General features: G+C 38.2%; 2 protein-coding genes across 3 annotated transcripts; both read right to left on the bottom strand.

The window, feature by feature from the left end:
- Positions 1-4,398: 4,398 nt before the first annotated feature.
- LOC145782429 (sperm microtubule associated protein 2-like) lies at positions 4,399-13,962 on the bottom strand. Of its 2 annotated transcripts, none has more exons than XM_082594212.1 (9): positions 13,874-13,962; positions 13,370-13,412; positions 12,088-12,180; positions 11,068-11,197; positions 7,302-7,444; positions 6,631-6,772; positions 6,419-6,550; positions 5,525-5,700; positions 4,399-4,793 (listed from the first exon to the last, which is right to left on the bottom strand). In XM_082594212.1, exons 1-9 carry the CDS (start codon positions 13,899-13,901, stop codon positions 4,679-4,681), a joined length of 1,002 nt encoding a protein of 333 aa, XP_082450338.1. In that variant the 5' UTR covers positions 13,902-13,962; the 3' UTR covers positions 4,399-4,678. The 2 variants fall into 2 exon arrangements, with proteins under 2 accessions (XP_082450338.1, XP_082450339.1); XM_082594213.1 differs by having other exon boundaries at positions 12,088-12,191; positions 13,874-13,958.
- Positions 13,963-15,877: 1,915 nt separating this feature from the next.
- LOC145781690 (carbohydrate sulfotransferase 1-like) lies at positions 15,878-27,006 on the bottom strand. The gene is made up of 9 exons (XM_082593364.1): positions 26,761-27,006; positions 25,782-25,935; positions 25,192-25,365; positions 23,707-23,845; positions 23,243-23,399; positions 22,920-23,084; positions 22,552-22,682; positions 21,830-21,927; positions 15,878-20,186 (listed from the first exon to the last, which is right to left on the bottom strand). Exons 1-9 carry the CDS (start codon positions 27,004-27,006, stop codon positions 20,008-20,010), a joined length of 1,443 nt encoding a protein of 480 aa, XP_082449490.1. The 3' UTR covers positions 15,878-20,007.
- Positions 27,007-60,948: the final 33,942 nt, after the last annotated feature.

The raw sequence follows: 60,948 nt of genomic DNA, 5'->3' as shown, positions 1-60,948 counted from the left end.
AGTCAATGAGACTATTCTCAGAATTGTTGAATTATCTGATGGCCTATAAATTCAATATGGCAAATCAAGATGGACGTCAAACCATTAAAATAACAGTAAATTGACCATAACTCGGTCATCATATGACTAAAACATGTAGGTTTGTTGTCTATATCTAGGTTTTTATACCCTGTGAAGTCAATGAGACCATTCTCAGAGTTGTTAAATTATCTGATAACATATAAATTCAATATGGAAATCCAAGATGGCTGCCATCTTAAAAATGTACCAGGCTTAAAAATGGCCAGGCTTAAAAATGTACAATAGCAATGTATTGTCCGCTCCGATAGCTCAGTTGGTTAGCGCGTGACTTCTGGAACGAAGAAGCTTCGAGATCAAGCGCCGCTGGTTCGACTCTCGGGGTGTGCGCTTGAGCAACGCAAGTTAAGGATTGCTGTCCATTCAGCGGCATCTAATGGATGGAATAATTCCCTGGCAACAAGACTTCAACAATCGGAAACTTCACTCTGCCAATCTCGGTGACCGGGCCTGCGTCAGTGATTTAAAGCCTCTACAAGTATGCGAAACTGCCAGGATTAAGCTCTGCAAGAAGCTTTCTCAGTCCAAGGATAAAGATTCAATCAATCAATCAGATGTTTATTAAAAAATCCGGTAAATTTCTATATGTATTTGGGTAAACTGAGCAGGCATAAAGAGTTTATACGATGTGGTCATGTAGACTCTTGACATAATTAGCGTAAAGAAAGCAAATGGATCAAGTATTAGGCTACTAATGTTCATCGCTGTCACTCTCGATGTCATCGTCTGTAATTATGTGATTGCTGTATGGACACATGAACCAGTTTGGCATGGTCCACATCCAGCATGGCATGGTAGCCCATATCTCCGGCAACTACAGTGAGGTGGACACGATTCGTAATTGCAGTGATCATTTTCAGTAGGTTGTCCGGGGCAGCTTTCATGTCTGTCATGATTGGAACCATTTGATTATTGTCTACTTTCCATCCCCAGTCTAGAGCATCAATAGCCTACCATCGTCAGTAGCCTACCCATCCTGACCGTCATCTGGTAGTAAACTCTGAGGCAGTGGAATTTGGTAAAGGATGATGTAGGTGGCAAACGTTCAGGGTGAACAAAGGACTTGGCTGTTTTAATTTTCTTGACCAATGTATTGTATCGCTGTGTTTCTAGGTTACTACTGCCATCGTTGCCAAACATAACGGGTTCTTAAAAGAGTCTTCTTCCCAATACCAAATATCCTTGACGTTGAATCGCAACCGGTGAATGCATGAATAAAGAGGAGCTGTGAGCATATGTCTGGTCCGATGATTGCTTTGAGTTTGTTGATGTCGTGTAGCTTGGTTGCGTAAGCTTTGTCGGAGCGGAAGTAAAAGTCTTTAATGTATGGGTCAGTGTCAGCATAGTGTATAGTAACAATATTAAAAGGTCTGTGTCTTTACCAATTAAAGTCGTGCTATGTCGATGAGAGCTGTCCATCTGCCGTCTTGCCGATGTCCACATCTGCATCACCTGGTGCGTTGATCGCATTGCAGCTTCTATTCCTCAGTTGAGCAAAAATTAGAGAAATTAATCCTTCTTTGTTGGAAGCTCGAGACAAGAACTGCTCCTTCTTTCCAATGAACTCGGTGTCTACAGTAAAGTGAACAACCCGGTGGACGTTCATGCCGCGTCTTTGATGGGTATTGTCTTTGATAGACGGACCACCATATCCATCAAAGACCACTGTTGCGAAGCGATAATGACGAATGGTAAAATCTGCATACGACTGTGCAATAGACCCATAACTGTCTCCAGTTTCCATGGCACTCGATGCAGTAATGGGTAGTACCAAATTTAAGTCATAAGTAGAATAGACAACCGGAAACAGACGTTGCCGTCGGCTGCAGCGTGGGTCAGGTGTAGGCTATGTCGGAAGGCGTACACCGATGCATAGCGCTCAAGTCCGCTTTTCCGCAATGCAGGATAAAGATATGACAAACAAACAAACAAACAAACCCTCCATCAAGGACATAGTGATCGGTTTTCGAGGCAGATTCTTTCACTACTTCATAATCGCCTGACATCACACTGCTGGCATGTTATGTGATGGTGGTAGCTATTTGAGGCTTATCTTCTGCAAGAAACAGGGTCTGGATGTTACGTGGCTGTCACAAGTAATACTCGTCTTCCTCTCAACTGGTCTGAGTTTTTGGAAAATTACAGCAACAAAACTGCGTTATATCAACTGGTTCAACAAGCTGTGATAACTTCAGTCGATCCAAACTTGTCTACGATTGTTGTTACATCGTTAGATACAGCTCTTAACAATCAAACATTGGACATGTCTGAGGTTTCCCCATGTGATCACGAAGAGGCAGACACCCGTATGTTTCTCCATGTGAAACATGGAAAATCCGATACCATAGTCAAAACAGTAGATACTGGTGTGGTAATTATTGCAATTTCGTGTTTTGACAAGTTAGAAATCTGTAAACTATGGGTTGAATTTGGAGTTGGAGAAAAAACTCGCTTCATTCCAATCCATGACATTGTTTCATCTTTTCTTCAATCTCCGATGATTTGCGCTTCTTTACCTTTGTTTTATGCTATCACAATCTGTGATACTGTTTCGTCTTTGGAAAAAAAGGCTTGGGATTGTTGGATGTTCAATCTTACCGAAATGCGTGTCTTATTTAACTCTCTGAATTTCTCAAGCTCTCCTAGTTCTATAAATGATATACAGAAGTATGTCATAGCTCTTTATGGCAATGGTCCTACTATCACGGATGTAGACGAATGCCGTTTACCAATGGTTGCACTATTGAAAAGCTTCCACCAACGTCAGCTGCTCTGATGCAACATAGGCTACACGCAAAGCGATATATCAAGCTGAAATACGGAAATCAAGCCTCGTAAATGTTCAGCAACTACCTTCTCCTTTAGCTTGGGGTTGGAAACATAATGATGCAAATCAGCTTGTTCCGTTTTGTCAGTCTACTTGTGGCTCTCGATGTTCTTGCAAGAAAAAATCTATAAAATGCACACTGATCATTCAAGAAATGCTTTTGACTTTCTAAATTCTATGTTGTAACTTGAAAAAACTTGTCGTAAGAATCTTTTTAACATCAAATTACGTATGGTAGGAATTTAACATCGAAAACCGCTAGTTTTTTCATCTTGAATTAACATTGTTAAGATTCTGACATTGCATCATCTGTGGTCGTGTAGTAATTTGATTTGTAGATCATAATTACATATTATTTTAAATTTTAAAGTGGCATGACTAAAAGGGAAATTCACCCCTGGTAGCTACTCTTCTGGTTATACCCTTGCTGATGTCGTTATTGCGTCATACTGTACTGGAATTATTGTTATTGCTTGCAATTGTAAAAGTTTAAGCATTTGCAAAACTTATAATGAGAGTATTTGATCGCTTTTTTCGAAATATACTTACTTTTGGACTTGGTTCCTGAATTTGAAGTTGTCTGGTTTTAATAATGTAATGATGACGTCATAAAAGATGCAATCATGACAAAACTACTTTTAGGAATTGTGAAATGGTTTTAGTAACCGGTACTCCAACTAAAACCAACAGCAAACGACCAAAATAGGTTAAAAAAGCAAAAATATATATGTGATGACGTCATAATGACGTCATCAATCAAATTATTTTGTGTTTATTTTGTCTCACTTATTTGTATGTGCTTTTTAAGTTAAAAGGTACAAAAATCAAATATGTAATTGCACAAAAATGCCGTAAAAAGAGCTGAAACGTGATTTCTGGGGAAATCCCCGATTTAGGGGTGATCACGTGACCCAAAAAGTTGCGGCACCCACTAAAATCAAAGTTGGGTTGATCAACTGCAAAACTATGCAAAAAAACAACGTGTAACACGTTTTGCTTAAAGATTCCCCTAAGGGCCTGCACTATATGTAGAAATAAACTTTTGGGTAGATTTCACATTTGGCAATGTTCTCTATCTACCCCAGGGGTGGGCAACCTTTTTAACACAAGGGACAGTTAGGAAATTGTAATGCTTACAGGAGGGCCGCACATCAAGTAAACACTAATTCATATTTTCAGCAATGGAGTTTATCTTATTGAAATTTTGTACACGACTGTCATTCTTCTGCAATGAATTCAAGCTGGATTTCTACAGGCGCAAAATTTATTTCACAGGTACAGGGGAGTGAAAAGACGGTCATATTATTTCTTAAGCTTCAAAATTGTGTAAATCGAGATGAAAATAGCGTTATTTGGGGAAAAATGGCTGGAAAAAGATGAAGGGCCGCACGTTGCCCACCCCTGATCTACCCGATTTAGTAGCTTGTTGCTTTTAGGATATTGAGGATTTTTGATTGACTTACAAGATTCTGTTTTAAATCTTATACTTAACACTAATGTTACACGCAACATGTGTATTCTTGCCAGTAGTCGACTACAGTAGCCTATCACAGTGATACAAAAATTAGATTTTTCCAAGGTCATGGAACTTGACCACAGCCACACATACCTCCGGAGTTGAAATAAAAATGGCCGGAGGTTGTTCCCTCACTACTGTAGTAATATCTAAACAATGTTCATATTAGCAAAATGCGCTGTAATAAAAAATCTTTCAACCAAGTGATTGGATGAAAGTATAATATGTTTCGTTCGTGGCTGGCCTGGAAATTCAATTCATCGTTTACTGGGTACAGCGAGTTCGGATATCCTCGCTGAACAAACTGCATGCAGGGCGCTTGGTCGGACAGAAAATGCGTCGGGGTTAAATTGGACATGATCCATGGATTCCCTGAAAAACAAAACCAGGAGGGAGTAATTAAGTTCGCTTAGAGCCACTTACCACCCATCCTTACATCAAGCAATCTCGGCTATCACTTCTTTTGTTTTCTACATAGAAAGCAGCACCACGTTCATGATGGTTGGTTTTTCAAAAAACTGTTTGCTTCTGCAAACCTAACCCAAGAAAACTGCCACTGCTTGTAGCAATCCATACCAGTTAAGATACATTGCAAATGAACAAGCACCCGTTTTTCAGCTTCGATTGTAGAAATTACGTTTTACATTCGTGGTGTGTCTTCAGAAACCGAGACGTGTCTTGTTTGCTGGTTACACTGGCTTAATTCTACAATTTGGCTATATAAGTACATACAAATGTAGATTGTGGAGACGTTTGGAAAGCGAAGTGCATTTTCCATTTAATGCCATGGAGACTTGCACCCGTTTGCGTTTGATAAAGAATAGGTTGCAATGTAGATTATTGTAGAAGCCCGTTTTGAGCTGCTGCGTGCTACGTAGGCTACCAAATGTAGGCCTAATTGTAATTTGGATCATAATTTTTTTTTAATTACAATTACACAACAACAAAAAGTCTCAAATACAATTAACATTTTTGCATAAACATGTGTAATTCATTACATTGAATTACAATTGTAATTGATCCAACTTTGATCTCCTACAGTTTGCTTTGGCCTATTAGGCCAAAGCAAACACCGTCAGCTTCATACAAGATTAGGAACTTACCTGATCACTGGCTTGGATAGTTCTATGTATCTTTGTTTGGTAACTGCTGTAAGCGCTGCTGGAGATATGAAGTAACCTAGCTCCCTGTTGGGCACGAATCCTTCTGGATATGGGGTCGGTTTGGATATTGCCTGAATTCGCGCAGACGCCGTCGCGGTCCTTGCTGCTTTGCTGACCTTAAATTGGCTTAAATCTTAAAATTTGACTGGTTAAGTTAATGAAGGAAGCTATTGCAAGCCTATGAAAAAATGTAGCTTGTAGTAGGCTATAGCTATATTTGTTTTGCTTCCAAAGTTTTGTTTTTTCGTCTGCTGGTTTTATTCGAGAAAATTCTCTGGATTTTGAAAATGAGAAATGTTCAAATATTGTACGACGTCATTTGTTTACACTTACGTTCATCCTTTTTTATGACCCTTGGTGTTGGCTAATGCCATAATTTATGGGCGAAAAGTGATAATCCGGTTCTGATTTCCCGTTAGGCTATGTGGTATTCGAACAGTCCCTTTTTGAGCAGTTAACCAGTTACCAACATTAGTTGAAGTAGGCCTAGAAATCGAAAAGTTTAACTTTTTCCGGAGCAGATTTTGCCACACAAATCTACATTCATTGGTTGGAGACAATTTTGTTGACTTGTGTTTTCTGGAACATGCCTATGTTTTACAAAATAATCCTGCTTTTATGCGTTGAAGTTAGCCCATTGGCTAATTAAAATCTAGGAACTTAAAAACGCTCAAACGTTCAAAAATTGTTGGAGATATCGTACCTTGAACATTTTAAAGCAATTTTGACCAAGAAACTTAAAATGCCATAATCCCAATTAGCAAAATGCGTCGGCAGACATTCAACCAATGTAAAAATGACAGATTTTGGTAAATGGTATCTGTAGCCTCTTACTTTCCAAATGTGATCTTCCGACTTTCTGGAGTCAATTTGTGATAGGTCAACCTTGAAGACGGGTTGAGCCAATTCTTCTACTCTCTCTGAGGGAAACGCATGAAGAGCAGCTGGATTGGAAACTGTTGCAAACTGAAGTCAAGAAAAGTTAATGTTACAGTATACGGTAACATGCTGCAATAACTTGCTGTTGATAGTCTGGCACTGCCTACCTCTCGATTCCACTGATAATCTACATGCGGATCTCTCGGTTTGGCCAGCTGCGTTGTTCTTGGCCTTTCAGGACATTCTTTTGCTGCTTTACTCACGTTCCATATTGGTGAAATGCGGCCACAATTGTGTTGTTCACGCTGCCTAAAAATAACGGGATTGATTGGTTTAGGGAATCTTTATAGGCTACACTCAAAAAGCTTCTTTGAAAGATAAATCCTGACAGTTTTTATGTGCTACTTGTAGATGCTTTGAACCAATCACGCAGGCAGGAGCATTTACTGTTGATTGAAATTTCCGCTAGTTGGCAATGTGGTTTGTTTATAAATCACTCCATTCACTAGGTGCCGCCCTATGGAGAGCTGTAAACGTGCATCGCTCAAGTGCACACCCTGAGATTTGAACCACCGTTTGTAGATCTTGTCGTTTTATAGAAATGTTCTATTTACAGAAATATTACACTTTAAAGCAGTCTAAGGATTTTGTCCGCACCCTGTACATGCCTGCATGTACAGGGTGCGGACAACTGCACAGGGTGCGGTGTTAAAAACAACTGCAGTTGTTTTTAATGTCTTTAAAACTCTCGGCTCATTATGTATCCTTGAATTTAGTCATGGAAATAAATGTAAGCATACTGTATCAGCATAAGAACAAAACTTATAGATCCACTTACTGTTCCGAATCTTTTACGATCGATTGCTTAGGCGTGGCCAATTCTTTGATCCGTTCACTAGGAACCGCCTTCAATGCTTCCTCTCTGATTGTCCATATGGTCGAAGGTCTTCCGCTACTGTACAAGAACGCCGGCCGATTGACCTTAATTTTAAACACAGCTTAGGCTAAATGAAAAACAGTAGGCTATAGCTTTTAGTTATCCTACAGTTTTCTTGAAAGTAAGGCTTCAAACTTAATCTGATTGCGTACGGTACCCGTAATAAAAGGTTTTTACTTCAAAACACTGTTTTTACTTCATTTTTTTCAGTTTTTGACATGCAGTGACAAAGTTCCTACCCCTTAGCCTAAACATGCTACTGATTTAAACACGCGTAGGCCTACGGCGTACCTAAGAGGCCTGTAGCCTGTTGTAGGCTATAGGTCTATTGCAGCATCGGTAACGCAATACGGTATGGTGGAATGGGAGAGTGAAACGAGAAAATATAGAAAAAAGAGTGCTTGTTTTTTTATTTTCGTTTCTTTGGAAGATGTTGTGACCAAGTGTGTCCCTGGATTCGCCACTACATGGATCCCTTTCCGAGAAGTTGAGAACTATCAACCTTGCCGATCCTAAACTGCTAAGAATGACTATGAGATAAAATTTTGCAAAACTGATTTAAGCAGACTTGAATAAATTTTATTGCTTAAAATCATAGTCGCACGGGACTGTAGGGGCGAATTCAGCAAGTAACTTTAGGACGGGGGGCGATTTTAACAGGAATTGACAAAAAAGGCGAAGGCTTTCGCTCTGCATAGGGCTACCACATGCGGAAAATAATGATGACATGGGATCATTAGTTGATCATACTGTCTGGTTTGCTTGTTTTGTCGTTTTTGTGTGGTAACTATGGACAAACTTTTGTCTGCAATAAAATTGTAATAATCTCTAATCTCGTAAAAACAGTTTTATACTTTGAGACTAGAATTACTTCGTTGCGGAACTACCTAGAATTACGCCTACCGCGAGCATTCAAAATCACCGTTTGTCCAATAAAAAAGAAAATGCTTTATACTTGGCTTTTTTTATTCTGGAAGTTTTTTTTAACGTTGGTAGTAGCCTATACTTACTAATGACTTCAATCTAAGTAGGTGTGATTTTGATGGCCTGTCGGCTCCATTATAATATCAGTTCTAGAAAATAGGCTACTGCAGTGCATAGACCAGTGGTTTTCAACCAGAGTTCCGCGGAACCCTAAGGTTCCGCCAGTAAGTCTAGGGGTTCCGCAAGTTCACAATCAAATCTGAGAGTCTATTTTATTATTATATGCATATTGTTTAAATATAATTAAATATTGATTAAGTAATTTGAATAAATGTAATTAATTTATTTGAATAAATGTAATTTTTTACAGTTTGTATTTTTATTGTACATAAATAAATCTGAACACGAGTATTTTAATTTAATTTTATTAATTAAGCGATGTTTTTTCCATAAGGCAATTCAGTTATTGAATAGGGGTTCCTCGAGCTTTTGAAATGTTTCATTGGATTCCATTCCACCAAAAAGGTTGAAAACCACTGGCATAGACCCTATCTTCGAATTGCATTTATAGGCCTTCGACCTGCTTTGTAGCTGCGCAGAGACAATTTTTGCAAAGTTTTTTGTTGCATTCAGAACTAACATAAACATTAAAATTGAATGAAAAACAATTAACTTTGAGATTAACTAAAAAGAACAAACGAGTATTTTTTATCATACCGCTGATTAGGCTACGTGGACCACCAGCAACTACTCAAAAGTACAGGCTACAGTAAAAAAAAAGAACTTAGCAGCGCTCAGTGCTCATAACAATCTAAACATTTAACTCTCACACAACTTGTACACTTTCCGCAAACAAATCTACGGCACCCAAAATAGATTTTTGCTGTTTTATTTTGTATTTATTTTGTTCACATTAATTTGGCATCGCTTTTTCTTTCTGCTTCCGTCCAACATCGAATTTCAATAAGAGTCTTTGAGAAGCGGAGGCAAAATTGTGGCAGATGGAGCTGTCTTTCCACGAGCATGAGCTTTTCTTAGTTCAGTAGCGAGCTGAAATACAAATTTCCTTCTCGAAATACTATGTCCACTTTTCTTCTTGTACAAGCGTTGATACAATCAAGGGGCAACATATTGTAAAAAACAGATAACTTGTCTTTATTGTGTATTGTCGTGCTATCTGGTCACCAACATCAACACCAGTTTTAGTTTTGTTGTAGAATGTAGGCCTAACTGTATCCGGTTTCCTTTTTTTTTGGTGGTTGTGGAGAGCATAACAGACTTGTGGAGTGTGGTTAGGATACACATTTTTTTCCCAGGTTATCAATATCAGTGTCTGAATCTGACTCGTATCGAACCTGGTCTGAATATGCCGACTCCTGATTTAAAGCTTCATATTCACCTTCTCTTTCACCCCCCAATCATTATATTCAGGAATTTATCCAAAAGGAAACAATTTATTCAAAAAAATGCAGTGTATTTTAAGTTTCTTGGCCCACCGTAAAGGTTACTGACTCCTAAAATCATTCTGGGTCAAGACCAAAAGTAGGCCCAACAGTTTCGGTGTGAGTAGGCCTATCTGTAATCTGTAGGTCGCTGCAGTAGATGGAATGTTTTAACCGGCAGACACTTTAAATATAGGACAATTTTTTCTATGAATCATCTGACTGCTGCAGTCAATTTGGACCTTCTAGCACTCAGCCAGAGAGTTGATTCTTGCTTTGAACTTTGTTTGGTAATTAAAAAAGAAATAAAAAAACTAATGGCAAGAGTGGGAATAGAACCCATTTCATCGAAATGGCTATACATCTCTAACCCTAACTCTACAGACCACGCTGCCGATGACAAAACTATCAGAAATGTTTCGAGAAGAACGCTCACAGTATCACGTGCATGAAACACTCCATATGTTGCAGCGACCTAGAGATTGCAAATACGCTGACGATACCTAAGCAGAGACATAGCCTAAGTGGTTGAAAAATTAAAAACGATTAAAACAACTGATCTGGTAATTCTAGTGTTAATGACTGCCCAAATTAAATGATAGCCTACATGTAGGTTAAATGAACAAAATTTAGTAGTTTTCTGCTATTCAAAGCAGCAAATTAATGTGAGTGTGCCAAGTAAAATTCTACAGCAGGTCTACATATTTTGCGCATTTTATTTTTTAATCTTCGCCCGAAAAAGCCTATTAGGTCTTTACCCTAGTCTGCGACATTTGTTGGATATGCTGGTGTTATGCTTTTTCACAAAATCGGTAGGTCTATCTAGGCTACATTTGTTGACTCCCTAAACTTATTAGGCCTACGTGCTTGCAAGCTGTCGTACAGCATAAGTATTTACAGTAGCCTACATATCAAAATACAGTTTTAAGAATTTTTTTTGTCCAATGTGAGCTTGACGCCAGATATTATTTCATCATTCAGGAAAGTTAGTTACAGACAACCACACTTCAACAATCGGAAACTTTACTCTTTCAACCTCGGTGCTGGGCCTGTGTTAGTTGTTCAAAGCTTCTACAAGTATGCAAGCTGCCAGGATTAAGTTCTTGAGGATGCTTTCTTAGTCCGAGGATAAAGATTTTCACAATCAATCAATCGACAACTTGGCTACAGTAGCAGGTAGCCAAACTTACAAACTTTTTAGCTTGCAAGTTATAACCAAAAAAGGCTTAAATGTGCAATATGAGGCCATGTTGTGATCTAAACTATTGTAGCAAATCTCATATTTATGAAATATAGTTTACCTGGTTTGTTCCGAGTTGAAAATTTCTTTTAGCTATAGCTAATTGCATAAGTCGTTCTGTTGGCTTGGCGTGTAACGCTGCATTTGATATCGGCGCCATCATATCTTGACTGCCCCAAACGATTTTGGGCCTAAAACAATCGCGTTATAATATCAAATTACAGTAGTTTTTGTTTAAAGATTTTAGATTGCTACAATTTTCAAAAAACTACAAGCTATTTCATTAATTATAGCCACAAGAACTTCTACCTCGTTTGAATGGAAGCAAGCTCCCATTACTCCAAATAAATATGTAACCAATTTTTAAGAGATTAGAAATTTAAAAGTTTAGATTTGGTGGCCGTGCCTTTTTGTCGTATTTAAGCTGACGCCTTTTGGTTGAGAATTTAGATTAAGTGGACTAGAAGGCAAGGAAGCCAATCTTGGTGTGCACCATCAGGCATGCATTTAAGTGTCCTGCCAAAGACACATGTGCTTGAGTGGTGTAAAAGTAGCGCCCTTTTTAAAGTCGAATCAGGGATCTCACCGCTTGTCTACGCAGACGACTGTCATTGTTTTCATCCACACACTCAGCTTAGATCTTCATCGTCTTAAAACTATCATGGCTTTGCCACTTTTTCTTTTTATTGGTTTTGTTTTTGTATTACTTTTTATAAAATTGCTGCGCATTCGGACGAAGAAAACTAAAACGAAATTGAATAAAATCCACTTCAAATTTTTTTTTGTCTTTTTTAGTGCTGCTTGAGGGTTAGAAATGGTATTCGTAATTTTTATTGGTGGTGTTTACTTGAGACAGCTAAGTCACTGTTGTTTTTTTAATTACAGTAGCCTATAGCCCGAAAGCTAAATTTGCTCCGACTCGACCTAACCTCTCACAGGTATCCCTGCCTCAATATCACTGTCTGTGGTTTGTTGCACAATCCTAAAAACGTCCTACACAGTTAAGTAGCCTACTTTAACGTTAATAAGAACGCGGCATAATCATCATAATGCGTAGACGTAGGTCACGTAGGCTACTTACCCAAAACTTGTCAACCATATTTGCTTGCTTTCTTTTGGTTGAGAAAGTTTAATGACGCTTTTCAGTGAATAGGGTCTTGAAATCGGTTTAATTCTGCAATAGCCCTAAAAATTTAAACCAGGCTACTTTCTATACATTTAGGCTACAATTTTTCGTAACAGTTTATATAAGTTATAAAGAATATTATGCGACTCTATGGTCCAGTGTTTTTCAACCTTTTTGAGCCATGAAACAATTTATGCATTAAACTAATCTTGAGGAACACAAAGCGAACTTTTATAATGATGCAATAAAATAAACACAACAATTTATGCACTTTCAATTTTTCTCAATCCGATGTCTGGGCCTGTTTGAATGAGCACAAAGTTGATATTCGGGCATGAATTGCAGAAAGACAAACGCAAAACTCTTGTGATTTTGCTTTTCGACAAGTGTTCTACGGAACATACTGTGGACGTTGCTATAATAGCATCTGGACTGGAAGCCACAAGCTAGGCCTTATCTTGCACGTCAAACGTGATTGCCACATTGGCGGTTTAATGCCAAATTTTAGAAATTTGAGCTTTTTTTAATGCGTTTGGCAGACTACTTTGACATATTTTTGATGTTTTTTCAATTTTTTTCAGCATTGTAAATAATTTAAAAAGTTCTGTTTTTTCAACGCGCAGTTGCCTATTTACAAAACATCAGGTTTGAAAAGGCAGCTTTTCCCGAATCTTGATGATGCTTTTCATAATATTGCATTTTGGTATGATTTGTCAACAACATGATTATTACCATAGCCTAATAAGTTTTTGCGACCGGGCCATATTTTAATCTGAAAATGTATTAAAAGAATGCTAAGTTTCTAAAATTTGACGTTAAAACCGCCAATATGGCAATCCTTCTTGCCATGCAAAATGAAATGAGACCTAGCGTTTGTCTTCCAGTCCAGATGCTGTCATAGCGACGTCCACGCATGGAACGCTTGCCAAACCAATAAATTTCTTACGGAGAATCTGACAATCTTTCACGGAACAATATTGCTTCAAGGAACACCGTTGAAAATCATTGGTGTACAGTGTACACATAAGATCTCTAGCACCTAATTGAAACACCAGCTCAGTTGCTTAATCGTGGTTCCATTGCATTTACAAGCCAGCAAGGATTTTTCACTTTTAAAAGTGTTGAAATTAAAGTTTGTTTATTGGCTTTTAGCTATAGTAGCCTATAGCCTACAGTCTAGTTGTCTAGGTTACTCAATCGAAGTTGTTAAGTCTTAACTGTTTCTTTAGTGATTTACCTGCGTATGCTTGGTAAAACGTAGGTTTCGAAGCAAATAGGTTCTAAAACATAAATAAGAATAACGTTAACGAGAACATCATTGTGGTTTAGGCTGCTGCAAACATAACCAATTAACCAAGCCTAGTTTTGCATTAAAATGGAGACAGAAATAAATAGAAGGTAGGCTACGGTTTAGTTTGAATTTTATTATTAATTTAATTGCATGGCTTCCGGAGCGCTAGGCGTTTTTTTGGAGGTGGCCTATTTAAGTCGTTTTATGTTAATGAGTCTATCTATCCCACTCACACCCTTTTCGTATTGCTGTTGAAAATTAAACAATTTAAATAAAAATTCCAAGACAAGAAACGGTGAATCTATACGTACACATAATAATAAAAAATCTAAATAAACTCAGCCACCATTGGCTTAAAAGTGCTGAATAATTGGAGCACTTAATTGTCCAACGAATTCATAGCCTACCAGAAGGTAACCGAACACCTTATTATTTTATTGTTAGACTTACCATGATATTTAGTTCTGAAAATTACCATTTTGTAAAGCCAAACGCTATAAAATTGTCTAACTTAGTTACGGTAACACTAAATAGATTTGATAAAAGTGAATGCTGTATTCCGACTTTGTCAGTATTTGAAAATTACAAGACACGTAACAATGAAAGTATGTTTCCTCACAAAGCATGCTAATACTACAGGGACAGTTGACTGTTGTAGTTCTGAAAAAAAAATGTTGCAAAGCGTAACAAAACTAAAAGAACTGAAAAGATAATAGTAAAAAAATAAGAACTGCCCCAACAGAGTAATAAACTAGTCACTAGTGGGTACAAAAGCAGTGCGCTTGAGTCAGGGTAGGCCTATGGGACGGAATGGAATGCAAGACCTGGTGCTAGTTTATTCGCATTGCTTAAAATTGTACCGTTCCTGTCTTAATCCGGCCCTGATAGCAAGCAAAACCAAGAGTCAGGCACGAGAAAAGCCGCCTCTGCAACTTCATTTTTATTGCCTTATATGGCATTATGTATTTGTTTTCTAAGAAAATGTGCAGTTGCGAGGGGGGGGGGGGGGTCGCTACTCCTCACAGTCTGTGGTCCTCCACTATCCAAATCAGTTGATTAATGCTAAAACATATCTTTCCACTTTATTTGTCAATGAAATGTACTTCATTTGCAGTTTTCTTGTCATTGAATGGAAGCAGAAAAGAGATTTCACGACTTAGTTTCCTATAATTAGTTGTTTTCTCATAGCTGATTTCCATCAGCCAAGAGTTTACCAGAGAAGTTTTTCGAAAGTTAAAGTCGTAATTTTTCATGAGACGCAACAACCTAAACCCAAACCTGCTGAATATAACAACCTAAACCTGCTGAATATAACAACCTAAACCGCAGTGCCGGATTGAGGGTCTGCTGGCCTGTAGGCACATTTTATAAGTGGCCCGAAAATCAGGGTTGCGCAACTAAAAAAAATTAGAATTATCAGTCATCTGTCACAAAGATCGTTGTTGCAATTATAACACAGGGTACCGTGCAAAAACTTGGTCATATGCCTAACTAAATAACACCTTTGCGCGTTTTTGCGATTAAAAACGCGTTAACTAGTGTTTGGAGGTCAATCTTACGGAGTAGATCGCTTTCAATACACAAAAGTGCCAGTGTACCAAGACGTTGTTGACACATTGTTGATCGATTAACGTCTTTAATTTGTTTCAGTTGTGAAAACGAGCGTTACCCCCGAGCAATTCGTAGCCATTAAAGACAAGTAAGCTACATTCTAAGTGCTACTTCAGTGTTCGGAAATGCATTATAAACACCAGTAGTGTGCAGCATTTTAAACATCTTCTGGGCACTTCGTGTTGCTGTTGTTTCATCGCGTCTTTGCTCTTTATAGTCTTTATACCAGCACATAAACTGACGAAATTCTGATGGGAAGTCGGAAGACAGGTCCTTTGAATAGCCTACACACCAACCAGACCAGCAATAGCAACATCCATGTCTTTAACAGACATGGAGTCGTACTCAGTCAAAACCCCCAAACTTCTGCAGCACCATGAAATATGCATTAACACAACATAACGCCACGTTTGTTTCGTTGCGTCACCCAAGTGAAATGCGAATTTTTAAAAACATCAAAAAGGAAGTGGCAACATGTTTCAATTCGTCTTTTTTAACGATTTTTGCAACCTTTAATTCATCTGGAAAAACAGAGCTATTAAGATAAATACTTATTAGTTTAGAAAATAATTATTTTGAAAACATGACTAAATTTTTACTGATTTTAAAGTGGCCTGAATTTTTGACTGGCCTGTAGGCACGTGCCTACTTTGCCTAATGGTTAATCCGGCACTGCTAAACCCAAACCTGCTGAATATAAGAGAGAATGTGCTGTTGGCATCCCTGTTGGAACATGAAGCAGGCCGATAAGCTATTTAATGTCAGGAGTACAAAACTAGTACACCAACGCTTGCAGCAATGAAAGAGCAATCAATCAATCATTTTAATCATTTTATTTTTCGTCATTAACGCGTCCGGGATGAAAAAGATACTAACTACAAAAATCGATACCTATAGAGCAGGGCTTCCCGATTGGAGGTGCGAGTAGCAGTTGCTGGGGGTGCGAGAATCCACCAAGGAAGAAGAGCTATACCGTATATAGAGATGGATTTTGTTTAACGAGGGAGGTGGTGATTATCTCTCAGAGCATTCTATGTTGGCCTATACAGCACAATGCACAACAACAAGAAAATACCACCCGACAAGTTGCTGATAGCAAAAAGGCTGTGGTCCGAAAGTCACGTGATTGGTGGCGGGATAATGCGATAATATTGTGTCAGCAATTTACTTATTGTTTGCAATTGTTGCTCATTGTTGGTAATTTCTTATCGTTATCGTACACATTGGGAACGTTGTACACATTGGAAACGAAGTTTTTCACGTTGTAGGCTATAGACTGTGGAAGTGTGGATTGACTTACAAGAAGGAAAGTGGCAGCTACTAGTCAGGCTAATAACTGGTATTGGCCTGACTAGCAACTGGATTGGTTTTTCTGTCGATTTGAGTGAGCTAAGTTGGGCTGATTGGCCATTGGCATTACACGCCAGTGGCCCTTGCAATAAAGAAATGCTTTTCACGACTAGTTGACTGGTCAACGCTTTTGGAGGTGCTAACGAAGTTAAAAATCCATTGGTCCAGGCTGTTTGTTGTTGATAATGGGCATTGTTTCTATTGTCTTTAGAATTGGCTTGTAGTGGCTCGAAACTTTCTGGTGCAGCGTTCAAACTGGGTATTCAACTCTGGCTAAGAAAGCATTGCAAGATTTGGTTCCATTTGCTTTGCTACCACTTGGCTGTGTGAATCGAGATATTCATGTCTACTTTTAATGAGAATAAATACCGCAACGCCCTGGACTCCGAAAATGATCTGCGCATTGCATTGTCCCACAAGGTTCCACGTTTCGAACAGATAATTGTAAAGAAGAGGCAGGAGAAAAGCCGAAGATCTTGATTAACGCCATTATGTTCTCAGTTTGTGTTATTTCTTTGTTTATTCGCTTTTGCATTTTGTGTGCTTGCGTTATTGAAGGCTGCCCTTTTTTTCCTATTCGTTAGTCATATAACGGCCGGTGAGTTGTTTTTCTGAGTTTTTTTTTTACGTATTTTTTTCTCAGAACCACTCCACTTCAAAACAGAGGGTGCGAAATTGGCTTCATCAATCCCATGGGGTGTGGGGTGATAAACGAATTGGGAAGCCCTGCTATAGAGTATAGACCTACCGCCGTTAGCAGAGCAATAAAGCAGCAGCATAGCAATACAGCAGAAGCGCAAAAATGATTTGTAAGCTACCTTTAGAAACAAAAACAAAGCAAAACGCTGTAAGATAGTATAGCCTACCATACATACTGATTACCACTACCGGTATGATAAAGCGATAAGTACAAATCAGAGAATGATTTTTCTAAAAGTGACGTGCAAATTGAAAGCAACACAATACTGTAAGCTTAGAGCCTTAGACCATCATATTAATGAGGATGATCGTTCAGAATGGTTTCGTTCGTCCATGGGTTTCAATGGAACTTCAATACGTCAAAACAAAGACAGAAAAAGTGGAAAATTTTACTTTACAATTAGGAGACATGATAAAAATGCAATCAATAACTACAGCTAATGCATCTACACATTGTATAATAAGATATATATAAAAACATACTTTGATTGTTACTTATTATGTGTAATCGCAATGTCGGACATCAATTTCAAGTGCACGCTGGGGTTAAAACAATGAACAAAGCTATTTGCCGAGAGTGCAAGTAACAAAAAAATCTTTCAAAAATGTTAAAAATAATTTCAATGCAGTTGTTTACATACAGAAAACAATACACCATTAATTGTATAAAAAAATTACGCCAGAATTAGCAACAATTTTCAAGTAGCTGAAATTTCTTCGACATTAAAATGATTGATTGGTTCACACTTGGCTATCATCAGCTTGCTTATTTACATAGCTTCAATACTGCTAGATGTTAGTTAAAACAACGTAAAAAAGAAATCGTTTCCGTCTGAGATGGGACCCAACTAGTGAGAGAACTATTCAATATTCGATGGAACTTGGTCATGGAATAGTTACAAGCAAAACGACTTTCTAGCTAACAAATTCCGTATTTTTACATTGCAATTGTGTTTTATAAGCAAAAAGAACAGATTTTGTTAGCTGGGAGACCGCGATGCTAAAGCTTCCAATGCTATCTCGTGTGGAGAAATTTTTTCCCTCAAATACCGTACGTACTTTTTTGTACCACTCTTCTGTTATTCTCAGGACTGCGTCTTATGATTCAACATCAGATAAACGCATGAAACCACGGTATAATGCGAAACGTCCTAGCCAGGAAAAGGAGTCGTGTTTACAACGTTTCGACATTACAGCGACGTCAAAACAATGTAAAATAGCAACTTTTTCTGTCAGGTTTGTGATGGATTTCAACTTTTAATACTGGCAATGTACGAAATACAATAGTTTAGCTTACAATACTCTGCAAATTGGGCTGCACCTGTCCATCGTGTTGCTACTGAGCTACGTTTTCAGCAATTTCACATTTCTACCATAACAATCGAAGCAATAAATGATAATAATACACAAAAATCTATAAAGTATGTAAGTTTTCTCACTTGTATTAACAAGATAGCCTACTGGAGAAATAGACAACAACAAAAACGAACCAAACGTAAAAGACAGCCAGGTCGACTGCAAGCAATTGAAATGAGAACCAAATAGGAGGCTGACACAAACGGCAAAAACATGATTGTTTGGTAACAAACTCACAGTGGCATTGTCGCGCGTGATGGTAAGTGTACGATACCGAAGTTTGTCAGGTCAAATCAGACCAGAAAATCACATTGGTGCTCGCATTGCAATAAGTGCTGAGCTAACAGTAAACGACTGTTAATTTCACGCAAAATTTAAAAGAATACTGCGATATGAAATTGTATGCTCTTCAACCCCAGGCAGCAAACCAGTCGTTTTTTACATTGATTCAACGTCTGCAGAGACTTGCTGCCTGGAATTCAACTTATTTACATTCTGGATTATTGCTGGTACATCTGGCTTTAAAGCTCAATATTGATAACGTGCAGAATTTTTGATAAAGTTGGCGTGATATTAGAAATAGATATTGGCAAAATGAAAACGATTTTTATCAAAACTAAAAACTTACGTAAGTACACGAAATCGATACGAAATGAAAATTGAACGAAGTTAAAATGATGTTACGAAATAAACGACTTACTAATGGAACAGATGATTTAGTACTTCAAGCACGGATCGGCAATTGGCACACTACATTGAAACATCCAGGCAGCAAATCAACCATTTTTGCATTGATTCAACGTCGCAAACGTTGAATCAACGTAAAAAACGGTTGATTTGCTGTCCGGGTAACTTTCCTAACACAAAAACACACAGAAATAATAAAAATGAGGCGTATTGTTCAATGCAGCTGATCAATGCCCGGCCAGTAATAATCATCGTAAATTACATGGTTTCAGCGTCATCAGACATTTAAACCATGTCGAAAAGAAAACTTTTGCTGCCTGGGTGGATGCTGTACATAAAGCTACAAATAAACGTTGGCATTTCAAGAAAAAATCTTCATTACAAAGTTATAAAAACATCTGGCGAGAATTGGAGGTCCGGGCAATATACAATGTGCAAAAATGCAAAAAGGTAAACTTCTTCATTTCATTAATAATTTAGTGGGATTATTAGGCATCAATTTTCTACTTTGGCAGCAAAAACATCTCAACTTTCGCTGCATACGCCATATTGTAGAGTTTTGTAGACGCCTGGTCAATATCAGTTATATATACCACTAGCATTTCGGAAAATCGTGTTATTTAAGTTACAACTGACTACCGGGAACAAGCACAACCTAAACATTAAGGATATGACGTCACATTATTATACCTTAGCGACCATAGAAAAAAGTTTTTCAAAACGCAGACTTTTTCAAACGAGTCATAAGAAGGTACTGTAACGCATACATGATTAAGATTTTTACAACATTTCTACAGCTCTAAAGATGTAATACTGACATTAGAAATTCACTTTTGATGGGAAAATACAACTAAAAACTTCCGCAGAGTCCAAATTCAATTTCAGAATTTATCCATAAAATAGTGTTTTGTCTTATTGGCGTATTCTATGGAGTCATTAACAGTCAGATAACCGGCGATTTTCATTATTTCTTCGCACCCTCCCTCAATTGATTGGGCTTGAAGGTAAGACAAAGACTGTTGCCACCGTTGGGCAACTGCTTTTGAATCTCGTGTATGACCTAAAAGCAACACCAGTGGTAAGAGCCTAGACAGCAACTTAGTCGCTGATTTGCTGTCTTGAAAATTGCACCATGAGCTGAACGTCATAGCTGAGAATCGCCACTCACAGGGAAGACCAGTGTTTGTAATTGAAAATGTTTACTAGCATGCTACACTGTTGCAAATTGAGGTTTTAACCATGGGCTCTATCCAAGGGGGGGGGTGAGGGGGGTGATCACCCCCCCACTAATTGGAGTGGAGGGGTGATCAATGCAAAATCACCCCCCCACTCATTTGGCTTTGAAAAGGTTTTGTGATATTTTATTGATCAAATTTAGAAAAATATATTTTCGCTGTTAGCACATTTTGAATTTTTTATCAATATGAATATATATTTCATTTCAATATGATTTTTTGAACTGAACTACGAGCCAGGCGTTTACACTGTGTTTTAACTTAGTTTGCTTGGTAGCCACTTTAACAAGAAACAATTCTGCCACTGCAAATGACTAGAATGACACTGCCAGCCAATCAGAACATGTTATAAGAGGCTACCGTCCAATTGTGACCTTTCTCGCACTGAGCCAGAGAGTTAATCTTTGTTTTGAACTTTATTTGGGAATTATAATACAGAAGATAGCAGTTGTGAGAATCGAACCCACGTCAATGAAATGACTACTTTCTAACCCTAACCCCTAAAAAGCCAACCAGCTGCCAACTTAGTCGGCAGCAGTAGCCGAGTGGTTAGCGCGTTGGGCTCGCAGTCGAGAGCCTGCATGTTCGACTCCACCCCCCGCACTTGCTGTTGTTTCTCTGGGGAAGAAACTTCACTATAAGTATAATTTCCTCTACCCAGTGATCGATATCGAGTAATGGGTAGTACCAAATTTAAGTCATAAGTAGAGTAGACAACCGGAAACAGACATTGCCGTCGGCTGCAGGTGTAGGTCAGGTGTACGTCAGAAGAGGTACACCGATGCATAGCGCTCAAGTCCGCTTTCTCGCAATGCAGGGTAAAAATATGAAAAACAAATAAACAAACAAACCAACAGCTGATAGAAAATCCAGCACTTGATTTGCTTTGTATCATCTTCTTTTCGCCCTTTTTCACGTCACGGAAAAGGTAGTTTATGATTGGTTCGAGGTTTCATTTGCAGTGCCAGAATTATTTCTTGTTAAGTGACTACCAATTTGCTTACTCAAAAATGTCCTTTCCGAAACATACTTTGTGAAACGACTTGGAAACCCTATGCTTCGATCAGAAGAAAGCTGATGCTGCAATGGGGGGTCTGGGGGGCGCAGCCCCCCAGAAGTTGAAATGACTACGACGATTTTAGCACACTGTCCAAAAATCACCCCCCCCGAATTCTAAAAGTGGATAGAGCCCCTGGTTTTAACGATAAGTGATCTCAATCAACGGTTTGGAACGACTTTACAAAATATTTTTAGTCAGCTTTCAAAGGCAATGGCAACTCCTCAGCGACATTTGCGATATTTAACAACAAAAAATAAACTGTTTAAGTTGGTGAGTTCCTTCGGTTACCAGCAGAACGCAACTAAACTGGTCCCAGTATATGAAGCATCTCTTGGTATCCCGGGCAAAGTCATAACAATATTTTATTATAAGCACATACAAATAGAAAAGTCTTCAAAAGCAACTCACCCCATGGGTCGACCCGCTTTTTGCGCATCCTCATTTTAATGTATTCTTCTTTGGACACGGAGCCACTGATGTTAAAAGTAGCCGCATCGTCAGCATCTCTGAGAGAAAACAGAGATTAAGGATTTCTTTTAACTACCATAGGCGTTCCACAATCATCTGAAGTGGCTCACCAGACATTTCAGTCCTATTGTTGGTATATGGCAGGTACAGTGGGGGTTTCAGTGAATTTGCGTCAACATTGGGTTGCCGAGACACACAAAATATCTTCTTCTTCAACAGATTAATCATATTTGATCAGCTGTGGCCTCCCATATGAACTCCCTCCATTGTGCTCTGTTTTTTTGTTTTGCTAGTACTTCTGGCATATTTTTTTATTCCGGTAATTTGCTTGATACAAATTTCCCCCCTTGTATGGTTATAAAAAATAAAATTTATAACACTACCGGTACTCAATAAAATACTCTTGCGTTGACTTTGAGAAATGATATAGATCAATTTTGGATGCTAAGCTTTAGTAAAACCGAATCTGAGTTTAGTTTTCTCCATCGCACCACAGTCAGTTTTTACACAAGTGTTCTCTTCCGAAGAAAATATTTTGCTAATCTTCTACCAAACATGAAAGCAAGTAGCAACTTAATTAGATTTAAAATCTTAAAGTTAGGGTGTACAACTGTACACTCTGCTGTTATGACTTTCATAACATTCTATTGGTCGATGCTTACGGGGATTGTGGAATTACTGTGTTGTTGACAAGCCATTCGTGCACAGCGTCCACATAATCCACTCCGATAAATTTATACAAATCTTTAGCCATTTGAAAAGGATCAATCGCCGCATCCTCGTATCGAAACATCTGAGATATAAATTGATAGAAATACTGGAAAAAGCATTTCTCAACTAAGAAAATTGATCTTGTTACATTAAACGTCTACAAACACCAGACAAAAGACGCAGATAATAAATAGAAGGTCAATTTTTTTGGCTAATAGCCTATACCGAACAGACTAGATGATTTGATTTTACGCAGTGAGCCAGTGATAGCGGGTACAAGTGTCTGTGGTTTCAGCAAAGCCATAATTAAATCGCTCACCTTGTATTTCCCTTCCAACCATTTTGGTTTAATAAACAAGCCAATGTTGGCATTATTGGCTTGCTTGGAACATGTTCGGGTTAAAGACCTGCGCAAACTCAATCTTCGATGTAAAACTCGACGCGAATTAGCAATACCTCTTGGATCTCTGATCAGGTGAATAACCTAAAAAACAAAAGTAATGTAAAATGCAAATTGCTATGGAATTATGTTTGATTTGGTTCAATGACATTGAACCAACGCATGTGTTACCTACATTGAATCAATGTAGGTAACACATGCATTGGTTCACTGACACATGCACACAACACACAGTAGCCTACCTTAATATTCATGTGCAGCTTTGTGACGAGTTCTTCGAGTTCGAATAAATCGCAGAGACGAATCAGTTTGAGAGCAACCATCTTTTTTCGTCTACAAGCATTGGTGGCAAGGTTCATGTTGATTGAGCCGCAGTGTTCCCAAGCATCAAATTTTTTGCTAAAACATAAAATATTATAAAGGTTAAAATAAATTAAACAAGTGTTGTTGTGAAAGCATTTACAGCAAATAACAACTTTTTGTTTTCTAAAAGCATTGTAGCGGTTGCAAGACCATCATGTCAAAATCACAGTTTCACTTTCGGTGAAAAAAGAGAAAGAATAAAACATGAAAATGGCAACACTATTTTTATTTTATTGTACTTATTGTACAGTTGACTGAGTTGAGTGTATAATATATTTGTTGAGTTACCAGGAAGAAAACTACATTTGCCCAACAAGATTACATGAAAATACACTCAGAATACCTATTATACGTAGAAGATGATGCGCGAGGACAATGTTCCTCTCCGGTCAATTCTTTCGTTAGCGCATAAAAACAAAAGTATTTCCTCAAACAAGTGAAGACATTTCGCGTCTTTCCTGGCCGCGACGCTCTATCCATACCTAAAAGTAGAGCATAGTTTTGTAAAGATGCTAATTTGAACTTGTTTATTGACATAGAGATTCAGCAACACAAAATAAGTCGAGAAAATACTCAAGTTTTATGAAAAACATTGTTTTATCACTGTTCAACAGGGAGCATAAGCTTTTATTGGGATAAAAATCAAAAAAAATATTGCGTGAAGCACAGGCACAGCACATGAATTAAATCACACATGATGGGGAAAGTTGGCACGAGTAATAGGCTATATATCAGGGTTGAGAAAAACCCGGGTTTTTTTAAAAAAGCCCAACCCACCCGGTTTTTTTTTGTTTTTTTTTTAAAAAGATGCAAAAAAAGGTAGATTCATGCTTATTTCACCTCAAAACTACTTTTTACGAATGAAGTGCCTTTCACTCACAGTACATGCTTGCATAACTCAATAAAATAATGCACTACGGCTGTTGTTGCTTGAATGTTGCATTGTCATGCATTAATTTCAAGATCAAGTTGGATGTTGCATCATCCACTGATTTCTATACCAAGTTGATGCAACCGTGGTAGAAATCACTTTATTGCATCATTTGCTTTAGATTTGAAGGCAAGGAGCATTTATGCCATCATGTTTAAATATTTTTTATCATTTATATATATATTATATATAGTAATGGATGAGCAATTGAGCGATTGCGTGGCCAATGGCCATTTAGGCAAATGCTCTGAAACAGCCATGCATTAGAATCCAGAATCTGTAATTGGTAAATAGCCTCCAAAATTGCATTTCACATCATATATACAGACTACAGTAGAGTAGTAGGCCTACTTTCACCAGTTTAACTATAAGGCCTTCTTGCATAAATGAGTTTTAGTGTAATATACACAAAGTGGCATGCCTACTTGATTTTTGTGTACTGTATCATATATACAATATCCACTGCGTTTTCAGTTTATTCTTGGAAATTTACTTCACAATCACATCCTTAAGTCCTAATTAAAAGTTTGTTTTAAGTGCCTTGTAGTGGTTTTGTTCATTTTTTTAATTTTCTAATAAAAACCGGACAAATATGATGCTCTGGGTTTTTTTTGGGTTTTTTTAAGTGGGTTTTTTTGGGTTGGGTAAAATACCAACAACCCTGCTATATATGCATTTAACCAAGGAAAAACCCGTTTCATGTATGTTTTCTAATATCTAATAATGCAAATATTTTTCGAAAATTTGTCTAGCTGCCTTGTGGCTGCACACAAACACTTAAAAAATATTAAAATATTTTATGTGGTATGATATGCATGCATCTACGCTTAACCGCTATATATATATTTGTACAGACACAAACAATATATATTCGAAATTAACAAGTGCAGTTGTTACCAAAATATATTTTGTTCCAATCTGGAAATATGCACTGAGCAACATCATGAACAATTGTTGTTTTTAGCTTCACGTTCACATCACATCTATCCGTTGGTGATAGCATAAGCAAAGGTTCAAACACATAAAATATGTCAGGATGTTGATTGAAAAGCTCTCCAAAAAATGAAGAACCTAGAAAAAAAATCATAAAGTGTGTTTTTAGATGTTGTGGCATACCGCACTGGCTTCAAACTTACAATAGGTTTCATCTTTTCGAAGTAGTTGTTGCGTTACATGTATTGGCGTGAAAGATGTTTCTATGACCATATTTGAAAGAATTGTTTCAATGTGAAATGCTTTTTTAGCATTCTACACTTCCACTTTGTTCGAAAATTGAATGATGTGATACTTCAAATATAAATAGCTACAGAAACCTATTTAAAAGTGTATTATTACGCATTGATTTAATAAAACCACGATCAAATTTGCTTGCATTAATAAAATTTCTTAAAAATAACTAAATACAATGCACATTGATACTTGGTATGTACAACGATAATAATCTACAAAACACAAAATTCACTACAAAAATTTGATATCTAGTTAACCTGATCTATAGTTGGTAACAATAATTATCGCATTGGTTTGAAGTGGCAATGGATCTTCTGTTTTTGCGATGTAAGCAATGTATTTATGCAATGCTTCTGAATCTTTCCGGTACACAAGTGGTATGTAATGCTTACTTAATGTTTCCTTGTCATTCTGCAAGAGAAACAGCAAACATCAACGACAAATGCGGTTGCATCATTCAAAAAGCAAAATTATAAAATTAGCGTAGTTATACTACAAAAGCTGTAACTTGAAATCCCATAAGACCACATAATTGAAAAATGCCGTTATTAATTAGCATGTTAATCTTATCAGCATGCAACTGTGGTGCAGAAGAAGAAATCACAGATCACATATTCTATGACTACCAGACTTTCACTCCATCAAGAGAGATTGGTCTGTTACTTTTGGATGACTCTACCATCAAGCGACTGCTGGAGAAATGCCCAGACATCTGACCCTGATGAAATGTAGTTTACATAAACAGCTTGTCATATGAAAGAAATTGGCATTATTGTACTACAGCAGCTGTTACTTGAAATCTGATAAGAGTACATAACGTATATTGACAAAATGTTATGCTATTATTAATTAGTGAGACTTAAACTACTGTACACTCATACAGTAAAAAGATAATTTATGTCTGTAAGAATTTTGTTTAAATAAAGGAAAGAAACTGCAAGGAGTGAATAAACCTAATAGCTGTAGACAAAAAGATTAACAGTCATTGTGTCGCATAAGAAAAATCAATAAAAAACATCTATGTCTTGTGTATTTGAAGATGAATGCAACCCGATAAGCCTTTGAAGGAAAAAAAAACAACCAAATGTTTGAGGCATATGGAAACCTAAAATATATAGATGTACTGTTTATTGGATCCGCCGATTTTAGAATCCCATTTTCCTGAAACGGAGTTAAATCTTATAATAGCGGCTACTGTATTTTTTAATACATGTACAAAATAATGTTATGGCTTACCTCATCCAGTGAAACCACTATATTGCTTTTTTCTGAAACAGATTCGTTTAAATGTTTAGAAATTGCCATAGCCTGTTCCTCGGTAGATTTCAACAAAGTGTGCGATGGTCCATTTTGCAATGAAAGATATCTTTTTTTATCATATTGCTTCTGGTTATCATGGTAAATGCTGACCGTATCTCTTAAGCTGGTCTTTTGTGATGGCTTTCTTGCAACGTCAAATATGCTTTTCAGAAGAGTAGTCATAGCAAAAATCAGAAGAAACCAAAATACATGTTGTAAGGATATTTTCTTCCAGCAGTTCATTGCGTTTAAATTCTGATCACTGCAATAATTTACTACAAACAAAACATAAAACAACTATGCATAATCTAAGAAATTCTAATGAGATAGGCATTTTCCCCTGTGATTATCAAACAGAAATCTATATTGTAGTTACTTCCAGTTTCAGTTCAGCAGGCCATAGCCCTAAGGGCTGTAGTATGTAGTAGGCATTTCTCTGAGAAAAATCAAGGTCTATAGTCGAAGGGGGGCACTCCACCACATCTGTTCTATACTGTCCAGAAAATATGTTCAATATAATACTATCGCAACGTTTTAATACCATTGTAATTCAACTTGATTAATGTTTGCCCCCCAACAGACGCTTTTGCTCCCCCCTCCCAACAAATACTTTTGCCCTTCCTAATATTTAGTTAGCCATTGGTGTAAACACGATTTCATCACCTAGACCCCACCACAAACATCATTATAATTGTCAAAATCTGAGCTATAGCTGAAAATCAGTAGGCCTACTTTGGTACGGTACTCAATATGCATTAATAACTCAGCTTTTCAAACAAGGTAGCCTACTTCAACACTGCACCTATCTGGAGTGAAATATCCCTATTTTACATTTCCAGCTCATAATCGTTCGCTACTAGGCCTATATCTATACCTCCCAAAAAAATATGTTTCAATACCGTACTATTGCAACATTTCAACAGTCTACCATTATAGTTCATAATGTAAAATGACGTTTGCCCCCCATTGGCAAAAACACAATTTCATCACCCAGACCCAACCACAAACATCACTACAGATGTCAATTCAAAATCATAGCTTTAGCTGAAAATAAGTATGTACTGTACTTCGGTATGGTAGGCTACTCCGGAATGGCCCGTTTCGGCGAGTCCGATTCGGCGAGTCCGATTCGACTAGTCCGATTCGGCGAGTTCCCTATTCGGCGAGAGCCTTTTTCGGCGAGTTTTTGAAATTTTTAAAAGGAAATTATCGGGTACCGTAGCCTAATTACAATTGCCGTTTTTACATCGCTTTAACGTCGCTAAACATTGAAATCGTGCAGAAAGGAATAAAAAGAAAATGTTTGAACTATTAAATTAAAATTCGTCATGTCAGTTCAACGTCCATGTCAGTTCAACGTCAACATAGCAAAGGTAGAAGCGACAAAACGCGAACGTTAAAACGTGCTTGAATTTGTCATGTCAGTTCAGTTGTTTTTATTTCTGATCATGATATCAAAAACAATTCACGTCAACATAGCAAAGGTGTAGAAAAAGGTAGAAGCGACAAAACGCGAACGTTAAAACGTGCTTGTGACCGAAGTAAGTTATTCGAGTTGAAAGAAATTTGGCAAGGTTGCATCATCATCATCATCATAATCCATCGTCGGTTTGTTCCCCACTAGTGGGGGTGGCCGATTGTTTCCGTGCAGCAATTGTCTTAATCCCTTTTCTCCATTTCACCCTGTCCCTTGCATCTTCCTCCTTCAGTCCGACTTATTTAAACTCATCCTTCACTTGTTGTTTCCATGTTCTTCTTGGACGACCGCGTTTCCTCTTCCCATCCACCTTTAGATCTAGTGCCTTTCTAAGAAAACTTCCTTCCTCCCTCCTTATCACATGTCCATACCATCTTACTCCATTTGCCCTTGCCAGTTGGTCTATGGTCTCTCTCATCTTTAGCATATCCAACAATTCTTCAGTCCTTTTTTCCCTTCTCGTTTTCACCCCACACATTGCTCTCACCATTGACCTTTCCGTTCTTCTCAGGATTGCCAGTTCACTCTCTCTCAATACCCATGTCTCGCTACCATATAGCATTGCAGGCCGCACACAGCTCCGATATACTTTTCCTTTCATGCATCACCTTCAGAAAAATTTTAGATATGAAGGAAAAATAAAACAAAGAAAATGTTAGAAAAAAAATAATGTTTATGTCTATAAGTTAGTACTTTTGAATAGTTAAAATCATAGGCGCCTAACTATTTCTTTGGCCGTGGGGGCGAAAGCGTGTTTCATCAGCAGCAACGTAAATTCACCGAAATGTCACGCAGATGGATGACGTAATTATGTCGTCACACTAGGATTGCTTTTATTGCCACACTCGGAGTTATCGCTACGTTCGACCTGCCGTTAATTATTATAAACAAAGCTCGACCAAAACACATGCTATGCGTCTGCGTTGGCTAGCGGTTGATGGACTGCGACTCTTTAAGCTAAGCACAACATAAAGTTTAGCAACGAACTAGATTTATTAGCATGAAACAAGAGACGAAAAGGTTTACTAAAAGGTATACTGTAAATGGAATGAAAATACTAACTTGATCATATGCTTGAAAATATACCTGTTGAAAGCAAAATCATTCATGTTTACATCAATTCAACAGCACGTCACCTTTAATAAATTTAAAAGTTGCTGACATCCGTAAACAGTCCTTGAAAAATAGTTACAGAGAGACGTTTGATTAAGTTTTCGACTTGACATTGCTCCCTTTTCACTACAATATCGCAACTTATGGCTGACCAGCTTTCAAGTTCCAATTCGCTGTAATACGCCCGTTTTCGTGTTGCAGATGAAACAAAAGATGCGCATATTCCCCGCCTTTGATCGGGTTTCCATGGCAACGGACGTGTGTGCGCCATGCAGTTTGCGCGAGTCCGTTGTTGTGTTGATTATGCCGCTTGTGCGACTGTGGGCAGTGCGGTTTGTACCAGCCCTTGTTACGTTGGTTAGTGGTAACCTCGGGCCGAGACTTCAAGTTCATTTTCACAGCAAGCGATTCACTGCCGCGACAATTCTCTGCAGAGGTTTCGACTTTCGAAAGCAACAGCGAGGCTGTTTGCAAGCGCATTAAGTTAAACGCACGCTGCGTCAACGTAGCAAATTATGTTGTTTTTGGGTGCATTCAACATCTGATGACATTGAATCGACGCAAAATGGTAGATTTTTGCTATGTCACAGGCAGCAAAATCAGTCATTTTTACATTGATTCAACGTCTGCAGACGTTAAATCAACGTAAAAATGACAGATTTTTTTGTCTGGGGTGGGATTGTAGCATTAGGGTGGAGTGAAAAAAGTTTTTTGTTTAAATCGAAAAAAACGGGGTTCTTAAATCCCGACAAATGACCTAAAATTTCATTAAAAATTGACTTTAGGGGGTTGCCCCCATTTTCCAGCCGGCAACCCCCCAATTTATGCGTGCGAGGGGGTAAAATTGCCTATCTCGGTAACCACTGGTCGTAGAGTCGTGATATATAGCTCAAAAGCTGCCAAAACATCATGTTTCTATCTGTCCTAAGAAGAAAGTTTGCTCTATTTACGATACAAAACGAGTTATAGCCAAAAAATCAAAATATACACACATTTTTGTTTTTTGTGATTATCGTGCCATCAGAAAGCCTGAATTGTCATATTAAAAACAGAGCCTTTTAGGATTAGCAAAGCTCACACTTGAAATATTTCAACTGAGGAATTACAAATCAACAAAATTATGAAAAAACATTAAGTTTGGGGCGACTGGATATGAGTTGACCACTCTTCGAGTCTCCAGCCCCCCAAATATATGTCAAACACAATCTGCCTCCAGCCGTAATCAAACTCGTGCTTTGCCGTTGCAGTATTGAAAACCACGAGCAGTTCCGCTCGGCCATGTCGCTAACATGTCACACCAGGCAAAGCAACTTGTTTTTGCAAAATGAATATGAGTTCTTTGAAGTTCATCACCAAACAGTTGTGATATTTTTGCACTGCTGCAATTAACATTATGCTTAATGTGAGTGCTTCATTATGATGTTTTGAACTGATGTTAAAAGGACTGTGTTGTGAATATTTTTGGATTATGGGCCCAATCTTCGGTATTATCAGTGTGTTACTATATCTTGTGCAACATATCAGATTTTTTTTTCAAAAAACTTATGAGAGATCACAATTTGTCAGAAAAAATGCTGAATTTTAACAAAAATGTGTGTATATTTTGGTTTTTTGGCTATAACTCGCTTTGTATCGTAAATAGAGCAAACTTTCTTCTTAGGACAGATAGAAACATGATGTTTTGGCAGCTTTTGAGCTATATTTCACGACTCTACGACCAGTGGTTACCGAGATAGGCAATTTTACCCCCTCGCACGCATAAATTGGGGAGTTGCCGGCTGGAAAATGGGGGCAACCCCCTAAAGTCAATTTTTAATGAAATTTTAGGTCATTTGTCGGGATTTAAGAACCCCAATTTTTTCGATTTAAAAAAAAAACTTTTTTCACTCCACCCTATTGTAGCATCGCTACTCGTTCTAGTGATTATTTACTGCGAAGCTGTTGCGGTTTGCATTTAAAAATGTTTTCCTGCTGCCGATCGCTAGTTCATCTATTGTTTTATGTATCAATGCCGCATAAAAAGTTGCTCCCACGCGGAAATATGCGTGGGGGCCTGGTCCCCACGGCTTAGGCGCCTATGGTTAAAATGATTAGTTTGGATCAACAAATGTGTGACCTACACTCCTACAGCTTAGATTGAAAGGAAATTATCGGTTAGGCTACCGTAGCCTAGTTATCCCGACCAGCAAAAATTTGTTCCAAGAACCCAGTTAGCCTAACAGTTCATTTTTACATTGTAGTAACAGAATGAAAAGGCTAACCAAGTGTGTGGTCTGTCGTTTTAACGTCGCTAAACGTTGAAATCGTGTAGAAAAGGGTGCTTAGGATACGTTGAAACTGAGAAACATTCACAGAAGCCCTACAATACGTTGCATTTTTAAGATAATGTATTCAGACGTTGAATCAATGTACAAATGAAATGTTATGCTAAATGGGTTCTTGGAACAAATCGTAGGGCTTCTGTGAATGTTTCTTAGTTTCAAAGTATCCTAGTCAGCAAAAGTTCCCTTTTCTACACGATTTCAACGTTTAGCGACGTTAACACGATAGGCCACACATTTGTTTAGCCTTTTCATTCTGTTACTACAATGTAAAAATGAACTGTGTTCTTGGAACAAATTTTTGCTGGTCGGGATAACTAGGCTACAGTACCCGATAACTTCCTTTCAATCCAAGCTGTAGGCCACACATTTGTTGGTCCAAACTAATCATTTTAACTATTCAAAAGTACTAACTTATAGACATAAACATGATCTATTTTTTTTTTTTGTAACATTTTCTTTGTTTTATTTTTCCTTCATATCTTAAATTTTTCTGAAAGTGTTGCGACCGTGCCAAATTTCTTTCAACTCAATAACTTACTTCGGTCACAAGCACGTTTTAACGTTCGCGTTTTGTCGCTTCTACCTTTTTCTACACCTTTGCTATGTTGACGTGTATTGTTTTTGATATCATGATCAGAAATAAAAACAACTGAACTGACATGACGAATTCAAGCACGTTTAAACGTTCGCGTTTTGTCGCTTCTACCTTTGCTATGTTGACGTGTATTGTTTTTCATATGATGGTCAGAAATAAAAACAACTAAACTGACATGAAGAATTTTAATTTAATAGTTCAAACATTTTCTTTTTATTCCTTTCTGCACGATTTCAACGTTTAGCGACGTTAAAACGATGTAAAAACGGCAATTATAATTAGGCTACGGTACCCGATAATTTCCTTTCAAAAATTTCAAAAGCTCGCAGAATAGGGCACTCGCCGAAAAGGGCTCTCGCCGAATAGGGAACTCGCCGAATCGGACTAGTCGAATCGGACTCGCCGAATAGTAGCAGACCCAGGCTACTCAGCATGCTCCACCAACTCAGTGTTTCAAATGGGTTACTGCAACACTGTGTTGTGCTATAAACAATTTTCAAGCTTACTTTCTTTTGCACTTTGACCAAACCTATAAAGCAAGAAACTCAACCAATGAACCGTGTCGGCACTTCGAACACCCCTCAGATGTCATCGGACCGACTACAGCTGCTGCAGCACATCATTCCAGGGATGATGTAGGACTGAATTGCATAAAGTTGTTTAATCAATCATTTTATTTTTCGTCATTAACGCGTCCGGGACGAAAAAGATACTAACTACAAAAATCGATATAGACTTACCAGCATGTTAATGAATGGGAAAAGATGGCAAAACCTTGAAAGGTTTAAAACGTGCCTGAATGAAAAATTATGTAGTAAGCTGTATATCAGTAGTTAGCAGCACGCCAAAATGGGGTGATTGAGGACTGCAAAGGGTTAATTTGCAAAACATGCTTAATGCACAGTTTGGCTTGGTTTAGGATACCGGTACTCATAAAAAAAAAAACAAGAATCTCACCAGAAACTTGTTTAAAACTAAAATAAGCCAATGCTCCATCAAACTCATTGATCCATCAAACTCATTGATCATTGCTGATGACACTGTTTTTTTTACTTCAGCAACATCTATTTTGCAATTGCAGCAAAGCACTGAAATTGAGATGCAGCGTATCACTGATTGGTTCAATGCAAACAAATTACGTATCAACTACTCCAAGACATTTTACATGTTACTTGAACGAAAAGGAGGGTCAACTTTGTAGTGTAAAGGCATAACACATGTTATGCCCTGAGACGCCACGCAATGGTAATCACGCAGCACTGTGCACGTACCTGCCGTTGGGCGACGCAAGGACTGCTACGTGAGCGATGACTGAGGTTTTTGTGGTCATTCGAGACTAACACAACATGGTGTCAGAAGTGAGATAAAATGTCGCATCATATAATGTTACCAGATGCGTTTAACTGGCAACATAACGAGTGGGGCCAGTGGATTAAAAGATTCGAACGATATAGGCAAGCATCCCAATTAGCGTCGAAAGCTGAAAAAGTGCAAGTCAACTCTCTAGTCTATTTGCTAGGAAGCAAAGGCGAGGATGTGTTTTCTTCATTTAAGTTATTAGAGGCCGATTCGATCAACTACGACGTAGTCAAGGAACGCTTCAACAACCATTTCAAACTGCGCAATAGCGTAATTTTCGAAAGAGCAGTGTTCAACCGCCGAGATCAACTGCCAAGCGAGCGCTTTAATGACTATGTTACTTCTCTGTATGGCATGATAGAAAAGTGACAGTATGGCGCTATGTCTGATCAGCTACTGCGAGACAGACTCGTCGTAGGAATTACAAATAAGTCGCTGTCCGAACGCTTGCAAATGGACCCAGAGTTAACTTTACAAAAAGCTATCGACGCCGCACGACACGCAGAAAGCATTGCAGAGCAACAAGGTGAACTTCAAGGTAGAGCGGAGAAAAATTTCGACTACGTGGACGGGGTTGAAAGAAAACGTCGCAATAAGTTCTTCCCGAGGCGAGAATGCTGCCAACGATGTGGTAGAAATAAACATTACGAAAACGAAAAATGTCCAGCTGAATTCATTACTTGTTTTAAATGTTCAAAGATAGGCCACTTTGCAAGACAATGCCGCAGCAATAAATACCAGGAAGTCTCGTCGATATCAGCTGATAAAGTCGTAACCAGTTACGAAGAGGAAAAGACGTCTTACTTAGGTGAAATAAATGAATCTTCAACGAGTAATTGGACCGTGCCTATTAGAATTTACAACGACGTCATTGATTTTAAAGTAGATACAGGAGCGGATGTTACAGTTATACCAAAAACCTTAATTAAAGATTTCCAAAAACTTCAATTGGTAAAACCTGACCAAAGGTTAGAAGGACCCGATGGACAAACATTGAACATTGTCGGATACTTCGACTACTACGTATCCTACAAAAAACGTGCGGCATGGCAAAAAATTTATGTTACATATTCAGGTAGCAGAGCCTTGCTCGGAAAACCTGCCATAGAGGAATTAAATGTAGTTAAATTTGTGGATAATCTCGACCTAGAGTCAGATAAATACAAAAAGGCATTCCCATACTTGTTCGGAAAATTGGGATATCTCGAGGGGGAGTACAACATAAAAATTTGTGACAATGCCGAACCTTACCAAGTGTCCGTAGCGAGAAGAGTCGCTATCCCTCTACTTCCAAAAGTTAAAGATGAAATTGATCAAATGGTAAAAGATGGTGTCATATCGGAAGTTAATGAACCAACGGATTGGTGTTCAGGGATGGTCGTCGTCCCAAAGAAAAACGGCAAACTACGCATATGTGTCGATTACACTCAACTCAACAAATGTGTGAAACGTGAAAAACACCCGTTGCCCTATGTAGATCAAGTTTTAGGCCAACTGGCAGGTGCAAAATATTTTTCTAAGTTAGATGCAAAATCGGGTTTTTGGCAAATCAAACTATCAACGCAGTCAAAACTGTTGACAACGTTTATTACACCGTTCGGACGATTCTGCTTTAATCGTTTGCCATTCGGGATATCAAGTGCCCCAGAGTATTTCCAACGACGAATGTCCCAAATCGTTGGAGATATTGAGGGAGTGGTTTGTGAAATGGACGATATTTTAGTTTTTGGAACCACCAAGAACGAACATGACGACAGGCTGCGCAAAACAATGAGTAGAATACGGTACAAAAGTGTGGATTAACATTAAACGAAAAATGCGAGTTTTGTAAAACGTCGATAAAGTTTCTAGGTCACGTCATCGACAGCGAAGGAATCCGTGCCGATCCAGACAAGGTGAAAGCCATACGCGATATGGGTGCTCCAAAGAACGTAAGCGAAGTTCGAAGATTCCTCGGTATGGTCAATCAATTAGGGAAGTTTTCCTCAGAAATTTCAGAAGCAGCTAAACCGCTGAGAGAATTACTCACCAAGAATTCTGTGTGGGCTTGGACAGAGGAGCAAGAGAAGTCCTTTGTTAAAGTGAAGCAGTTGTGCTGTTCCACAAAAGTATTGTGTTTTTACGATCCAACAAGAGAAACAATTGTTTCAGCAGATGCTAGTTCATTTGGATTAGGGGCAGTTTTGCTTCAGAAACAACAGAATGGTGATTGGCGCCCTGTATGCTTTGCTTCGCGTTCTTTGAGTACCACAGAACAGAACTATGCTCAAATCGAAAAGGAGGCCCTAGGTGTCACTTGGGCATGTGAGAGGTTTTCTGATTACGTCATAGGACTGAAGTTTGTTGTCCAAACTGATCACAAGCCATTAGTTGCAATCTTAGGAGCAAAGTCGTTAGCAGAATTGACGCCACGACTGCAACGGTTTCGGATTCGCCTAATGCGTTTTTTTTATTCTGTTTTGCACATTCCAGGAAAAGACCTAATCCTTGCAGACGCACTCTCCAGAGCTCCGGTAGAGCCACCTTCCAAAACAGACGAAGATGACTGTCAGCAGGTCCACGCTTTCGTCTGTTCTCTTGTTGAATCGCTGCCAGCTACGGAGAGTCGTCTACAACAAATCAAAGAACGTCTGGCTGATGACTCAGTGTGCTGTGAGATTATGCATTATTGCACAAATGAATGGCCGACCTTAAGTAAGTTAGGCCCAAAACTAAAAGTATTTTATCCCTTTAGAAGCGAATTGTCCGTACACGATGGATTGCTACTTCGAGGAACAAGACTAGTGATTCCCGTTTCATTACGATTGGATATCCTGGAGAAAATCCACGAAGGCCACATGGGAATCGTCAAGTGTCGCCAACGAGCTCGCGATTCAATTTGGTGGCCAGGAATGAGTAAACAAGTCGAGGAAATGGTGAGGAGTTGTGTTTGTTGCGCGGAACATTCCCGCAATCGGTGTGAACCAATGCTGCCCGTAGAGAGACCGAGCAGACCATGGCAAAAAATAGCGAGTGATCTATTTGAGTTCAAAGGTAAGAAGTATCTTTTGCTGATAGACTATTTTTCGAGATGGATCGAATTATCCTTGTTATCGAGTACAACATCTCCTTCCATCATTAATCACATGAAGTCTATGTTTTCTCGTTATGGCATTCCCGAGATACTAGTTTCTGACAACGGCCCGCAGTATAAGAGCCGAGACTTTTCAAACTTTGTAGAAGATTTTAGCATAACTCATGTTACGTCTAGTCCTAGATATCCACAATCTAATGGCGAAGCCGAAAGAGCCGTCAGAACCATGAAGACATTTCTTGACAAATGTAAAGATCCGTACTTGGCAATGTTGGCTTATCGTTCGACGCCATTGAGGAATGGATTTTCTCCATCAGAGTTGATGATGGGCCGCAAGCTCCGGACAAAACTTCCATGTTTTCCCGACAACTTGCTGCCAAATTGGCCAGATTTTGCACTTGTCCGTAAACTTGACCTTGAGGATCAAATCAAACAAAAAAAAGACTTTGACCGTCACCATGGAGCGAGACCGCTACCCACCCTCCATCCAGGTGATGAGGTGTTTGTTAGAGACAGCAGTGACACGCAGAAGGGGGTCGTGAGAAACGAGTATGACGCCAAACGGTCATACATCATAGACACCAATCAAGGAACATCAGTTCGTAGAAACCGCAGAGCATTGGTAAAAATACCACAGGCTGGTGAATTTGATATAAGTAGTAGGCCTAGCGTGAAATGTGAAATCTCTCATTCTATTGACAATCACTTAGTTAACAACGAAGCAAATACGGAGACCAGCGACGTCCAATCTACAAGAACAAGATCCGGCAGGATCTCAAAACCACCTGAACGCTTGGCATATTAACTGCTTACGTCTTGTGTTTTTGGGGGGGAGATAATGTAGGACTATAGTTGTGTCTTATTAGTGCATATTGTTTTGATTTACCATATTTCCTTGAAAGCGTCTTACGATAGGAAAGTTGACAACGTTCCGCGAAGTTTCATGATTGTTTAACTTGCATACATGAGACTTGCTCACAAAAGCTTAACTGATCTTATTTAATACCGTACCCTATTATCTTCCCATGAACCGTGTGAAAACTTATTCTGTTTATTGTACTGTATTTGCAATGTTTGGTTATACATCTGTTTCTGTATGATGTCTTTACAGTACCTCGATGCTTGGGCGGAGATGTAGTGTAAAGGCATAACACATGTTATGCCCTGAGACGCCACGCAATGGTAATCACGCAGCACTGTGCGCTAGGGTGGCTCTTAAAATTGAGTTTTTGAATTTTGCATGGGACACCCTTTCAAATGGTGAGGTTGTCAGAAAAAATAACTCTTGCAAATTTTTTTTAAATTTGAAGTTGATTTAGAGGTGGCCCTCCCCCCCTAAAGTTCTGTGCCCTCTCTCGAAATACCAAATCTGCGTATCTCGAAAACCACTTGAGCTAGAGATACGGTTTTTGTGTTAAAAGATGCAGAAAACATGGTTTTCTATCTGCTTTCTGAACATTGAATGCATCTATCTTGAGTAGAAAAGCAGTTATTTAGAAAAAACGCATTTGACCAAATCTTGATTTTACAACCTTTTTTGTGACCACGAAACCGTCTACAAAATTTCGTTTTTTTTTCTTAATTTTTGCACCTTAGAGGGAACACTGGTAACGATATTCATTTCAAAATGTAATTCTGGTCAGTACTGCAAGAAGCGATATTATCGACAATATTTTACATATTGCCTTGCGTATCGTGACAGGATGTCTGCGACCTACACATTGTACACAATCGGACAATTTCCCTGTCCTTGCAGGCAACCAACCAGCTGAGTTTTGTCGCGAAGAAGCCATCCTGTCTCTTTCTCGGCATTACGAACCCCAACCACTTGCTCCACTCAAGTCTCTACAAGTCTGTGAGCGAGCAATCGAGCATCCTCGCCAACTGAAATCGAGACACCCATTTGTATGTGACGCACAACTCCTGATGAAAACCGCTGAAAACCAATCCATCAGCGCGGCTACCTGGGAGGACAACAAATAGAGCTCAGAGAGGAAGAAGAACTCCTCAAGGCTCTAAAGTTTTATCTCCGACACCAGCCCCCATCCAACCAGAATGCATAATTTGCCAAGGAAGGCCTGGGTGTGGCACAACCGCCTGCGTGCTGGGCTACTGGAGTCAGACTATTCCGCTCAAACATGCACAAATTGGGGATGGCTCCATCCGCAATCTGTGAGTGTGGCATAGAGGAACAAACCACAGACCACACCATCTGTAACTGCGCCAAATGGTGTGCGTGGTCTGCTTGAACTGGATGACGAATCAATGCAATTGCTACTCGACACCTGCTCAAGCATCTAAACCACATCGGCACTGCCCAAGGGTGGTAAAAGATAGAGCCCCTTGACCCCTGGAGTAACAAAGAAGGTTTAAACAAAGAAGAATCGACAATATTGTTCTTGTTGGAATTTGGATTCAACAGTTTCCTGTGTTCAGTAACAACTTGCAAAAGAAACTGAAGTTGGTACTCATCTTCAGTTGAGAGTTTGTTAAAATCCGGGATTAGACTGAGAGCAACTCCTCTCTCTGCTCTGTCATTGACTACTGAAAGTCCCTTCGCCATGTGTAAAGCTTGAATAAATGCACCATCTTCAGTCCAATGAGCAGGATCCTTTGAAAGTCTAATTATTGCTTCATCTTCACCCAACAGCTGAAGCCATTTTGAATTAGAGGTGCAATACTGTTCTAGACCCTTATTGCTAAGAAACGCATCTACTTTAATGCTTCGTCTCCTTGGTGGACGTTCTGCTGTTTCATTTAACATGGTTGCCACCATTACCTTGTTACTTTCCACAGACAATCGAGAGTCAAACAAGGCTAGTTCAACCATTTCTTCAGACAGATACCATAAATGCAGACCAAGCTTTTGCATAAATCGCCTTCGCCTTCCAACAAGTGCAATGCATAGCACCTGAAGCTTGAAAGCAGATTCCACACTCAGGAGTTTCTTCAAGGAATATGACAAAAAACGGGCATTTTAGCTATTCATGAATGCATAAAAGTTTAGGAATACTTATTTCGTTTATTACTTTACCAGTTTTACAGGTTAGTTTATGAACTTTGTTTATTGAATAGCTTGGGCCACAATACTTGTTTAGCACTGTTTTGTGCTAGAATACCGAAAACAGGTTTTTTCTAAATAACTGCTTTTCTAATCAAGATAGACGCAATCACTGTTCAGAAAGCAGATAGGAAATCATGCTTTCTGCATCTTTTGACACAAAAACCGTATCTTTAGCTCAAACAGTTTTTGAGATATGCAGATTTGGTATTTGGGAGGAGGGCGCAAAACTTTAGGGGGGGAGGGCCACCTCTAAATCAATTTCAAAGTCAAAAATTTTTTTGCAGGAGTTATTTTTTCTGACAACCTCACCTTTTCAAAGGGTGTCCCACACAAAATTCAAATTTTTTTCATTTTTTGCCAAATAAGAGCCACCCTACTGTGCGCGTACCTGCCATTGGGCGACGCAAGGACTGCTACGTGAGCGATGACTGAGGTTTTTGTGGTCATTCGAGACTAACACAACAAACTTCAAAACTAAATGTAGTCTTAAACAACACAAAAATTCAAAAAACAAACAACATCAAATATCTTGGCATATTTCTTGATGACAAACTAAGTTGGAATTATCACATTGAAGATCTATCTGGGAGATTGGCAAAAATATCTGGAATATTTTATAAAATTAGAAACTACACAAACAAACAAAGCATGTTAACACTGTACTATGCTCTTGCACGATCAATAAAACAACATGGCATTTTATGTTGGGGTTCAAGCACACAAAAACTGCTGAAAAAAATTTTGACAATGCAAAATCGAATCATTTGCACAATAACCTTTAGCAACAGAAGAGCAAAACTTTCACTACTGTACCAAGATCTCGACATACTTTCCATCACTAACTTGTATCAATTAGAAATTTCTAAATTTGTCTTTAAATTTAAAAATATGCTATTGCCAAGTTACTTTGAATCTTACTTTAAGGAAATTACTAAAGTACATTGCCATGGCACGAGAGCTTCTCAAAAAAATAACTTTCACTTACGTAGTGTCAGCTCAAGAAAAGGCCAAGGCAGTTTGAAATTCTTAGGCCCAAAAATATGGAATGATTTACCTTCAGAAGTAGTAGGGGCTACGCCGCTACGAGTATAAAAACTTTCACAAAAAAACTTAAAATTTATTATATGAAAAAAGGCAGTGGCTATTTGACCGGCTCCGGTCTTTGAATCTGAAACACTATTTGACCGGTCATGACGTCACTGCATAAGCAGGCCTCGAAACTGAAGGCGGCCATCGCGGCCATGGCCGCGATTAACCTACAAAAACCGACATTTTGTCCGCCGGGTCTCACCCTTCCGTCGGCCGCATTTGTCCGCCATGACGTTCCGAGACAATTTTAAGCAAGCGGCCTTGTGAATAAAGTACTTTGCCACTTATAATCACAAAGGATTAGAAAGCAGTCAAAGCACCCGATAAATCACAATACACACGGTCTATGCTTGAATTGTTAACATTAATGATTGACCCAGCAGCTGATGTCTGACGATAAGCATGATGCAAGTGACATCACAATACACTTTATTGATGCGATATATTCAGTCTTCGAAATTAGCCTCGGCAATAAAAATGCCAAGGCCACATGAGCGCTTGTAAGGTTAGGGTTAGACATTCCTTCCAGTCGTTATGGCACAGCCATAGATTTGTTCCTTAAACAACACCCTGATGGAGCTCTACGAAAAAGAAAGAGGCGTGTGGATTGGTATCAAGCCCGAAAGCGCAAAACGTGGACGCTTCATTGCGAACGGCGAAGACAGTGTAGATTTGCAGCTAAGCGATGAGCCTCTTGATGCACATGTCTGATTCCAGTGACGACGCGATAACCTCGTGGTCCGATACAGCATCTGATGATTCCGATTCCGACTAGTTCTTTATCAAACAGACTTTGTGTTGTTCGCAGTACCCCAATTGTGCCGAAATTATGTTACTGTACATGTAAATCGAGGCAATCTTCTCGCAGGGAGCTATTAATTTGTATGGTACCTGGTTGAGCAATTAACGTTATTTTATGATCATTCAACGTTGTTAGATGTCGAGTTAACGTAAAACAAACGTAAATTTCTTATTGGGCATTGTTGTTACGCAATATAACCCGCCGGAATATTAAATCGATTTGTGCTGACTCGAACGTTGAATCAACGCAAAATTAACTTAATTTCCCCCCCCATGAGTTATTTAACGTGAATTACTGTAAAAGCGTGCGACGTGCGTATCTTGTTGCTCGCTTCATCGCTACTTTTGGTATTACTACATCACAACAAATCAAACAATGCCGTCGTGATAAACTACTCTAGTATATTTTTCGCTTCCCGTTTTACATGTTTTGGAACAATTGTTTCGTAATAAACGTTCACAGTAATTGCCGAGGCAATTTCAACTTTTGTCGTTTGGCCTGGGCAACGTTTCTGCCGCAGTACAAATGTGCTAATTTTGAAGACTGAATTGATGCGTGTCGGAGTTCCGATGGCCGCCATGTGCTTGTGATTGGCCGCCGAACAGCTTGCTTCAGTCGGACACGTTTGGCCGCCGAAAAAAAAAAGTTGTTTCGAGGCCTGATAAGCACTTTTTTCTTTTTCTCTTTCAAAGCAAAAGACGAGAAGCGTCGACATAAGTTCTAAATTCAACACGTATTCTTCAACTCAGTCCGTGGCGCGTAGAGTTCGCCTCCGGCTGCCAATCTAGAGGGGATGAGTTCGATACTATCCAGAAGCATTCTGTTTATCATGTTTTTTATCTAAATTTTGACCCGAAGTGCATTTATGTGGTCAATTTTTAATTTGAGTAGCCTACAGTCCAAGTTAGTTAATAGTTCTCAAGTATAGTTCTCAAGTTAGTTATATACAATACTTCTTTTAAAAGAAATGATAATGGTAAAATTATTTTTTAAAGAAGTATTGTATATAACTAACTTGAGAGAAAAATGTAGGGTCGTTCGGCAACACAGGTTCACTTATGACGATCAGAAAATTACCAAGAGAAATTCTCAAATTCCAGCAAATTAAAAAAACTCTTAACATTATTACTCACATTTGAAAAGACATAAAAAATGGGCTGTAGGCTACTCAAATTAAAAATTGACCACAAAAATGCGCTTCGGGTCAAAATTTAGATTAAAAAAAAATGAAAAAGAAGAGTGCTTCCGGATAGTATCGAACTCATCCCCTCTAGATTGGCAGCCGGAGACGTATCGCACGGACCACGGACTGAGTTGAAGAATACGTGTTGAAGTTAGAACTTATATCGGCGCTTCTCGTCTGTTGCTTTGAAAGAGAAAAAAAAGCGCTTATATAGTGACGTCACGACCGGTCAAATAGTGTTTCAGATTCAAAGACCGGAGCCGGTCAAATAGCCACTGCCATGAAAAAACTTTGTCTGTGACTGTTTTTATTGCCATAACATTGACGAGTGTTATCGCAAATTTTTCGGATTGAACATTGTTGATACTACGTAGACCTAGGCCTACTACTCACGAACTGGTGCTAAGTACTATTTAATAACGGCTGTCATCTTATTAACTGTATTCAAGTCGGCCTATAAACTGACTGATTTTGTTAAGGTTTAAAGTTATATACTATGATTAGGCCTACTTTTAGTGTTCCTGCTTCGTCTTTTATGCTAGCAGTTAGAAGTTGTTGTTTATGCATAGTTTTTTTTTTTTTCTCATAACTTATATACTAGTACTTTTGGGTGCTGGTTTAGGATCGGCCGCCTTGGTTAGTGACGTCACAAAAATCTGTGACGTCATGCAAAAAAACGCAACTACTTGTAGGAAGGGTGCAAAAACGCGGAATAGAAGTAAAAGCGGAAAGCCTATTGATTTTTAAATATTTGTAGGCATTATTATTGATCTAGCGCTAACTTAAACTGTTACTATTTTGTACCAATTTGAATTTTTACAATAAAAATACTTGCTTTATTAACGTAACAACTTTCACGTTTATATGTTATCTACAAAACGAGCAATCGTGGTTCAGTATAAGCCGCCCACAGTTTCATGTGATCGATGAATACTGCCTCCACCAAATATGCTGTAGCTTTCTCATTTCTGCTCGGATTCTAACAATTTTACTATCGTTGGATGGCATTATGATTCATCTACTCGAATGGATTAATTGCCAGTCTAAGTAGGCATTACATTTATGTAGCGCTAACTTAAACTTTACTATTTTGTACCAATTCTCAGCAATTCATTTTTTACAATAAAAATACCAAATTAACACAAATTAAAAGAGTATGTCTTGGTTTATTCATATGTTAACTTTCACATTTATATCTAATCCACAAAACGAGCAATCGTTGTTCAAACGTAACCGCTCGACGAAGCTTTTTACCAAAACAATGCAAACACAAAGCGATCAGTTTCGAGTGTTCAATACAAGCCGCCCACAGTTTCAAGCGATCGGTGAATAGTGCCTCCACCAAATATGCTGTAGCTTTCTCATTTCTGCTCGGATTTTAACAATTTTACTATCGTTGGATGGCATTATGCTTCATCTACCCGAATGGATTAATTGCCAATCTAAAGTAGGCATTATATTTATGTAGCGGGTAACTTAAACTTTACTATTTGTACCAATTCTCAGCAATTCAATTTTTACAATAAAAATACCAAACCAACACAAATTAAAAGAGTATGTCTTGTTTTATTAACCTAACAACTTTCACGTTTATATGTTATCTACAAAACGAGAAATCGTTGTTCAAACGTAACCGCTCGACGAAGCTTTTTTCCAATGCATTTTTCAAGGCGATTCGATCGTGGTTCAGTATAAGCCGCCCACAGTTTCATGTGATCGATCAATACTGCCTCCACCAAATATGCTGTAGCTTTCTCATTTCTGCTCTGATTTTGACAATATTCCTATCGTTGGAAAGCATGATGCCTCACCTACCCGAATGGATTAATTGCCAGTCTAAAGTAGGCATTGCATTTATGTAGCGCTAACTTAAACTTTACTATTTTGTACCAATTCTCAGCAATTCATTTTTTACAATAAAAATATCAAATCAACACAAATTAAAAGAGTATGTCTTGGTTTATTCACCTAACAACTTTCACGTTTATATGTTATCTAAAAAACGAGAAATCGTTGTTCAAACGTAACCGCTCGACGAAGCTTTTTACCAATGCATTTTTCAAGGCGATTCGATCGTGGTTCAGTATAAGCCGCCCACAGTTTCATGTGATCGATCAATACTGCCTCCACCAAATATGCTGTAGCTTTCTCATTTCTGCTCGGATTTTGACAATATTCCTATCGTTGGAAAGCATGATGCCTCACCTACCCGAATGGATTAATTGCCAGTCTAAAGTAGGCATTACATTTATGTAGCGCTAACTTAAACTTTACTATTTTGTACCAATTCTCAGCAATTCATTTTTTACAATAAAAATATCAAACCAACACAAATTAAAAGAGTATGTCTTGGTTTATTCATATGTTAACTTTCACATTTATATCTAATCCACAAAACGAACAATCGTTGTTCAAACGTAACCGCTCGACGAAGCTTTTTTCCAATGCATTTTTCAAGGCGATTCGATCGTGGTTCAGTATAAGCCGCCCACAGTTTCATGTGATCGATCAATACTGCCTCCACCAAATATGCTGTAGCTTTCTCATTTCTGCTCGGATTTTGACAATATTCCTATCGTTGGAAAGCATGATGCCTCACCTACCCGAATGGATTAATTGCCAGTCTAAAGTAGGCATTACATTTATGTAGCGCTAACTTAAACTTTACTATTTTGTACCAATTCTCAGCAATTCATTTTTTACAATAAAAATACCAAATCAACACAAATTAAAAGAGTATGTCTTGGTTTATTCACCTAACAACTTTCACGTTTATATGTTATCTAAAAAACGAGAAATTGTTGTTCAAACGTAACCGCTCGACGAAGCTTTTTACCAAAACAATGCAAACACAAAGCGATCAGTTTCGAGTGTTCATTACAAGCCGCCCACAGTTTGATGCGATCGGTGATAGTGCCTCCACCAAATATGCTGTAGCTTTCTCATTTCTGCTCGGATTTTAACAATTTTCCTATCGTTGGATGGCATTATGCTTCATCTACCCGAATGGATTAATTGCCAATCTAAAGTAGGCACTATATTTATGTAGCGCTAACTTAAACTTTACTATTTTGTACCAATTCTCAGCAATTCAATTTTTACAATAAAAATACCAAACCAACACAAATTGAAAGAGTAGCCTATGTCTTGCTTTATTCAAATGTTAACTTTCACATTTATATCTAATCCACAAAACGAGAAATCGTTGTTCAAACGTAGCCGCTCGATGAAGCTTTTTTGACAATTTTACTGACGTTGGAAAGCACGATACTGCATCTACCCGAATCAATTGGTTGCATGTCCATTGTCCAAGGCAGTAGCGTATTTAGGGGGGAGGATAAAGGGCGATGGCCTCCCCCTAATGATCAGGTAAAAAAATAAAATACAACTTTTGCAAAAAAAAAAGTTGTAGCGCAATAATTGCTTGGATGATTCATCCTAGCGCGGGGGGCGGGGTATACTTTTTGCAATGTAATTTATCAACAGTTTTTCTTCCTTTTTTTGACAATTGCATGGCACAAATTCACGATAGATTCAATGAGCACTGCTCAGCTTTTAAAGTCAGCACATTTCTGCCTTCATTGATTCATGAAGATGAGGACTGCACGATCGACGAGATTTACTACTTCTACCATGGAATGCTGGATGTTGAACCAAGCAATTGCTTTGCAGCTACTATTGAATTGCGAAGATGGAGAGCGAATTGGCTTGCAGTTTCTGTGGATAAACGACCTGCGACTCTTGTGGATGCGTATCAAGCGGCTGAACAACTCGGCACTTATCCGATTATCCATAAATTATTACTTCGAATCTTTGCTACGCTTCCAGTTACAACTGCCTCCAATGAGCGATGTTTCAGTTCACTAAAGTAGCTGAAAAATTATTACCGCACGACCATAACCGAGCCACGTTTGGATGGTCTAGCTCAGATGTATTTAAATAAGGATATTGTACTCGAGCATGATGCAGTCATTGATATATTTGCCAAGCACAGCCATCGTATTAAACTGTAAATTGTCATTGCGAATCGCAGAGAATGTTCAAAAGGTATTCGAGGTCGGGAGGACTAACTTATTGTTTATGTTCTGAAGTGTTTCATATCTTTTGTTGGTTCATTGATCGGAACAGTAACTTACTTCTGCGGATTCGCTCTTGATTTTGGACCCTCTCTCCCCTTATCTGACAGTTTCAGCTAACCCCCTCCCCCCGTTCTGACGCATCATATGACATTTTGATATACCCCACCCCTATTTAAAGGCTCAAACAAGTCTAATTTCAACCCAAGTAGAATAAATTTAAACCAATTAACTGCCATTTTCATCAAGTTTGAGCTTTCTGTGTACTACCGTTGACTACCCCGTGTGTACTACCCCCAGACCCCTATTGGACTCCAGCCGCCGATTCAGCCGCTGCGCGGCTGACTGACTGTAGATGAAGCCTAATGCCATCCAACGATAGTAAAATTGTTAAAATCCGAGCAGAAATGAGAAAGCTACAGCATAATTGGTGGAGGCAGTATTCATCGATCACAGCAAACTGTGGGCGGCTTATACTGAACCACGATCGAATCGCCTTGAAAAATGCATTGGAAAAAAGCTTCGTCGAGCGGTTACGTTTGAACAACGATTTCTCGTTTTGTAGATAACATATAAACGTGAAAGTTGTAAGGTTAATAAAACAAGACATACTCTTTTAATTTGTGTTGGTTTGGTATTTTTATTGTAAAAATTGAATTGCTGAGAATTGGTACAAAATAGTAAAGTTTAAGTTAGCGCTACATAAATATAGTGCCTACTTTAGATTGGCAATTAATCCATTCGGGTAGATGAAGCATAATGCCATCCAACGATAGGAAAATTGTTAAAATCCGAGCAGAAATGAGAAAGCTACAGCATATTTGGTGGAGGCACTATTCACCAATCGCATCAAACTGTGGGCGGCTTGTAATGAACACTCGAAACTGATCGCTTTGTGTTTGCATTGTTTTGGTAAAAAGCTTCGTCGAGCGGTTACGTTTGAACAACGATTGTTCGTTTTGTGGATTAGATATAAATGTGAAAGTTAACATTTGAATAAACCAAGACATACTCTTTTAATTTGTGTTGATTTGGTATTTTTATTGTAATAAATGAATTGCTGAGAATTGGTACAAAATAGTAAAGTTTAAGTTAGCGCTACATAAATTTAATGCCTACTTTAGATTGGCAATTAATCCATTAGAGTAGATGAAGCCTAATGCCATCCAACGATAGTAAATTTGTTAGAATCCGAGCAGAAATGAGAAAGCTACAGCATATTTGGTGGAGGCAGTATTCATCGATCACAGCAAACTGTGGGCGGCTTATACTGAACCACGATCGAATCGCCTTGAAAAATGCATTGGAAAAAAGCTTCGTCGAGCGGTTACGTTTGAACAACGATTTCTCGTTTTGTGGATAACATATAAACGTGAAAGTTGTTAGGTTAATAAAACAAGACATACTCTTTTAATTTGTGTTGGTTTGGTATTTTTATTGTAAAAATTGAATTGCTGAGAATTGGTACAAAATAGTAAAGTTTAAGTTAGCGCTACATAAATATAGTGCCTACTTTAGATTGGCAATTAATCCATTCGGGTAGATGAAGCATAATGCCGTCCAACGATAGTAAAATTGTTAAAATCCGAGCAGAAATGAGAAAGCTACAGCATATTTGGTGGAGGCACTATTCACCGATCGCATGAAACTGTGGGCGGCTTACAATGAACACTCGAAATTGATCGCTTAATGTTTGCATTGTTTTGGTAAAAAGCTTCGTCGAGCGGTTACGTTTGAACAACGATTTCTCGTTTTTTAGATGACATATAAACGTGAAAGTTGTTAGGTGAATAAACCAAGACATACTCTTTTAATTTGTGTTAATTTGGTATTTTTATTGTAAAAAATGAATTGCTGAGAATTGGTACAAAATAGTAAAGTTTAAGTTAGCGCTACATAAATGTAATGCCTACTTTAGACTGGCAATTAATCCATTCGGGTAGGTGAGGCACCATGCTTTCCAACGATAGGAATATTGTCAAAATCCGAGCAGAAATGAGAAAGCTACAGCATATTTGGTGGAGGCAGTATTGATCGATCACAGCAAACTGTGGGCGGCTTATACTGAACCACGATCGAATCGCCTTGAAAAATGCATTGGAAAAAAGCTTCGTCGAGCGGTTACGTTTGAACAACGGTTGTTCGTTTTGTGGATTAGATATAAATGTGAAAGTTAACATATGAATAAACCAAGACATACTCTTTTAATTTGTGTTGGTTTGATATTTTTATTGTAAAAAATGAATTGCTGAGAATTGGTACAAAATAGTAAAGTTTAAGTTAGCGCTACATAAATATAATACATACTTTAGACTGGCAATTAATCCATTCGGGTAGGTGAGGCATCATGCCATCCAACGATAGGAAAATTGTTAAAATCAGAGCAGAAATGAGAAAGCTACAGCATATTTGGTGGAGGCAGTATTCATCGATCACAGCAAACTCTGGGCGGCTTATACTGAACCACGATCGAATCGCCTTGAAAAATGCATTGGAAAAAAGCTTCGTCGAGCGGTTACGTTTGAACAACGATTTCTCGTTTTGTAGATAACATATAAACGTGAAAGTTGTTAGGTTAATAAAACAAGACATACTCTTTTAATTTGTGTTGGTTTGGTATTTTTATTGTAAAAATTGAATTGCTGAGAATTGGTACAAAATAGTAAAGTTTAAGTTACCCGCTACATAAATATAATGCCTACTTTAGACTGGCAATTAATCCATTCGAGTAGATGAATCATAATGCCATCCAACGATAGTAAAATTGTTAGAATCCGAGCAGAAATGAAAAAGCTACAGCATATTTGGTGGAGGCAGTATTCATCGATCACAGCAAACTGTGGGCGGCTTATACTGAACCACGATTGCTCGTTTTGTAGATAACATATAAACGTGAAAGTTGTTACGTTAATAAAGCAAGTATTTTTATTGTAAAAATGAATTGCTGTGAATTGGTACAAAATAGTAACAGTTTAAGTTAGCGCTAGATCAATAATAATGCCTACAAATATTTAAAAATCAATAGGCATTCCGCTTTTACTTCTATTCCGCGTTTTTGCACCCTTCCTAAAAGTAGTTGCGTTTTTTTGCATGACGTCACAGATTTTTGTGACGTCACCAACCAAGGCGGCCGATCCTAAACCAGCACCTACTTTTGTAGGGCATGATTTTTTTTGATATTTGAATAAAACCACAGGAATTCACTTGACTGTCGCAGCAGTAAACAACTTTTTGTTTTCATTTTTTACGGAACTTAAGCTTATCCTGTTTTAACGCATATCTTGGTTTCAACGTAATGCCGATGTTTGACATTTGTCACATTAAAAACACGGGAAGCAGCTGACTCGATGACTAATATAGTCTTTCGCTGCTTCCTGTCTGTTGTAGATTCTAGTTATGGTGCTATTTTATTTGCATTGTCTATATTTTGTACCGTATACCGTACTTTTCTCGCAACAGACAAAATAAAAGGTTTCTCTCTCATTTATGAATCAGGACTTTCTGATGATCCCCAGCAGAAGGGTGAAATGGGCTGTAGAGGTCATTAGAAAATAGTAACTGAATTCGATGTAATTTGCTCTTCTTGGTATTGAGCACTTTTTGTAGCAATAGTAGCATAAACTCATCACTCATCAGTGCACAGGTGCACTCACTGCACTGCAGTAATGCATTGCCTTGGCAGAAGCTAAAGTACAGGGTTACCAGATAATCAAGGTATAGTAAGGCCAAATTCATTATAAAACAAGGCCAAAAAAGGCCAATTTTTTTTATTTACTTCTAAGGCTAAATAAACGCTAACAACTTAATCAAAAGAATTTTTTGAAAATGCCATTCAACGATCAAACATAGCAGAAAATAATTGCACATTGTCAGAACATAATGACCGGTTTGTTTGCATAATTTGATTAATTAAAAAAATACTGTAGTAGGCCTAGCAGTAAAACTAGAAAGCATTATTATTTTAATTCATCATCAGTATGCCTTACTCAGTGTTGGGCGCGATAACTCATTTTTCAGTTAAGCGATAACGATAATCGATAAACGAAAAATGCCTAAAGCGATAACGATAAACAATAAATCAAAAAAAAGTTAAGCGATAACGATAAAATTATCGCCGATAATGTCCAATAACGATAATTCTTTTTTTCTTGATTAGCGCTGCCCATCCCATGCAGCACGAACTGTTTTCATCAACATGACGAAAAATCGAACATAATATAGGCTACTGTAAAGGGACAAAACTTTTTGTAAGTTATGCATGAATAGAATCACAACAGCGGCAGTGGGTATCGAACCTTCAACCTCTTGATCCAGAATCAAACCACTGAGGTAACCGCCGTGCTTATGATTATACCTTCAGCTACCAGTTGGATGCTTTTATCAATTGAGTTACACTGCCGCTTACGTGCAGTAGGCAAAATAATTAAATCAAATGAAAATACCATAAAAAATTTCAAACTTTGCATTTTGCTTTCTGCTTCAAGGGCTGTTTCCAGCAAAGTCAGTCAGCAATAATTGAAAAAATTCCAAAAAAACGCAAAATCAAACGAAATTTATATCGGAACAACAATATTGGATTTTTCAATGTTAAAATTAGCCATTTAATGCCAAAAACTCCCTGATAAACTCCCTGAGCTTCCGATCCTCGGATTCCACTGAGTGAGTTTGTAGCGCTTCCCCAGTTCTCTGGCTGAACTTTAAATGATTTTTCATTCAAATTCACTAGGCTATTATTTGCTACGTTTTTGTCTTTGTGGCCTCCCCTTATAAACCGATTTCTTATTATTTTGATTACCGTAGTTATTTGTTAACTTTGATTTGCAAAATTACCATTCCGCATTCATAATATTGATGCCCCACGAAAACTTATGGCGTTTATTATGTGACCGGCTTTTTTATGACTTGTTCATTATAGGTTAACATTTTGGTGCTCTCTCACTTTGGGCAGGTGCCTCTCCTCCATACTTTTTTCGCTCTGTCGAGAGCAGCAGTGGCCGAGTGGTTAGCGCGTTGGGCTCGCAGTCAAGAGTCTGCATGTTCGACTCCAGTCACCCGCACTTGCTGTTGTTTCTCTGGACAAGAAACTTTACGATAATTGCCTCTACCCAGTGATCGATTTCGAGTAATGGGTGGTACCAAATTTAAGTCATAAGTAGAGTAGACAACCGGAAACAGACATTGCCGTCGGCTGCAGCGTGGGTCAGGTGTATGTCGGAAGGCGTACACCGATGCATAGCGCTCAAGTCCGCTTTCCCGCAATGCAGGATAAAGATAAACAAACAAACAAACAAACACTGAAGTATAGGCCTACTGTATTGTTCTTGCATCTTTTCTCGACGGTCATACATAGCCTATACGTCATGCTTACTACATGGCTAATTTTCTTTAACTTTAAACAGGAACATCTTTTAACTTGCTACGCCCCTAATTTACGCCTATGCAATAAAATCACACTCTCCAGAGTCTTGATCTTGAAAAGTGCGGTAAAATGCACGATGCTGCAATCAGAGTTGCGCTTACATTTTAATTGTAGCCTACAATTCACTCACGATTGCCGATTGCAGCAAAACAACAAGAGAATTGTTACATGCATTTCATTGCATTGCAATTTGCAACTCTAAAAATTATTGTGTTGTCAAGGCCGTCGCTGCAGGGGAGCGTGCCCCCTCCCTTGACAACGACCTGTGCACACACACTTCAGGCACTGAAGAAAACTGGTTTCAATTTTAGTTTCATTAACTAGGTGGCTAGTAAAAATATTACTTTTCATGGTTTTTCCACTTGTGTGTTGATCCGAAATAAAATTTATCGGCGATTATCGGCGATAATCAAATATTGCCTTTGGCGATAACGATAAACGATAACTGAAAAAATAATTGAGCGATAATGATAAGCGATAAAAATTTATCGCCGATAATTATCGCCGGTAAATTATCAAAGGTAAATTATCGCCGATAATGCCCATCACTGGCCTTACTTATACTTACTCATTTTCAATACTTGGAGAATAGGCTATATATATACCTTTCCTTTCAAAAAAAAAGGAAAAAAGATTTAAATATAACTGTTTCTGATAAAGTTGGTTCTTTCTATTATTAGCCTATAATCAGCAGGTCCATGAAGGCTACTTGGCAATCGTCCCGAAACCAGGTTCAACTGAATAGAACCACCCTGTCCACAGATAACACATTCTCAACTTTCTATGTCTCTACCTTTGTAGACTGTGGTCACTCTACAATCACTGAAGCATGACGCCAAGCGTATCTTTTTGTGAAGAGCATGGTTTGATTGGTTGCTGGAGTATATAATCTTGGACTCGCAATAAAACTTCTTTGTGAGCTTAGTTTTTGCAGTTTTACATACCGGTACTTGAAAATCAGTGATGTACGCGCATACAAAAAATATTGACGCCGTCAGCGTAAACGCAAACGTTCGAAAAACCATACGCCGTATGCGTCAACGTAACTTGTAAAAAAGTTGGCGGCGTCAGCGTCAGCGCATGCACTAGCGTAAACTCATTTTGCTTGCTAGGTGCCAAACATTCACACGGTATAAACCACTCAAAACAACCAAGTTTAATTTTGAATTTCCACGAAGAAACACAAGCATTTGAAAGTGTTCATCTGACATTTTGCTGCGTTTTGGTTTCAATATGTCTTCGACGAGAATGTTTGTGTTTGTTTGTTTAGATCAGGGGTGACCAAACTACGGCCAGCAAACTGATTTTATCCGACCCGCCACGTGCTGCGGAAATAACAGCTGCGCAGGGATATCCCTGATATCCCTGCAGCTGCAGCTGCACTGCAACTGTTAAGGAAAAAAATTACCGAACTTTTTGTAAAGGACTGACGTTGCTGTTTATCATTGGGCCACCACAAATGGGGACAGCCTAGGTCAAATTTGGAAAGATGTAATGTAGTTTCAAGAGCAGGATGCTCTGTAGTGTATCACAGCAGGAGATAACTTTTCCAGCAACCTTTCGATTTTAATCACAACTTTGCTATTCCACCGCTGACTTTGTTATTTGTTGTGCTCAATTCAAGTCAATGGAGATTCTAAGTAGTTGTACATCTTTTCGCATTTTGCATCCGGCCCGCAGCTGTTAATCTCGCAGCAATTCGGCCCTCAGAGAAAAAAGTTTGGTGACCCCTGGTTTAGATCTTGGTCACGTGCAAGACGTCAACATTTCGCAGTTTGATAAAAAAATGCAAACAACAGCAAGACATTAAAAAGTATACGTTGACGCTATAGCCTACGCTAAAAAAAGGCGAAAACTTTACGGCGTAGCCTCAAGCGACAACTAGGCCTATCCAAAAAAATGTGGCCGTAAGCGATACCGTAAACAAAAAGTCTACGCCGCAAGTGTGCGGCGTAAAATTTGCGGCGTATGCATACATCTCTGTTGAAAATGGAGAGGCTTTAAACCACTATGACGAACCCCTGGTCACCAAGATTAACGAAGTGAAATTTCAGCTTGCTGTTAGGCCTAGTTGTTATTGTCAGTGAAATACAGAGGTGGGCAAAAGTTGGTTGGTTTGGTTGGATGGTTTTGAATCTTTATCTTCGGACTGACAAGGCCTTAATTGATAGGTTATTCCTGGTAGTTTCGCATACTTTTGGAGGCTCTTGACACAAAGCCGGTCACCGAGATTGGCATCAGTGAAGTTTTCCGATTGTTGAAGTGTTGTTGCCGGGGAATTATTCCATCCATTAGGTGCCACTGAATGGAGAGCAGTCCTTAACGTGCGTTGCTCAAGCGCACACCCCGAGAGTCGAACCAGCACTGCGTGATCTTGAGCCGGGCGCGTAACCGCTGAGCTAACCGGGCAATATAGCGAGCTACTTTCGTAGCGCTGCTACCGTAGGCTACATTCTTGGTAACGGTAGCTCCGCTACATTTTGGTTGGAGTAGTGGATGCAATGGCGACACTAGTTTTTTGTCAATGTAGCGGTAACGGAGAGAGGCTATATTTCTTTCAGTGGCACTCTGAGTTGACCTACCCGCTACTTTCCAACTTAAAGTGAAAAAAATGGATCGTTTTTGGCTAATTTTTATGAAAACAATGCGGGAAAAAATTAAAACAGAAATCACCTGACTATTGCGTGAAACATCAAGCCACATTCATGTCGACAGAGGGACACCAACACCAGTCAGGACCCCGAGGATGACTTTTTGGTGTGTTGGTACCATCGCATGAAACGTCGGTACGGAAAGAACAGTCAATTGAGGAAGCCTGTTTTTAGACAGAAGCGAAGTCCTTGAACTTTCTTATAGTGCCGATTGATATTAATGCTTCTTTATTAAATACACCCTTATTTCTTTCAAAACTGCGGTGGAGAGATTTTTCTCCGTGGGAAAAGCTGAAGCCAAAGCAGGCAGGACTCAACAATTCGCATTTTTAAATGCTCATGTTATTGAAAGATGCGTAACAAATTTCACTTAGAACGTGTTGCCTATAACGACGTTGTAATGGCAGTGTAAACGAATGACATCATTCGTTTTCAAGGTAATTTTGACGTCACAAAAAAGTGCTTCCTGTGTCACTTTAAGTTAAGACAAAGTAGCGGTAGCGCGCGCTACTTTAGCTCGAGTAGCGGTAGCAAGTAGCACCTACTTTTAAAATAGCGGATGCCCACCTCTGGTGAAATATTCTGCCGGCTGGGTGCTGCTGAATGGAGAGCAGTCCTGGCGAGAGAGAGAATACTCTTCGTCTGTTGCGAGAATAGTAGGCCTATTTCGTCTGTTGAGAGAATAGTAGCCTACGCGGTAGCCTATAAATACAATCATAAACAAAATGAATAAAATAGCACCATAACAAACTAGATTCTATAACAGACAAGAATCTGAAAAATGCTAGCTTATAATAATCTTCTTTTATTTTTCAGCTTTATTATAGAACACTTTGAAGTATTAGCCCATAGTAGCCTATAATAATCACCGAGTTAGTTGCTTCTTTTGTTCCTAATGAGATAAAAGTCAAGCATCTGCAAATTACGCTGAAACAAGATATAGGATGATGTTTAGTAACAATGAAAAGAAAAAAAAATAAGTTATTTGCTGCTGCAATACTTAAACTGAAATTTTGTGGCTCCTAATCTGCCGTGGCCCTCCTGGCCGTGGGGTTTGGGAGAGGTTAAAATAATTCTGGTGGTAACCTCACTTTTGTAGTACCGTATGCGCCCAAAATTTAAAGAAAGATGTAACAATGTAAGCTGTACTACAGTAGGCTATATTTGCTGAGAATAAATTTATGAAAAAGCAAAAAAATAAATTGTAAGTTGCCGATTTTTAAAAAACGTTATTCTCAGGAGGTGATTGTAGTTCATCATTTTTAACATGAAAACCACACATTTTTTAAAGATACAAAAATATTTTTTGTTGGAGTGGGTCATTAATTAATGTAGGCCAAGCTGGAATGATGCTTTAGGCCTACTGCTCTTTTCTGCAAAAAAAAAAATTGGGGGCTTCAGTCCTTGTGGATGAGCCAACACTGATCTAAACGACATTTTTTGGTAGGCTAGTATACGACTATACGGGTATCTGATTTTCATTTGTGTTACCAAGAATTTTACACCGTTATAGTTGTTGTAAGTTGAAAATCGCCTCCATTCAAAGAAAAGAATCGAGTTTGTTGATAAACTTTAATTGCCGTACAAGAACCATGGTGTGTAACAGAGCAAAAACACAAACGAAAGAACAAGACAGTTATCCTACTGTAAAACGTTGTCAGCTAGCTTTTGTTGATGTGGTGTTCATTTTCCTCAACGGTTAAATACTATGTTTCTATTGCTTTGTGAAATAGTCGGCAATACAAGCTAAAAATAGTCAAGAAATCTTATACAGCCTAAAATTGTTATTTTCGGTTGAAATTTGAATGTCCACGGCTTTGTACTTTGAGCATAATGAAAGCTAACAGATTTATTAAAATATTATCTGCAGTGGTTATTGACGATATAAAGTCTTCGAAATGTCATGAAAGATCAAAAAATTATTAAATGTAATTGTTTGTATGAAGTAATTTGGGTAGCTGACAATTTTTAGTTTTGTTTCTGATTTATAATGTGTCTAAACGAAAAGAAACCTTATTCTTTTGCGCCATTTAAGCTGCTAAGCGCCAATACACGTCGCATTTTAAATGCTGCACCCTCTTGTATGCTGAAGCAACTGTTTACTTTGAACGATCGATAGTTGCCACAATTTTTTTACCACTTTAAACTTATTTCATATTTTATTTTTTGATAAAGGATTTCTAATGTCAGACCAAATCATTAAAGAACATTCGGCAAAATGTCAGAAGATCCTCATAAATTATACAAAACTCAGTGTTTGTTTTTATTTTTTGCAAGTTTTTGTAAAAATCTTCTGCACCATTCTGAACATTAGCCTACTAGTGCAAATAGGCCCATAAGTTGTTAATTGGTGTTGACTTTCAGATATTTCTGCATCATAGAGAATGATCAGAATAGTTGCAAGTTAGTGAAGGCTACATCAAACTTTGCCGTTTTGTCGTTAGTTTTTCCTTTTGTTTGGCAAACATCCAAGGTAGTGATTTTGCACAAAATATACCAAGCTAACTAGCCTACAACAAAACATTAAACCGGCTAAGTTACTTTTCACTGTGATCTAATGTTTCGATGGTCATGTATTGTATAACCTATATTTATCTGACTAAGGTCTTCGCTCTAGTGATTACTTCGTAAATATCGTAATTCTAGTTTCCATTCATAGAATTGTGATGCCATAATATGATCGCTATTCACCCAAAAACGCCGTATCTAGGAGTGGTGCTGTTATTAATCAGGTTTTCCAAACTGACAGTTCATTTTCAAATTCTGTTCAACTTTCCGTTACAAGATTCAGACACCATCATAAAAAGTTTTGAAAGGGTAGGCTATGGTTGTAATTTGAAAGTAGATTTAGATTTAAAAGTTGGTCTATGACACAAACGCAACTCAGTGTCAGTTGTAAGGGAGTCAGTTGTTGAAATACAGTAGTCTATGCCGTAACGAATTTCTTTCTAATGTTCTTAAAGTTTCATTTTTTGATTTTTAGTTGTTTGAAAATAGTAAAACAGTTTTTGTCAGGTTGTGCTTTTAGACATTTCTAATTGCACAACGTAATGGTTTTAAAAAACCTTTTTGATCAGTGTTTTTTTTATAGTACGTTCAAAAAAAATAAATCAATGCATCAGGCAAGTATTTTGGAAAGATCAAAAACATTTTAAAAACTAAAAGAAAGAAACCTTTTGTGTCAAATCATATAGGCTACAGTTTTTTTGTTTAATAAATGTCGAATACCAATGCTCATTTTATTTGTAATACTGTAAACATGCTTGTGATAGAGTGTTGAAACACCCCGCAGTACTAAACGTGTTTCTAGCCCCCAGGCAGGGTTACTAAAGTAGGGTTAATTACCGTATTTCAAAATATTGATAAATAACAGCATGTGATGAAATGTCAAGTAAGATAAACTTGAAATGAAGATCGCTTTCAGTTTTAATTTCTCGTTGAAAATAAACAAAAGAATTTGTTTCCAAAGTCCTATTGTTTTCTTCTAACGTGTCTTGTTTTGGGGGCCCGGGCTTCTCGTTGGTACCGGGCCTAAATTACCCTCTCAGCTGCCCTGATTGTTAATAAAAATTTTAAATTTTTTATTTATTTATCAAGGGCGTTATTTTTTTTGTCAGATTAAGACAATATCTTTAGTAGATGACAAAATTATGTTTTCATAAAATTTTACGCTCTCTGAGATCAGTGGGATACTGATGCATTTTAACATATATCCAGAGATTACACGGCGATTTATTCTAATCTCAGGCACCTTGGAAAGATTACGGCCCCTAAAGTTATCCCGGGACCGGGTTTAAAATTACCCTTGGGCCCCCCTGTCAACGGTACCGTCTAAAACGTTTCTAGCCTACTACATCAAAACTGTCCATTTTTGTAATGCCAGGCTATTTCAGAACTTTTTTGCTGACAAATCAAAAGGTGTTCATATCACCCTGTAGCCAATCGGAAACCAATTATGCGCACTCGATACATTTTTCAAATATTTATCCCCATGTTCCGATTTTGGTATTTAGTTAAGTAGCCTACCTAAATGGTAGAAGTGTATGCTGTCACATACGATGCAAACAATTTTTGAAAGAAAAACTTTTCATAATGCAAAGAGTGATTACTTTTTTTTCAGTTCACCCAATTTAGTTGCAATGTAAAGAAACTAAAAAATAAAATGATAAAAAAAAATGGTGATTGAAAGGTCTATTGTATTTTTGTGTTATAATCAGTTCTTCAAAATCTCAGTAGCGTGTTGCCAAGTCATCTTTGATACTTTAAAAGTCAACATTGAATAGCTTACCATGGACACCACAGTTTAAGCTAAATACTTTGGCTATCGCGCAATTATAAGCCAGGAAATGATGTTTATTCATTTCCTGGAGGATTAGTGATAATTTAAAACTAAACAGGCACATCATTTGGTTTGTAGGTGTGTTACTATTTGAAGAAAAAACACAATCATCTATTTTATTACATTACTTCATAAGCTTTGAAACTGAGTTGTATAATGAATCCCTACAAAATCATGATATTAACAGCCTTATTGTTGCTTGAAGCTTCATTCAACAAACGCGCAATACGTAGCCTGTTGGTTGCTTCAAGTTTTGCAGCAGGTAGCCTAGGCTAATTGATTGTGGATCTGTCAATATTCTAATAGAAGTTGGTGTAGAGGAGTTTCTGTTTATTTTTTTAAATAGACGTAATAGATGATATTAAGACAGACAACTTTAGGCAGTAGCGTTGACATGAGGTAGGCTACTTTTGGAACCGGACCTGGGATGCTCTTAAGAGCCCAAGGAGCCGAAAATTTGACGAGACTCCCTCCTGTTCTTTGGGTACAGTGCGTTTTTCTTAGAACTGTCTTGATTTGGAACCTAAATATCGCATTGATACTGGGTCCAAATTATCCTCTCAATGACCGTGACTTTAAGCTATATATTGTTAGATACAAGCTGTATTATTGCCCAAACATTTAAATCTCAATGGTAAGCTTGCTGTAAACAAAAGCAATAAAACACGTGATTTTAAATCGATCATATTTTGCAGTTTTAATGAAGCAAATGTGTTGTGCATGGCCCAGGCACCTTTTATAGAGAACTTGATATGCGGGTTAAAATGCCAAGCAATGTAACCATTTTTCTGAGTTCAACGTGAAACAGATGCCGATGTAACGTTCTACTGCAGTTTTGCATTGTAAGTTGTCCATTGACCAATTGTCCTATGATAATAAAATGTGACATTGTTTGAATGTTTTACCTTCTAAAAAGAAATTTTAGAAGATAGGCTACCGGTACTAAAATCTTCGTTATTGATGATTACAATTTTTTTAAGTGCGGCAGTCATTTGTCGTGTACAACACTTTTTTCAAAGTTGTTTTCTTGTCAAGCAAAGAAGTGTGCTTAGCTATGCTTAGTGGGTGAACCGATAAGCTATTTAGATCTACAGTAGAACTCGGTTAATCCGGATTCGATTTGACCGGCGATTCCATCCGGATTAGGCGAAGCTCCGGATTAACCGATGACGGTTCTATCAATCCTGACTCAATTGTACTTCCAGTTTCATCCGGATTAGGCGAAGATCCGGATTAACCGAATCCGGATTAACCGAGTTCTACTGTATTACTTTTTTATGCAGCAACGAACAACACGCGAAAATGCGTTTACTTTGTGTGTTAGAGTTAATTACAAAGTAGTTGATAATGATTTGGTAGCTTAACACTTGCTTGGTTAAGCAATCCACTATAACCCTAAACTGTGATTAACTCTAAAAACTGATTAGTGATAAATGTGTTCTGTAGGTATGTATCTGCAACGCTTTAGGTTGATTTTTGGATGTAGGTACATATCGACTACATTGGTGTGCTATAAGCAGCCCAGAATAAGCTACTTTGCATTAAAATCAAGATCTTTATG

The sequence above is a fragment of the Aplidium turbinatum genome, chromosome 13 (assembly GCF_918807975.1).
Source record: "Aplidium turbinatum chromosome 13, kaAplTurb1.1, whole genome shotgun sequence".
NCBI lineage: Eukaryota > Metazoa > Chordata > Ascidiacea > Aplousobranchia > Polyclinidae > Aplidium > Aplidium turbinatum.
This window is presented reverse-complemented; position numbering and strand designations above follow the sequence as displayed.

Coding starts and splice junctions, on each gene's coding strand:
- LOC145781690 (XM_082593364.1), bottom strand. CDS start 27,006: ATGACTACTCTTCTGAAAAGCATATTTGACGTTGCAAGAAAGCCATCA. Junction 23,846..25,191: donor TTGGAACAAAATATATTTTG/GTAACAACTGCA, acceptor CTCTACTTTTAG/GTATGGATAGAGCGTCGCGG. Junction 21,928..22,551: donor ACAGTAATTCCACAATCCCC/GTAAGCATCGAC, acceptor GTTTTCTCTCAG/AGATGCTGACGATGCGGCTA.
- LOC145782429 (XM_082594212.1), bottom strand. CDS start 13,901: ATGGTAATTTTCAGAACTAAATATCATG. Junction 7,445..11,067: donor TTCAACTCGGAACAAACCAG/GTAAACTATATT, acceptor TTTAAAATTAAG/GTCAATCGGCCGGCGTTCTT. Junction 4,794..5,524: donor CTATCCAAGCCAGTGATCAG/GTAAGTTCCTAA, acceptor TTTGTTTTTCAG/GGAATCCATGGATCATGTCC.